Source organism: Zophobas morio, unplaced genomic scaffold (genome assembly GCF_036711695.1).
Source record: "Zophobas morio isolate AGI-343-1 ecotype UQ-CSIRO unplaced genomic scaffold, CSIRO_AGI_Zmor_V1 ptg000673l, whole genome shotgun sequence".
Taxonomy (NCBI): domain Eukaryota; kingdom Metazoa; phylum Arthropoda; class Insecta; order Coleoptera; family Tenebrionidae; genus Zophobas; species Zophobas morio.
This window is the reverse complement of record NW_026972776.1, coordinates 1-70,870: the sequence shown is the minus strand read 5'-3', so window position 1 is coordinate 70,870 and position 70,870 is coordinate 1. Positions and strand designations below refer to the sequence as shown.

At 32.0% G+C, this 70,870-nt stretch overlaps 6 protein-coding genes and 2 long non-coding RNA genes across 9 annotated transcripts; 3 read left to right on the top strand and 5 right to left on the bottom strand.

Annotated features, from left to right (window-relative positions):
* Positions 1–17,380: 17,380 nt before the first annotated feature.
* LOC135121708 (small ribosomal subunit protein eS1-like) lies at positions 17,381–18,516 on the bottom strand. The gene is made up of 4 exons (XM_064045991.1): positions 18,437–18,516; positions 18,142–18,245; positions 17,508–18,086; positions 17,381–17,458 (listed from the first exon to the last, which is right to left on the bottom strand). Exons 1-4 carry the CDS (start codon positions 18,487–18,489, stop codon positions 17,421–17,423), a joined length of 774 nt encoding a protein of 257 aa, XP_063902061.1. The 5' UTR covers positions 18,490–18,516; the 3' UTR covers positions 17,381–17,420.
* Positions 18,517–27,169: 8,653 nt separating this feature from the next.
* LOC135121701 (eukaryotic initiation factor 4A-III-like) lies at positions 27,170–29,802 on the bottom strand. The gene is made up of 10 exons (XM_064045987.1): positions 29,620–29,802; positions 29,480–29,552; positions 29,295–29,424; positions 29,118–29,229; positions 28,894–28,996; positions 28,520–28,677; positions 27,657–27,894; positions 27,496–27,603; positions 27,313–27,440; positions 27,170–27,259 (listed from the first exon to the last, which is right to left on the bottom strand). The coding sequence occupies exons 1-10, from the start codon at positions 29,771–29,773 to the stop codon at positions 27,243–27,245; spliced, it is 1,221 nt and encodes a 406-aa protein (XP_063902057.1). The 5' UTR covers positions 29,774–29,802; the 3' UTR covers positions 27,170–27,242.
* A 599-nt stretch (positions 29,803–30,401) lies between these two features.
* LOC135121706 (eukaryotic translation elongation factor 2-like) lies at positions 30,402–33,245 on the top strand. Its single transcript, XM_064045988.1, has 3 exons — positions 30,402–30,492; positions 30,672–31,735; positions 31,791–33,245. The coding sequence occupies exons 1-3, from the start codon at positions 30,489–30,491 to the stop codon at positions 33,243–33,245; spliced, it is 2,523 nt and encodes an 840-aa protein (XP_063902058.1). The 5' UTR covers positions 30,402–30,488.
* Positions 33,246–37,850: 4,605 nt separating this feature from the next.
* Positions 37,851–44,518, bottom strand: LOC135121712 (kinesin-like protein KIF24). The gene is made up of 14 exons (XM_064045995.1): positions 44,505–44,518; positions 44,033–44,106; positions 43,030–43,138; positions 42,677–42,754; positions 42,374–42,457; positions 41,804–41,849; positions 41,627–41,735; positions 40,546–40,667; positions 40,115–40,350; positions 39,737–39,875; positions 39,020–39,072; positions 38,807–38,957; positions 38,202–38,316; positions 37,851–37,943 (listed from the first exon to the last, which is right to left on the bottom strand). The coding sequence occupies exons 2-14, from the start codon at positions 44,090–44,092 to the stop codon at positions 37,851–37,853; spliced, it is 1,395 nt and encodes a 464-aa protein (XP_063902065.1). The 5' UTR covers positions 44,093–44,106; positions 44,505–44,518.
* Positions 44,519–45,495: 977 nt separating this feature from the next.
* LOC135121703 (uncharacterized) lies at positions 45,496–46,672 on the bottom strand. Its single transcript, XR_010279092.1, has 4 exons — positions 46,525–46,672; positions 46,269–46,470; positions 45,987–46,071; positions 45,496–45,568 (listed from the first exon to the last, which is right to left on the bottom strand). It is a non-coding gene; the product is annotated as an uncharacterized LOC135121703 (long non-coding RNA).
* Positions 46,673–50,968: 4,296 nt separating this feature from the next.
* LOC135121704 (uncharacterized) lies at positions 50,969–51,603 on the top strand. Its single transcript, XR_010279093.1, has 4 exons — positions 50,969–51,034; positions 51,100–51,197; positions 51,285–51,405; positions 51,497–51,603. It is a non-coding gene; the product is annotated as an uncharacterized LOC135121704 (long non-coding RNA).
* A 3,957-nt stretch (positions 51,604–55,560) lies between these two features.
* Positions 55,561–61,688, bottom strand: LOC135121707 (golgin subfamily A member 4-like). The gene is made up of 14 exons (XM_064045990.1): positions 61,506–61,688; positions 61,337–61,454; positions 61,142–61,281; positions 60,875–61,086; positions 59,650–59,737; positions 58,979–59,027; positions 57,810–57,928; positions 57,504–57,619; positions 57,151–57,193; positions 56,952–57,074; positions 56,572–56,679; positions 56,128–56,310; positions 55,747–55,881; positions 55,561–55,641 (listed from the first exon to the last, which is right to left on the bottom strand). Exons 1-14 carry the CDS (start codon positions 61,665–61,667, stop codon positions 55,561–55,563), a joined length of 1,677 nt encoding a protein of 558 aa, XP_063902060.1. The 5' UTR covers positions 61,668–61,688.
* Positions 61,689–67,152: 5,464 nt separating this feature from the next.
* Positions 67,153–70,693, top strand: LOC135121710 (uncharacterized). Of its 2 annotated transcripts, XM_064045993.1 has the most exons (14): positions 67,153–67,309; positions 67,361–67,418; positions 67,475–67,512; positions 67,573–67,801; positions 67,851–67,915; positions 67,990–68,136; positions 68,552–68,628; positions 68,678–68,806; positions 68,862–69,012; positions 69,206–69,322; positions 69,799–69,921; positions 70,039–70,096; positions 70,341–70,435; positions 70,625–70,693. In XM_064045993.1, exons 3-14 carry the CDS (start codon positions 67,510–67,512, stop codon positions 70,652–70,654), a joined length of 1,224 nt encoding a protein of 407 aa, XP_063902063.1. In that variant the 5' UTR covers positions 67,153–67,309; positions 67,361–67,418; positions 67,475–67,509; the 3' UTR covers positions 70,655–70,693. The 2 variants fall into 2 exon arrangements, with proteins under 2 accessions (XP_063902063.1, XP_063902062.1); XM_064045992.1 differs by having other exon boundaries at positions 67,361–67,512.
* Positions 70,694–70,870: the final 177 nt, after the last annotated feature.

Genomic DNA, 70,870 nt, shown 5'->3' with positions numbered 1-70,870 from the left:
ATTATTGTATTAATAACGTGTTTATCGTATCGGATATCAGTCCCAACTCTTTATCTATAATAAAATGCGGAGAGGCCCGGCATAAACGACCATCTTTTTCCCTGGATTCGTAATTTTCGCAGAGTTATAAATTAAGTTAGGCCATTATTTCTTAAGGCATGCGGTCAACTTAATCACAAAATTTGCATGTTTCCTTAACTTAGGGAGAGTGAGGTCTTATATGGTGGCCCTGACGGCCTTTGCAGGAGGGTGGTTGGGTATTAAAATTTGAACGTCTGTTTTCCTATGTAAGGGAATTAAATACAGGATGTATTAGGATGGGGCGTTCGAGTTGGTTTCGACTTTAATGCCTGTTTCCGCTTGTAATGCAACCTTCAGCGGCATTACGGTAATCCAAGTATTCTAAATTATTACTGTAATATTGTTTTAATGGCATGACATCGTATTTATTTTATTATTCTACCCAGTGGGTAATGGCTAAATATTCATGCAAGTTGATTTCATCAATATGAAGTAACAGTCCTAAATGTGCACAGTTCTTTTATTTGACTTGATATGATTTAACCGGTTGGCGAAGTGTACAGACTCGTTAGCCCTCTTTCTCACATGTATATCATGTATGTTGCTCATGAATGTTTCGAGTGATTTAATATTTTACCTAATAAGCAGTCACTGGTAACTCTTTCATTCTTAGCTTGACCTCGTGGTGTAGACTGTTTATTATGATTTTTTTTGGTATTCCAAAGCCGTTTTACTAAGTTTTATAGGAGAAACGAATTCATGTTCTCCAATTTTTTTAAATAGGGAAGGAACTGTCATAAATCTCTTAAGAAGTCAACACTTACTCTAGCTCTGTTAGCTCATCCCCTCAACCCCCGGCAATTGTTGACGAATTTATCCAACCGAGTTCACCTGATGAAATCGCTAATGTAGTTTCTGCACTTTCAAGACGAAAGCACCCGCCCTGACGGTTTTACTAAAGAAATGCTGAAAAAGCTGCCGCTGGTGGCGATTAACCCTCTCTCCTGTTTTGAAATTTCTGTAAGGTCGCTTGGTTCCTTCCCAACGCGACGGGAAACGGCCACTATCGTGATGCTACCTAAGACTCCTAGGACTTCAGCAGTCCTCAGCAAATATCGCCCCATTAGCCTTCTTTCAACAGTGGCAAAACCGAGGGAAACTACACAGGCGGAAAGAGTTTGCAGCAACACTAAGGGCTTCTAGAATTCCAAGTTGGAGTCCGAATAGACCACTCGAGGTCACAACAACTTATGCGCTCTGTTGAGTAAACAATTCGACCCAAGTTTAAAAACCCACGAGCGTCGTCTTTCTCGTCGTTGAAAAGGCTTTTGACCGCGTGTGACACGAGGTCTCTTACGCAAACTACACACATTAGGCACTCTAGCCCTCTACAGAATATTTGCGTCGTTTCTATGTAGGACACAACTTTCGAGTGAAAGTTGGGACTCCGCCATCGCCATTTTACCGTCGACTAACAGCGGGTGTTCCGCAAGGCTCTCTGCTCTTGCCCCTATTCTTCGCGCTACGCCGTACATGCGAGATATTTTACCCCCTGCGAACCCTCTCGCCCACGTTGCGCTCTATGCCGCTGACACAGCAGTTTACGCATCCTCAAAGAGCCCCACGTTATTAAGGCAAACCTGCAGAGTTTTATTTGGAAACCTTATCAACTGGTGTCGACGGTGGGAAGTAAACATTAATGGAACGAAGAGCAAACCAATCCTCATCTCAAGAAGATGCATTACGCTACTCCCGCCTCTTCTAACCCTCAAAGATGTTAGGATTCCAGGGGACCCTTATTAGGCTAAGTACTTGGGTAGCGTCATCGATAAGCACTAACTTGGAGGTAACGTAGAGTTCCTTATGACTAAGGTCAAAGCAGCAATTCAGGCGCTCTACCCATTGCTGTGCGCTAAAAGCACAATACCCGTGCGCAATAAACTGCGCCTTTATAAAATATGCGAGCGCCCTATTATGACCTTACGCATCTGTTGCATGGAGATATGAAAAACCGTCAACAGTTGCACCCTTTAAATACAGCAAAACAAGCTCCAGCGACTAATGACCAGAGCCCCTTTTTTCGTGAGGAAGAATATGTTTCATGACGACCAGAGGTTGGGATGACTTGAAGTCTTTTTTCGAAATGCAACTTCAGTTCCTTTTTTTTTTTTTTGGACGTGTTAGTAGGCATCCATACTGCCACGAGATTCGAGAACTTCCGCAAGAACCCTGGTAAGGCTCACGCTTCTGAAGGTCCGTGATGTGCTTTAAGCGCACAATTACAGTTTTCTTTAATACCTTTATACACATATGTACTAATTTTATTGTAAGATGACGATCTGCCGAATCCGAATACAGTCTAAGACTTAAATAAATTATTATCGAGATCAAGCAGTTTGCGCTTTATTACAGAGCATCTGCACAGTTCATTGGTTAAAAGAAAAATTGCAGTGTCTTCATTGTGAATCGTCCCATAAAGTGTACCCACTCCATGTTATAGGTTGAAGAGAGTTGGGCTGGTATTGCATAATCAAAAAATATCAATATCTACTATATAGTGTAAACAATTAGTAAAGTTTAAGTTAGCGGTAAAAAATAAAAATTTATAAATATAAAGCAATTTATTTAAGGAAAAATTATTTATATATGTTTTGAAAGTCGACGTGAATCCTTTCTTAGAATTGTCTGTTATATATAAAGTATTTTTTTTATTATGCTGTAATTTTATTAGTGCTTCAAACTTATTAATTGCTGCTAATTTTAAGAGGGTTTTTTATCATCAAGGGTGCGTAAAAAAAATTACCTAACTTTATAGGTAAAAACTCTACTATTAAAAAATAAGTATATATGATTGTAAAGATCTAGTATATGTATTTTAAGTTATGTGATATGTCTTATAGTTTTACTTTAAATATAATTTTCTATTTTAATTTACTAAAGGCTTTGCTCTACTTTATTTAGATTTAATGCTGCGAAGACTATTTATTTTAAGATTTCAGTTAACACTAAATTGTGAATGGAGGCCAACATATTAAAGAAAATTATTTAGTGAATTTTATAAGTTTAAAAAGTCATAAAAATTTTATTAATAATCGAAAATTATGGCGCTATTCGAATATAGTAACTAGTTCGTCAAATTTATTTCAATGCTTCATCCCACTACCAGCAAACTTTCTGTATTAAAAGTCAATGTTGGAAGCTAATTTCACATTTAAAATACAATAAGGGCCCTTTGACTACTAGAAGCTTTTAAAAGGTAGGTTATTACTAATATCATATTTTCTAAAGTTATCTTACACTAAATTAGGATTTTGCTTTCCATTCAGAGTCTCTCAGTTTGACAGTTCTTCCTCAAATGCAGATGCTTATTTACTCGGAAAAGTTGATCTATGTAATTTTTTCGTATTAACTTTAAGAAATACTTTAATATTTTAGTTATTAGGATAATTTTGATAGTGTTTTTTATTCTTTTATTTAAGGAAAGCTGTTTCCTAATAAATTCTAAAAATATGGAGGCCTGCGTAAATATTGAAGATGGCCTTGTGGGAATAACTTTCAACGTAAACTACGTTTATAAAGTTTCCTCGCAGTTTAAATTATTTACACAACTACAATCAGAGAGGTTTAGATCGTAAGTTCGTATTCAGATTTCAAGGTAATATCGGGAAGAGTGGATCTTTTTTTTTGTCTATTTCTTTTTCTCGTGAAGTCTTTATTAAATTTTATGAGTACCAAAAGAGGAAATACTTTATTTAACTCAAATATACTGCGAAACAGATATAATTCTATTATAAAAGAGAAAAGTATTAGCGGTAGTGATGGCACTAACAACGACGCACAAGGCAAACCTTACTTTCCCAGCAGCCGTGGGTGCCACTGAGGTCGGTGGCCTTTACTCTGCAGAACAACAATCCACTTTGGAGAATACTTTAAAACGGTATTGCTGTAATGCTTGAGTTATAGTAATTGCCTCCCTTACAAATTCCGGAGGGCAGGCCCTGGATGCTGCCACGCATATAGATAAAATGGGATTTGAAGAAGAAACGGTACATCTTAAGCTCGTTTTTTTTTAGTCTAATTTAGTATTTATTTAAAGTAACTACTTAAATTTCAGCAATCCTTACTTAGCTAGTCTAAGTTAGTATGGGTTTTTGTTTAAGCGATTTATCTTGTTGCAACTTTGTCAAGCTTATTACAATAAGAATAACTATATACTTTACTATTAGTTTTTTATTTTCTTTTTCTAATATTAGAAATTTGGAATTTTATTTTTAAAAGATTTGTCCTTAAAAATCGTGATCTCGCTATGCTTAATAGTCTCACAGTTTCCTTTACTAGTCAAGCTTTGTAAGGCATATATACGAGGGATAACCAGTAATTCAGCAAAAAGTAGCTTGTTGAATTTAGACAACAAGTAACTCTAACTTTATAAAAGACGTCCTTGCCGGATTACAGCAAGAAAGTGCTTGCATATTTTTTTTCGTGTAAACTTATCTACTATTAACTTTTTTCAAAAAAAAATTTTACTACTTTTTAACTATTACCTTGCTCTAAATAAAGCATTATAAGGTACACGATCGATAACACTAATATAAATACTCTGAAATAAAGTAACCCAGGTGAATTTAAAGTAGCAAGTCTTTGAATAACAGATTATTCATTACTCTTAAGTGGCAGCAAGCTTAGGTTTTATGTTACTTCAAAAGATACCCAACATCTTTCTACAAACAAATTAACATACACAAAGTGAGAGACAAAAGTTTTAAAACCTTTTTAGCGTAATGTGAGATTTAATAAGATCATTACGACTCAAATTGCATGGCTGAAGCCCTCAATTCTGTTTTTTCTTTAAATTCACCTAGTTTATTAACCAGTATACAACCGTTAATCCTTTATTAAAAACGAGTGATTTTGCCTACGGACGTGTAGGTTTCTAAGTGGCAATTTACGACCTTAAGGACACAATATGAACCATTAAATAAGGTAAGAAAACGCGAAACAAAAAGGAACGAAAATATGGGATACCACTTACTTTAATACTAATAATCTTATAATATATTTTGGGGTAAATTAAAAAAATAATAGTCAAAATCTTTAAATAAAATAATTTTCCTTGTTTATATTTCAAGTATCTTTTAATTATATAAATTTATTATTTTGTATTTCATAAAATTTGTTGTAGTTAATGTTTCCTGTTTGCCTCAAAAGTGGTTTAGTAAATATATCAGCCTTATTAACACCGAAAGAAGGAAAAATACATTATTGATTTACAACTTGTCCCATTTGGCGATGCAGGATCTTTAACAAGGTGCGCTTCTTAGGGGAGGCCGACCTTTTTACGATATTCACTATTTTATACACGAACTAAAATCGGTAAAATGGGAATAAAGTTACCAAAAGATCTTAACGAAAGTATTTGCAAAAGCAATGCTTACTACTGTATCTCCAGCTTCACAAGAAAATTTATTGTAATTGCTGGAATTTCCTTGCTAACAGAATTCGATAAGGGAAAGTAACAATTAGTAGACATAGGTAGTCTCAATATTAGAAACAAAACTAAAGGAAACAAATTATTCTTTCTATATCAAATAACGTGCCCGAATGAACACACAAACTTCCTTAGCATTTAAAAAAGTTACTAACTTATAAATAATTGAAATGGTATTAGAAAAAGCAATGCCATAAAATTCTAATAGTAAGGATCCCATAAGGGAATGCAAATGTGATGGTAAAAGTAGATCTAATAAGATCAATAAGGAAAGAAAACTAAATTTTGACTGCTTATCTGATCTCATAAACTGAGATTTGTAAAAACCACTCGTACATCGGATCCGCTTGAACTTGCCAATGTAAAACCATATGCCTCACTTAAAAACTGCGTAAATATGGTCTACTAACAATACTTATAAATGACTTCCAGTAATATTTTTTTATAATATTAGTTTTGTTAAAAACATTCAAAAAATAATCCAGCGAACTAAAGACGCTTCTGAACCAAATTATTGATAGAAAAACGAATTTTATAAGGAAAGTCTTCCCTTGTAGTTTATTTACAAAAACGAGGTGACCTATAACAGGTTAAATACGTCATACCGAAATCATACCTAAGGCCTGAAGTTCAATTCTAGGAGACGTTATGCTCTTTTTCAGTTTTTGCTGGTTGCGTATTAAACCTCGTCTGATAAATTCTAATGTCCTACGTTTATATAACTACTGACCGCCTTTGGTTCGTTAACTTCTTTCACGTGATTTTGAGACATACCAAACAGTGGAGGTATACCAGTGCTAGTTGCCCGTCACATTTTTTGCGAGATGTTCGAAAAGCTAACACAGTTCTTCTATATGTGAAGTTGAAGCGACATCTTGTGCAAAAACCGCCGACAGGTTTGCAACCAGTGACGCCGAGAGATTTTATACAACCAGAACTTTGCGCAGGCAATAACCTTGTAGACAGCACACACCCACGTGCAGCGACAAGCATTTCTTTATAAATTCATTTAAGCATCGCCCAATTTTTTTATTGGAGACCAAATTAAATAAAGCTGAGAACGCATGCTAGATCACATAGCATACTCGCGAAGTTTCTTAACGTTTTAAAAAGGTTTTTGTCCACTGACGAACATCATCAAAAATAAAAATTTGTAGACCCACTTAGGCGGGTTATACTTTTTTTTTTTTAACAAAAAAAAAGTTATTACTCCGAGTACTAAATACTGTGATGGAGAAATAACTCGAGTGAGTATCTACAGAAATTGAATGTTTAAGACCCTCAGCAATCCATTTTTCACCGGTTTTAAAATGGACTTCCCTATGCAAGTTCAAGTCATTTTTATCTATTTATTATAGCTAATATTAAGCAGGGTTCGTTTTTTGAGTATTATTTGCAAATGTACTTAAATAATTAAATAAAATTAACTCTTTTTTTTATAAAACATGAATTCTGCTCCTGCTACTAATCCTCTCACAGTGCACTAGAGTATATATAATCAAAAGTTTCATATGCTATCTTATAAACATATTATAACAAATTAGCAACATACTCCCGCAAGAGATAACAAGCATTCAACCTCCTCGCTTTTATTAAATAGGTTAGGTTTATAAATTAGATGTATATTTATTACAAAAAGAGCAATAATACATTTATGTATAACAAAAAACCATAAAAAAACTAGACTTATGGTGCTGGAGTATTAAAGTTAAAAACTCAAAACTGTAATTAGTAACTTTTAAAATTAATTTGTAAAAAAGGCCTTTCTTTGGTCTCCATTAAGCCACAAACTTAAATTATAACTTTAAGTTCTCTATTAGGAATAGTTGCAAATATTTTTGCTTCTTGACCCGAGGGGTCCGTCAATATCAATTTACGTTTATTCTTGTTACTTAATCTGGTCGACAAAATATCAATGATAATTCTTTAACAGGCTAACAGCGTACAAAAAAATCATAGTGTAACAGTATATTTTTTAATAGGCTAACTCCCTAAGTGTAGGTTAATAACACTAACAACTGAGAAGGCGAGAACAAAAAGACGGGAATTATTTTGTTAATGCAATTAAGCTGTTTATATACCTTTACAAAAGGTTAAAAAGCTTCATTTATGTATATTTGTTTAGATTAAATTTAAGAGCCTTGGAATAAACATGGGTTTAAAGGCTCGTAGAGACTAAAATTACCATATTTGCATATAATTATTGTTTAACATACCCTCTGCCAAACTCCTCTGAGACATTTATATACATGCTATTTTTAAGTGTGTTATTGCTGTGTGGTATATTGTTTAGATGTATGTGTAAGTTTTAAATAGGTTACCGAGCAAAGAAGCTAATTAATTGGTAAATAAGCCCACCTTTTGTTACAGGTAAAACAGTTCCACCGTCTATTATTCTTTTTACGACCACTGTAAGTTGTACAACAACTTGGACCTACAATATTTCGCCTTTCAAAAAAATTTAAGCAAACTAGGTTTAATAAAACTTAAGCTACTTAATAAACGTCTTCTTCTAAAAAAGGAGCTAGTGTTATAAACCTGGTATTACGGATAGTAGATTGTAAAAAAAAATTCCTTCAAACGTTAAGTATATTTGTATAAATCCAAGGGAAAAATAAGTCTAATAAAAAACTCAAAGGATGAAGATAAGCGATAGCTTAGGCTTAGAGGGAAGAAAGTAGGTTTTTTAACAAAGGTAATAGCAGAGGTTAAATTGGAAAAGTTAAAAAAAGCGTTTTAGAGTCAAAAGTTTGCAGTAATAGCAGAATTAGCGCTGTTATAAAAAGCTGAAGTTTTAAAAGTTCCTAATTTTAGATAAATAGTCTTTATCAGTTAAAAATAGTGTTGATGACGATTGTTAGAATCGCTGCAAGTTATATGTTTTAAAGCTAATTAACTTTTAACCCTTGACGCATTAAATGTTCAGTTTATACAAGGCGTTATAAAGAGCACGCTTTAACCTTGACACTTAGATACCAGAATGCCATCTAAAAAGGTTTTATGGTATATATAAAACTTATAACAACAGTACCAAATGTGTCTCAAGTTAGACAAGTTTGAAGTTATGTAAATTTGGCCATAGTAAGCAAAAATAAACTGCTATTAAAGATACAAAGAGCTAAGGTTTATGGCTACCATGATATATTTATAACTAAAGCATGATTAAAAATATACTTCAAACAAAATCACCAAAATCCGCTCACGAATTAATTAAAAATGTGTACGTACTTTAGTCATAAGAGTGATTATCCTTCTTAACACATTGATTGAGCATTTAGACACAAAATTACACGGGAAACAATTTTCGTTAATAAAGCCCACCTTTTGTATTTGGTGGTTACGTGTACGTTTTTCATAAGACAAATGTAATGGAATACCCAAGGTACATATTGTATGGTCACGTATTAATTAACCATAAACAAACAAGGCACAAAACACTTTTAGTTGACATTTATAAAGAACCACAGGAGAACTTCGTGCCCTCTACAAAATACTAATTTAACTATTTTAATTCACCTTACTCCAGCACAACTACGCTATTAACTACGATATGCAAATAATGGTATAATTTTTATTCGACTTTTTTATTTGACTACTTTTAATCATACAAATACACTAGTTTATTATCGTAGCTGTACGGAGAAAGCTCAACTACTACAAAAGGGTTAAAACAACTAGTTTTGGCTTTAAAAAATTTAACTATATATTTTTTTGCACTGGCATACTACAGCTATTTTAACGAATTTCAAAGCTTACTCTGTACTCTCTCTTTACAAAGGTTGACCATTATAACTGTCTCGATAGATGAGAAGTAGGTCTAGTCGTAGCGCGCGTGGACTCCCTTTATTCCTCCTGGGGTGAAAACTACCTTTTGAAACCATCAGTAATTAGCAATGCTGTCCTGGCCTATTAGCTCCATATCTAAGGCAAAACGGCTCAACTTTTTTGAGACTGAAACTAAATATATACGATTAAGTAAAATTGATTATTCAAATTAATTTCCCCCTACTAGGTCCTCTATTTTAAGTATGCTGTGGTATCGTATTTCAATAAAGTTTATTTGGGAATACTTATGAAAGGTGAATTGTACTTAATCCTTTCCTGTAATCTGTCATACTTGGTGATTATTTGTACAGTTGTTACCGAAAAAGTTGGACAAGACCAATTTAAAGGAAAGACATTACAATAAGGTATTCAGATGCTAAGTGCTATACCGCTGCAATACAAACTTAGCTTACAGAACAACATCACCCAAAAGCCCAACGCAACTTTATAATTAAAATTAATAAATAATTACATAAAATAAGAGCGCGACATATAAGGTATATGGCTTCTTTAATACAAGAAGAAAGACCAGTAAGATGGAAGTATTGGATATTTTTTTAAAAAATATAAATATAAAAAGAACTAAAAGCTACATCACTTGTAAGAGGTACTATATACTTTCAGTTACTTTTTTTTTTAAGTGAAGGAACCTTTTTTTTAAAGTAAAGTTCGGGGGGAATAGAAAAGGGTCTCACGTTTATGCGATAGGTAAAAATGACAAGATACAGATTGACAGTTGTGTTTAAATGCAAAGTCCCTGGGATAAAGGTCACACAAATAAGTGTGTCTTCTGGTGAGATGAGGTATTAACAAGTAGAATGGAAGCTGCCTTTCCTTTTTAAAAGGGTTATTTTACAAAATTTTATGAATATAAGGAGCAAGGTTAAATATGCAACAGGCATAGCCCATAATAAAATAGCGGATCAGCGAGTATCCTCTAGTTTGCGTATCACTGCTCTAAATTGCTGAAACTCACAGCTTCAACTTTCGGTATGATGATTGATGAAATAGATTGTTAATCTAGGTGCATTCAATCCTTACGGCAGTAGCCCTTCTCTGCGTCTGACCATACGTTATTAAAAAAATTCATCAAAAAAAACATGTGTGAAAGTGGTATCTATAGGGTATTGATCAATACATAAAGTGATTATGGCACTATCATATAAGAATCATTTTATAGCATTAACGCGCAAACTCAAGGTCGTGTGGCGATTCTCATTCTGTATAACTCTTTTTTAGTTCTTTGATGGTGGCGTACCAAACCTCGCTATCATAATTCCTAATACATCTCACACTAGAAAAATACCAACATTAAAAACTAATTATAGTTTTTAAACTAGTGATCAGCATCGAGGATCAATGCCAATAGTGCTATTACGAATGACTCGCTATGCAAATATTTAAACTAGTTGAGTACATCTAGTACACCCGTGGCTTTCAAACCCACCTAGTTACTACTAATGCATTACTGAACGTAGGTTAGTCGGGTTATAATACCACTGAAATAAGGATTGGTAATAGATACGAGATGAAGGCCCAATTAAGCGCTAAAGTTTCAACGAAGAAAGCACAAAAATAAACCGTTTACTCAGCTCCGAAGTCCGCTTGCTATGTCAACATCTACAGAGCTATTTTGATGCCTATGCTAGCTAAGGCTAGAAATGCGATGGAGCAAAGCGCTTTTTATGGATGGGCGAAATAGTTGAGAATTGTCGTTGACAAAAAATTTCCCTAGTGGCCACACGTGAACTATGTTATAGCAAAGATCGAGTCATTTAAGTCGCTTTCCCTTTACTACGCGCACAGTAAACGGCAACTTTAAGGTTCGTTAGAGATATAATTGTCTAGGTTAAATCGGAACCCTCGTTTATATTAAGTATATCACAAGATCCATGGTATTTAGTAGTCCGAATGAGATCGTAGAGAAGCTAGTACCGATGTTAAATCTTAAACTTGAAAGAATTCTAGACTTAAAAGTTAAAAGTCCAGGAAATTTACAAATCACTGTGTACAACACAAAGGGAGGGGTATATCACGCACGGTGTTCGACACAGTTTTTCTTTTTTTAATGAAAGGGCATTAGTCAGTGATTTAAAAACTTATTCGCTGAGAGCGACTTTTCCAAGCATTATATAAGGGACAGTCGTTATCCTTCGAGGTGTCAATAAATGAAATAAAATAAAGTCCTGTGAGACGCCTAGTAAAAACTATAAACAAGACTAAAAGCTTAATCTAACCCCTAGCCAGCAAGGGTTCTTTAAATCTCCTAAAAATAGATTGCTAACGTTGTGAATTTATCAATACGGAAAGAGTAAGTTTAAATAAAAGTCATCCTTTTTAGAATATCACTAACAAGGAAGGTTATTACAACGTAGTTAAATAGAGGATACTTAGTTTCTACCTGTAGTAGATTGTTTGACCTTGAAAGAATAAGTAGACTCTTTTTGATTGGTCTCCAGTCAACAAGGTCTTTTTAAAACTGAGTACAACACTAGATATGTTAAGAAATGCCCCCCCCCCACGTGGGAAAAAAGTCTGCATAATAGTTGGCAATATATGGGTGAAATCTAACGCTGCAGCTTCAGTTAAACGAATAGTTAATTAAGAAACTACCATAGACGTAGATTTTAGGTAGTGGAGTCCCTTAGAGGTAACCTAGATTTTAGTTCTATCATCAATTTTACAGAATACTTCCCTAGTCGTTTTTAGCTGATATTCAGTTGCATTGTAGCAGATCCCCGAGAATTCACATTCAAAGAATTTAATAGCATTGGCGCTTTCTATTCTCCAACAAATATGGCTCATAAAGTCCTGAAGATGCACCCGTATGCATTCCTGTCTATTATTTTTGGAATCACAAAAGATGTAACACGTTGCCTAAAAATTCTCAGAACTATTTAATTAAACAAAACTTTTATTCAAAATTCAACCTTATAATGTAACAGTCTTACAAAAGCGATACGTTGCATCCAAAGACCTTCAGCATTTCTACACCTTTATATAGATTTATTTATTTATGCCTTCGAAATCGGTCTCAGTTTCGACGATGACTTCTCCAAATGACCCAAATCTTTTTATTTGGAGCAGTTTTTATAAGTCTTCAAAGAGATAATAATCGCTGGGGGACAGATCTGGAGAGTACGGTAAGTGCGGAGCACTTCAGTTCATGTAATTTTGCCTGCGTAATTATCGACTTGGGACACAAGGCACCGCCTTGAAGAAAAAAACAGTTTTAAACTCTCCATTTGGGGCTTTTTTATGTAATTTCCTTCCTCAAAATTGAACCAATGGCGTTATATAATATTCGCTATTTTTGTTTTTCCTTTTTCTAGGTAGCTGGTGAACATTATACTAGGCGCTTGGGGACCACAAACTTTTCAGAAGACTGTTTGCACCTTTGGTTTTTTTTTGAAGACTTCGCCCTTTGCTTTCCACTCAGGTGACCGCCGATTAGACTCTGAAGAGTAATGATAGATCTAGGTTACATCTTGTTTTTAAAAGTACTTTTTACTGTTTGAAAAGCTTAAAACATCATCCAAAATCATCGACACCTTGACGTTTTTCAGAAGTTTTTCATGCCAGATGTCTATACAAAATATAGTTGACACGCTTCAATAACTTTTTTTCGATATCACTAACTCAGTAGACTTTACTTTACAATCATCAACGACAATTTTGTGAAATTTTTGTTGTTTCCCGAAGTAAATACCGCATCCGGGCCTCTAGAGAGTTTAGCATCAGTGTTGGTACAGCCCCGTTTAAAATCGCAAACCTCCGACAAATCTTTATTTTCGACGTAGTAGATTCCATATAACACTTTTTAAAGAAATTGCTGCTCTTGAATGATAATTTTTTCATCAGTAAACAATGCTTAATTAATACTCGAAATACTTTTTTTATCGTGATTTTGTAATCAACAGAGGTCAAGTCACTAAAATTTTAAATTATTATAACTAATTGACCAAATGTCATTAAATTTTGACACCTATCATTTTAAAGGTTTGTACTAACTGAGGATGATATAAATCCTTCTTAAAAGAAGGCATCTGGGGATTAGCCCCGGGATTTTTCAGGCGACTTTTAGCTTCTCGTCATCAACTGTTGTATTATATAAAGTTAATTGTTCATTCTTATAAAATACAGTTTTTGAGAGACTCTAAGCATAACTTTTCACCGTTTTCTTGTTTTTCTTGGTACTCACAAAAGCTCAGGTTAGGTTAGGTTAGGTTGCACAGATGCTGCCACGGTCCAATAAGATTAATACTTAGAAAAGATAGCAAAGTTTTTAAATTTCATTACTGCGCCACTTAACAGTGGACGTCAAAGCTCGTGAAGCCTTCCCGGAGTTTCAGCTTAGATATTGGAAAGCCATTTACAAATTAACAGCCCCTTCTTCTATCAGAATGTGACCAGCTCATTCAAAATTTTTAGGAAACCATAGCGTACGTTTTTCTTAGTGTCGAGAACACGTTTAACCAAGTTTGGCAAGCAGCTTCGCACAGCCGACTACCCTCTATAACCGCCCCACAGAAAATTCTATTCTTAACTACCCTTGCGTTTTTTTGTGCACGCCGTGCCTTTCCTTGTCAGTTTCTAAGTCGTCCATCCTGCTCTGCCAGCATTTACGATGCTACCTAGTTGCGATTCATCATAGTGAGGAGCAAAGCTCACTGCAGCCCCAGGCTCTAAGATCAACAGAGGGAGGTTATGGCGGCTGGAAAGCAAGCTGTTGTTGCGCAACCAGTGGTACATGTGCACTCACCTCTCGCCAGCTTCGGTGTTTTCGCTTTTGGTGTAACAAGCCAACTGCTCCTCATCATGAGAAGCGCATATGATTAGTGCGAAACGTCGCTCTACTTTGCGGAGCTGGAATCGGTGCATAGTTACCGTCTACTAGCAAGTGAAAATTTACTTTAGATGATCGCTACCGTAGTTTGCAAAAACTCGCGGTAAGAGGTTTAAAATTCCAGGGATAAGGTTATAATTTTTTTTGGCGCGGTTTGTGTTAAACTTCTGGTCTCGCTCGAGCACCGCGCCTAACTATAGAGGCGTATAATAGATTGTCTGCTTCCCGACCGGAACTGACTTGCGTTTAATAAAAGTAGATAAAAAATAGGTAAAGATGTATTTACATTTTGCATATCTATGATGGTACTTTACAATATCCCTCTTCAGTAGTAACACAACATTTATAATAATGCCCGATAAAATAGAGACCAGATTATTTTTTTTTGTAAATTAGAAAAAAGGTTTTACAATAGAATTTTAATAGAGTAAACTTATATAATAAAAAGTGCGGAATGCCTTTAATTACTTATAAAATATATTTAAAAAAAAAACTGTATGAAGTTTAACACAAAATTTAAATCTAATTAATTAATATTTAGTATAAGCGTAGTTTCTGTCCAACGTAATTTATAGTAATTAATAATAATAAAAAGTGCTTTTTTTATTATTTTTGTAAGTAATTATTAATAAAAAATATTCATAAGAATTTTTTAAGTTTACGATCTTTTTAAGTTTGAAAATTACAATAAAATAACCAAGATTTCATAGTAAATATTTAAATCCGAAGTGATTAAAACTCAGAACGACCGTAAATTTGCAAAACAAACTTTTAAAGATTCGCAGATTTCTAACAAGTAATTTTTTAATTACTACTGACTTTCACATATACGCCACATACCTCAACGTTTAGCATCAAAAAATTTACGTGGTCCTCACAGATCTACTTATTATTATTATTAGTATCACTATTACTAGTACTATTACTATCATCACTATTTTATCACATTTATTATTTTCTGTATTATTATAACTGCTTCTTTCACAAACGCAATTCCGCCGCAAGGGTAAAGCGTGAAGAGTACTACACAAGGCCAACCACGATTTCACAATGGTGCACGCGGTAAAGATCTATTCTGGAAGTTCTTCTTCGCTGTTAATAATACTAATAATCTCCTAATTTAATAATTAAAAAATATAATAAAAAAGCACTCAAAAAATTATTTTTTTAATAAAAAATAGAAAAAGCGAAACAATAGAGGCAAGTATTAAAAATAAAGCAACTCAATAAAGTTTTTGTATGAAACTTAATAATAATAAAAATTAAGTAAATAGTTATATACATAATAATAAATTAACAAAAAAAAGCAACGCACACACCAAACGCCCTCCAGCAAGTAAATCAAGTCGATGGTAAGTCCGCTGGAGAACTGCAAGCAACGACTGCACATGAAATTTACAAAACTGAAACTTCTCGTGTCGCACTCGACTTCGTACCGGTTCCGATTCGCTCGAAACACGTGACTAACCCGCTTGGCGAGAAGACCTGTTTTTTAAATTAAAGGCGACCAAAAAAATTATAAAGCGCAGTTAAGTGAAGTACGGGTGCCAATTAAATTGTCAACAAAATAAAATAAATCAAAAAAAAAAAAGAAAAATAAATCAAAACAACATATATTATAAATCATATAAAAACGAGAAAAAGAATAAAATAAAAATATAAATTTTACATTTAAATAAATATATTTTACTTAAGAATTAGTAAAAAAAGTTTACTTTCTACTTAAGTTGTCTATTTTGAAAATTATTACTTTTAATTAAAATTGTTCAATTTTTATATAGAATTCATAATTAGAGCTTAAAGTAATTTAATAGTTAGAAGTTTTTAGGAATAGTAACGTTGAAATCGAATAAATATACATGAATTGAAGTAGAAGCTATAATATAAAAGTAAAAGCTATTGAAGGTAGAGGCTAACTAATAAAAACTTTTAAAAATTACCTTTCTAGTTTTCTGACTTCTTAAAGTTTTAATCTCAATCCATTCAAAATATCTTTTTTAAATAACTTAAGTACGTAAAGAGCTTTCAACCAAGCAATAGAAATAAAGGCCCTATTCAACCGCTAAAACTCTAGGTCGATAGAACTAAAAATAATCCAATTACTTTTGAAAATAATTGCAATATAAATGAACATTGTTTTAGTTCTAAAATAAAATCCGGGGATATTAAAGCAAAGAAGGCTCTTCTGTTATTTAAAAACCTATTACCCTTAGTAAATTTATCACCCTTGATTTTAAGCGCAACAGAAAGTTGCAGGCTTTCAAAGAAAAATTTCTTTTAGGTATTACATGCTATGTAAAAATGTATTTTTTTAAGTTCTCAATCATTATTTAATAAGGTAAATTGCAAATAAAATCCAAGTTAAATACGCGATCGTTAGTTAACTATAATAAAAACTCGTAGGGGCAGGCAACTTAAAACTTAAATTGTTTTTATTTAACGTTTATAAAGTAAAAAATAACCTTTAAGCACAATTGAATTATATAGATAATTATTTATTAAATACCGTATGCAGAAACAATTGTAACTATACAGTTTAATAATAAGGTTTACTTTTCGCAGGAAAATTGAGAGGCAACCTTTTTCGAAGATATGAAGAATTCATAAACCAGTAGTTCACTATTTCTGTTAACACTGACCCATATAACAAACTATATTAATACATTAAAATAACAATATTACCACAGAAGATTTTCTATATGGCCGGTAAAACAAGTATTGAAACTAGAGTTAAAATTTAATTAACTCCTAAAACTCTTTTAATTGCTCGAAATGTCAATCATTTGTTTTATTTGCCAGAAGTTTTTTAAGTGATGGCGGGTAGTAATGAAGTTGTATAGAGAAAGGATTTTTCTTTTTATTACACTATTCGTGTCTTATCAAGTTATTATTTATAAAAAGGCAAAATAACATTGCGCTTATCCTTACTAAAAAGGAGTATTATGTGTAGAATACGTAATTATGTTGGACTTATGACTTAAGGTGCTCTTATAATATAAAATTAAAGAGTACAACAGTAACATAACCCTTTATGTTTACACATAGGGACGTAAATCATACACATTTCTTCCAAAATTAGTCAAAATGTATGGGACAAGACGTTTAAAATCTACCTTAATAATAACCTGCTATTAAAAGAATGTCGACTAAAACAAAATTGAAAAAAAGAAGCTCAATAAAAAAATTGAAGACTTTGCATATAACACTTATATATCAGTTTATTGGAAATGAAAAATGAAGTTATATGGAATCACTGGGCACAGGTTCAATAAACTTACCTACAAATTATTATAACTAAATAATCAGAAAAAATAAATAAATTGTAACCTGGACGTGAAACCTTCTTACCCTTTAAAATAGATGTAGTTTCTCCGTGCAAATCAAAAAATCTCCCCGCATCATATTTTGGTTTCTTTAAAACTTTAACTTTTCTTATATAAACGTCTTTTAGAGGATAAATCCCTTGCGCCAGCTTGGTTATATCGCCACAAATATCACCAGTAATTAACTTATTCCATAGTTCCTTAAAATCGGTGATAGTAGCCTCTTTAGCCATTTGCTCCATCATAATCTTCCGAATAGCCCGAACTTGAGAGGTTTGAGCGTAAGAAGTCTTTTTTTGCTGATCCTTAGCCTTCTTGGTGAACCCAATGCAAAACATCCTCAGATAATAGTTGTCGGTAGTCTTTACATCAACGTGGGCTTCTATCAAAGTCTGCCACTTTTTAACGAGTGAGCGAAGCTTGTCAGTAGTTAAGTTCATTCCATGATAGTTAAGAAGACAAGTACTTCCTTGAACTTCCTCGCAGATCAGCTTAATTTTTCTGTAAGATAAGTCCTCATTATTCTGTAAGTCTGCAAGACAAACTTCGTAAACACGTCCTTTAAGATCATCCGAGGCAATGCCTTCCAATAAGTATATTATATTAAAAAAAAAAAAAAAAAACAATAAACAGAATACGTTTTCCTTGAGATTTTGTTACAAGTGTTTTACCCACAAATCTGTTAGAAAAAAGAGTGGGCGCCTTGATATTATACCACTCTTTGTGGAGAAACGGATCGAACCTAGATATGTGTAAAATTTTACTCATTATTATAAAGATTGTAAAAAAGCTATACAAATTTAAGAGGTAAAGTAAAAAAAAAGATCAAAAATCTTAGAATTTGAGGAGTTAATACAATTCTGAATAAAGTAAAATTAAAAATAGTGTAGATAATAGGGGAAATAAGGTAAAAAAGTTAAATAATCGCATTACGTCTTTTTTCCTTTTCCCTTTTTCCCTAACTTTTTATTTTTACCAACGACCATAACGCAGAAGGAGAAGAAAAGACTTAAAGCAGCTCAAACCTTAAAACTCTTTTTTGAAGCATACCCTTATACCTAATGAAACACACATGTTAAGTACTAAACCCCCATGTTGCTTAATTCTCATATTAGTGCCCCTCTAAACTAACTTTTCAAAGAGGGAGTTAATATAATATAAGCCTTTTGTGTGAATAACATCCATAACTGTTGTCCATATGGAGCTTATATGTGAGAAACAAAAACTTAGATAAGATAAGGAAAAAAATTTAAATTACAAAATAAAGGGAATTTTTTTTTTAAATGTATTCACGAGGGCAAAATGTTCTTTTTTTATTTTAGGGTTTTCTAGTGGTAGGAGTAGTGCCCTCAGGAGATTTTTACTTATAATATAAACTTTTACCTTTCTTGAATTTAAAATCATATAGCCTAAACATCTTCTATACCATATTAAATTATTTTTTATTATTATAAATCAGTTTTCCTGACTTAAGACCTGTAACAGCCAGCAGATTAGGTACGTAAAGCCAATCATGCCGTGTCTACTTTAGGTTATGGGAGCTATTCTCTTTTTTGGGTTTCCAATGGCTGCATATGTAACCTGTTAAAATTAACATTTGAGAAAACTGTCGACTAAGTTTAAAATATAGGTTTGCTGCCTCTACAACATGCTAAAGTCATACTCGCCTCTGCGATCGCTGACAGTAGGAATTTCTCCTCTCGCCTCCACTATTCGGGACCCCATGTGGGCAACGTGCCCTTGCCAGTCAAACCTTAAATGCCTGTCGCCATATACGCTGATGCTACAACGAGTTACTCGTCGTCGAAGTCGCCAGAGCTACCGTGCTAAAATTCTGCTGCGCTATCCTGACTCCTTAACAACGGCTGCCGTATATGGTAAGTTGCTATAAATTTGACGGAGGGGGGGGAGACCCGTGCCATGGTTGGCACCCTTTACCTTCTGTATCAACGAATAGAAAACCGCTACCACGCCACCTCCACCACTTATTCACGGTGTAATAGTGGTTGAAAGCGAAGAGGATAAGTCGACGCTCTCTGCCGGCCACCTACAGCTCGATGCGTACCTCTAACTTGAGCTACCTATTTGGGGTGAAGGCGAGACCGCAAAACCCTTCAATCGTTGGCGACGGACTTTTCAAATCGAGCACAGCTGATGAAATCTACCTGCACTTACGCATCAGAAAGCAATTGACCTCGATGGCATAACTTATGAAATTTGAGAAAGTGCCGTCTATCACGATCATTCACCTTTTCTGTTTTGCAATTTCTGCAATGTGGCGACAGTGGTGCTACTACCCAAGACTAAATAAAAACACATACAAGTAAATAAAATTACCACACAGAAATAATAATCTAAAGGTAAATCATTTATTAACATAATAAACTTAACAAACTCAACCATTTTGGAAGGGGTTATGTTAATAAATTATTATTAAGACAAAATGGTAACTGTCAACTTTAACATATCTTTTAAAAGGAACCGAATTAAATGTTTACTCAAAGAATTTTGAATTTAATCTTAACAAACTTAAAAAAATAAAAAATGCTTTTTTAACCTATTGTAAGGGTATATATAAATGGCTTGATTACCTATAATAAAATAATTTCCGTTCCACTTGTTCTCACCCTCCCCGTCGTTGGAATTATAAAACTCTGCATGCTTACTAGGTCCTCGCAACTATCGTCCCATTAGCCTAAGTTCAGCAGTGGGCAAAACTGTGTAGGATGTTTTACTCTGCCGATCGAAAGGGTTTGTAGAAACAAGCGAAGCGCTTCCGAAATGTCAATCTGGATTTTGAAAAAGGAATTCGACGACACAAAAATTTTGACTTTGTTGATTAGACAACTTGAATCTCAACTTTGGAAAAGCCTTTGACCGCGTATAGCACAGCTTCCTATAAAACTACACGCAGGGTACTCTGAAAGCTTTTATCCTCGTTTCCATGTGAGCGCACCCTTCCGTTAAGAGTTGACTTCCTACTAATATCTAATGTTCTGTAAGTCTCTTTGCCCTCCCCCCTGTCCCTCGCACTCCACATGCAAAAAATTCCTTCCCCTGAACCCCCACACCTACGACGCACTTTACGCGTCCTCAAAGAGTCCCTCTTTGTTACGGCAACACACCTATAACGTTATTTGGAAACACTTGCCAACTGATGTCGGCAGTGGGAAGAAACCTTTATTGTAGAGGAAAACTTAGCAATTCTCATTTTAAGATGCACTGCGCTTCCCTCGAGAGTATGAAGAGCCTATGAGGTTCTCAGGCCAAATAACGCGACTAACTTGGCGGCAACGCAGCTAAGATCAAAGCTGCAAACCACGCAATCTACCCGCTGCTGTATGCAAAAAGAATAATGTATCTGCGCAATAAACTTCGCCTCGTAAAGTGTGCATGCGTCTTCTAATGGTCTCTACGCATCTGTTGCTTGACCGTACAATAAATCGTCGACCATTATACTTTTGAGGATGCAACAAAATAAGCTCCTGCGACTAATGACAGTAAGTAATGACAAATTGCACGAACACGTGAAGCTGGGAAAACTGCGAGCTCTGCTTAAAGAATAAAATGAATAGGCAAAATTAAGAGAAAGAAGTGAAACTCACAACCTTTGGTTGTGAGGCAGCCAGAATATGTTGGGATATTATCTGCGAAGAATAAAGAAGATATTAACCATCTTATAATCCGCTAGACTAAGCAACACAACAAACTTATTAGCAGAGTCATACCTACTGCTCTCATCGAGAAAGTACGCAACGATAAAAGAAGCGAATTTGTAAACAGTAGGCTATGCTAGGATCTTCAACAATAGGGTTTACGACTATCCACATTGCCGAAGGATCCACCTTAGTATATATTGTTGGGGTTAACTTTGATAGATCACGTAATCATTCCACGTGGTACATATAACATGTGCTTACTAGACCACCTCCGTACCACGTTTTTATCATGTGATAGCGCGTGTTTCTACGTCTATCACATAATTTGTACATTTTGTATTCCTTCCCCTCAAGGTATAAATATTCATACTCTATGAGATGAAAAACTGATCACCCCTCCTCTTTTTTTCCGTCATATTTTAAGCAAAAAAAGTATTCTATACAACGTGCTGTTTTTTAAAACAATCTGAACTACCTTTTAAATACTGGGGGAGAGTTTTACGTGACGCAGTGTTCATTACTAACAATGCACCTAAGAAGAAAGATTATTCGCCAATAAACTGTTTGCTTTAAAATCTGCGGAAAATAACCCTCAGTAGTCTCAGGGGGTCCCACAGATCTGAAATTATTTTGTTGTTTAAATTTGTAAATTAGATTGAAGTTAAAGTTAGTGTGACCTGTATCCTAATATCTCAATAAACAAGTGATCAACAATTTACGGTATATTTTTATTTAATATAAAAGTAAAAAATTTGAAACTCAAGGGGTCCGAGAGGGCCTACTGCGACCACTAATGTCTAAATAAGAGGTGCGACTACTAGATAATTAAGTCTGTGAAACCACCTAAAGTTCTTAGGGACTATGAATTTTGAAATCTTAACATATAAACCGGTAAACGATTTCGATCTAGATATGTCAAATATATTCCCTTACGTTCCTATTTAACTGCCAAAAGGCGACACATACGTACAACACAATGCTGCTGCCATCTTGCCTTTACCCCACCTGAAAGAAATATAGATTAGAATGAAAAAATAACGCTTAAAGAAGTATTAATAGCGAAGTTATCACAGTTCGGTTCCATACACCTGAAGTTTAAGCAAACCCTCTCAATTAATAGAGTATTGTAAGGATTCTCAGCTGATTACAACACGTGATCCAACTCTACTCGAAAGAATCTAACAAAATAACAAGGTAAAGAATGAAAGAAAATAAAAAACGAGGTCTAATTGTTTATTGAGCTTACATTCCTATTTATAGGCATTTAATTGTATAGAAAAAAATTAAAACTGTGAGCAACTGATCAATTTTCGGCTAATAATTTATACAAATTAAAAAAATCAGGACCTATGGAAACGGCACCCTATGACATACCCGATGCGCTAAAATAATATTATCGGTACGGGATACCATCGAACTAACAGTAAAAGGGCATAAGCAAAGGGCAGAAAAAATCTGATGTCGAACTGTACCAAAAAAACTGGTCATTTAAGCCATAAAACAAAGATAAGCTACAAACAAAATACTAACATAAAAAGAATAAGACCTTAAATAGACTAATACAAGAATTTACCGATAATTTTTTTAAAAATTAAATACCACTAACTTTTACTGGAGCGATGATCTCCACAGAGAATTAGATAGAAATTTGCAGCATTTGATGAACCAGCTCATAATGAATCATGGCGGTTTTGAGGTAATTAAAATGGCTGACAAACTCTTTAATGAAAAGGTTAACCCTCATATAGAAGGTTCGTATTAAAACAAATAATGCGTTAGATACAGCCAAGGGAGTATTAATAAACCCCTAAAGTGTATAATCAAGAAACGTCTCTCCTGTCCCTAATATATTAATTTTTTTTTTTTGTCTTTACCTGCAATATCCAATATCCGTAATATTCCTATATACTTAGCAGATATAACTACTGCATTCTTTCACAAAGTTACAAAAGCCCGTCTATGTTCATTTCTACAAGTATTACACCTAGTCATGCACATGGCATCCTAACTAAAGAGGCTTACTGGAGGGTCACTACCATAATAAATAGTACCTTGAAAATAAATGTAGCTTTTACGATTTAAAGAATCTCAGGACTTATTTATAAAATTTTTTTATCCAGGTGGAATAGGTGCGGATATATTTAGAGCAAAAATAGATGAGTGCGTTTCTACCTCAACAAATTTCGGTGCTAATGTTAATATACATGTAGACGACTGTATTATACCCAGGGATTATAATATCTTTCTTAAAAATATAAAAGCAGAATATTTTATATAAGAAAGCACCGAACTTGTAAAAATCTTAGGAATTAAGATTAACATAACTATAGATGTGATCAAATCTTAAATCAAACCGAACTTATGGAGCAACATACATCTAAGTTTTACATTGACCAACAAAAAAACCAAAAGTGACAATTTATACCAGCACTAAACCGAATTCCTTTTAAGAGGCGCTGTAAATCCTACGTACTATATAAAAAAATACACTTTATAGATTGGATACAAACTAAGCAAAGTGAAATTTTATAAAAACTAGTCTGGTTCAAGTAAATTTATTATACAAAAAGCATTTTCCTTCCTTGTTTAAAAAGAAATTACATATTTATTTTATATGCTACTTTGTTCTCACTTAATCATACGCGTTATAACACATATAATTAACTTATATTAATATACTTTTTCAAATACATTTTCTTTAAAATTTCATATACTGCAGCCTAATTGAGTCTTTACGAAACAATGCTGACAGCACACGGCAAGATCATTTCTGCACTAAGCGAAAAACAGATGAATTATGCAATTAGAATATAACACTATACTACACCAAAAGCTCTCATTAACTTCAAACCCAACTCTCACAATATACAAAGAATAACACAAGAACACAAGGTAGACAACACCTAAGACATAATTTAAAACATAAGTTTCAAAAACACAACAAATGAAAACACAAAACCAATAGAAAAACAAAATAAACATAGATTACAAATAATACATTAAGTATAAAGTATACACAACTATATAACACATGTACAAACATAAGCACGAAACACTAACCCTTAAATTTTTACAGGGAAAATGATCCGTGATTAATCAAATCAGAAACTGAGAAACAACTAATAAAAACACGAGAAAATAATATTTCAAAATTTAATTCAACCTACCTTGTAAATTGGCTACAAACTAAACACAGTAAAATTTTATCTGGTTCAATTAAATTTACCGTTCGTATATGGAAGCATATTTCGATCTTTTGTAAAGTATAAATACATACCGAAACTGGTCAATAAATTATCCCTTGCCTTCATATACTTTTTTATATGCACTTATACAAATGTTGAGAGAGAAAATTATTGATTTGCCTCTTGGGTTGAAAGTTACGATTTCTGAGACCCTATGGGCTATATCATACCTGTTAGTCGCAGCCCTATCTTAACAAAACCAAAATAAACAGTTAACCTTGAACCTAAATCCATAACCGTCAGTAGAGCTCTATAAAATACCTTTGTAATACAAAGTATTAACTAACGAACTCCTTAACTCTGATCTTCAAATAAAAAGTTTTACTGAAAAAAGCGGTGCTATAATCAAGCGTCTAAGGCATATTAATATCGCCTAGCTCTATGTTAAAGACGAATGAAAAAGAAAATTTTTTTTGAATGAACATTTTTATTTCAGCAGTATCCTTAGCTGACATGTTTACAAGTCATTGCCGATACAGAAACACATAATTTTACTTACAACCTCTTTACATAATTAATTAAGATGCAGTTATAAGTGTACGGTACATTTTTAATCCTCAGGATGACAAGAACGTTCTGGAATAGTAGGAAACAAATATATAATAACAACATTTGCTATTCCCGCCCCCCACCCCCGAAAAGTGGACGCCCGCCCAAGGGGGCAAGCAAAGTCATTTAGTAAGGCCTCGAGTAATAACACGTTTTAATTAAATTGACTCTACTTATTACAGATAAATGCGCATCCAATTAAAAAAGTTGAATTGAACATAGCACGTGAAAACCAATGACATCAGTTATAAACGTTTATATAAATGTGCGCACAGGCATCGTACCAAAACCATAGAATAGTGTACTCGCAGGGTGGGTTTAATTTTTTCCGGTGTAGTGCGAAACGCGAATTGATTTAAAAGTAGTGCTTTGTTCCTACCTCTCTTTTTGTAATATATATTAAGGCGCTTTAGTTTAATTATAAGAATTACGCGATGTGGGGCCTCAGATCAGCTCATAAATAAAATTAGCCATTTTTTATTTTACCTTTTCCTTGACCTTTTTTTGTTAATATCTCGTTGACTCTGGCTCGAAAGAAGGCCAGTGAAATATTTATTAAGACTGGGTTGATAACTTTGGGCTTAAATCTGTCCGAAGCGTTATTCTGTTTTAAGTTTTGTTATACAATAAATAAGGAAATATATTTTTTTGTTTAAATCTACTCCCTATCTTTCTTTGCCTTCGAAGTATACCCATTAAATGTTTCCTGTTAGCTTTAATTAAATATTTAGTACTGTCAACGTTTGACAAAGAGGAAGTGGTTTATAAAGACAAACCGTTCCAAGCAAAGTAGATATCACCAAAAAAGAACATGTTTATATTTAATATTTATAAATTAATTGAAATTTTGAATTTAATTTTACAACTGTGCAGCCATATGAATTTTTATTAAAAAATTTAATAATTTTAGTTAAGAAATTATAAATTGTGGATCATACTTAAAAACTTTCATTGATCTAAATATTAGTAAAAGTTGTATCCCTAAGTTGTTTTAAACTTGTAACTTTTAGTGCTATATTTGTGCCGTTAAACTATATAAAATATGAATCAGTCTACATGAAAGTTAATACGTGGAAGAAGCCTAAATTGAAGTTTGTCGGGGAAACCAATATAAAAAATAATTGACAGATGAAAAGGTTTCAATAACACTTTGAAAAAGAAACAGGAGAGAGCTTTCCCTTGAATAAAAAAGGGCTATTGTCATTTATGACCAATTCAAAGTAAAAAAAATACTTGTCAACCAGTACAAGATCTTTTTAGCAAAAATTCGCTCGAACTTAATTTTTTTTAAAAAAAATTTTCCTTATTTGTCTGCCTATAACTTTAAACTTTTAAAAAGTTAATAAGTACTTTATATAAAGTACTTACCAAACTACTGTTGCAAGTGTTCATACTTCAAACGCTAAAATTTAAATAGCCCCGTTCCTAACTCCTTCAAACTTTAAAAAGTTAAACCGTGTTAAACAGTTCTTCGAAGAAAAATAACCTTTCACTCCAATCGTGCACGTGTATAGCAAAATTTCTAAATAATCTTAAAACACATCCGGGATGATAAAGTTTAAAGCAATAATAATTAATCTTTATTAAAACAATGCTTTCTTTTACACAATGGATAGTTACTAAAATGATAACTAAATTGTTTTAACGCTTATTAGTATAAGCATAACCTGCTAACGGGGGTAAGAAATTGGTAAAACATCCCTCATATTTAACGAGCTAAATAAAAGCATTGTGGGCGTTAACAGCTCTATATACAAGTTTTTAACGGAGCAATGAGACAAGGTTACCAAGAAAAATTAAAAGTCAATATAGAACGATATTAAAAAAAATTATTCCCCTGTACATTAAAATGTCTAAGCATCATTTCACTTATATAATATTAAACTAGGTCTTGTACACAATAGAATTTATACATTGGTTGGGAGAAGTAATAATACCTACCGCTGTAAAAAGCGTAGACTTAGCTAAAAACATCAAACTAGTATTACCTAGAAAACATATCCTTACATGTAATAATGGGACTGCTTCCCCCTTATATAAAGGTATTTTTTTCCTTGTTTAAAGTTTATTTTAATAACTTGGTTATGTCGGTATAACTAAGAACGGTACAAAAACTGATGGCAAATTAATAAATAAATGAAAAAATTTCGTTATAACTTTAAAAATAAAAATAAGGTATATATAATGTTTTTATTGCTCATAGTAGAAGCCTATAGATTAACAGACCACTAAGGAATACCCAAGACCCTAGCAAGTTAAGAGAAACTTCTTTATGCACCTTAAATTCTAAAGCAATTCGCCGACTATTATTATAACAAGTTAACGTAATTTTGGCATGCATTAATTAATATTATACCGTTCATTGGCATTTCGTCAATTTGCGTACTATAATACTGTTCTATATCCCTAAGCGTATGTATGTCCTCAGTGGTGACAAAATTGATGGCTACACCTTTACGGCCAAAGCGCCCAGATCGACCAATTCTAATAAGTTATAGCAATAATTAACGGTGACAGCTAATACTCGTAATAAGGATACCTGTGAATATACAACTCTCGATTCATAGGCAAATCATAGTTGATAACTAGGGAAACCTGATGAACGTCAATACCACGTGCCCAAACATCCGTGGTGATTAAAACACGACTGGGTTTTAACTTTAAACTTCAAAATAAAATAAAGTAAAACAAAAAAAGGACCTCGCTCCAGAACGAAAGTCCTTCATAATAGCATCCCGCTCCTTTTGTTCCATTTCTCCGTGCATAGACGTGACAGTAAAGTTAGCCTCGCGCATCTTTTCAGCCAAATGGTCAACTTTCCTCTTCGTATTACAGAATATAACCGCCTGCGTTATGACAAGTGTATCGTATAGATCACAGAGGGTATCAAATTTCCATTCTTCTCGTTCAACGGAAACAAAAAACTGTTTAATCCCCTCTATAAGATAAATATTAGTTTGTAATATAAATGCTATAAATAATTCTATTTTTAAAATGCTTTGACATGCCAACAAAAAAACAAGTTTGTACTCAACTACAAATAAAATTCTTCTATAGACTATCAGGTAATAGCGCACGAAAATAAACTTTCCTAACTTGAAATGGCAAACGAAACTTTTGGTCTAAAAAGCGCAAAGGGCGCATAAATATAGTCCATATCAGAGTTTATATCCTTTCGAATAATTAGCTTTTAAGTAGTCCTATAAAAATTAGCTAGCTCTTCTCAAAATTAAGAAAGCTAAATTATCTTTAAAAATTAATATTTTTTAATAGAATACATCTATAAAAGAATAAAATTTATATTATTGCAACTAATTAAAATTTGGGTTTAACAAAGGATAATAACACCTTTTTAATTATTAAAATAAAAAATACCGTTAATTAGTGTAAATAAAAGCAATAGTAGATCTGATGGGAAAATATAAATATAACTAAAGTTAGGATTTACTATGAATGACAGTGAAATGATAAAAAAGCAAAAGTAAGTGTGGAAATTATTAAAAAGAATAGGGTAAGGTACATTGACCAAAAAATTTAGTTATTTTTAAGTAAATAATAGTAACCCAAAGTAAGTTCGTCACGTTTTACTAAGATACGCACGGGATGAGTCATAAATTTTTGAGTTAATTCAAGCGTCTCGTGCGGCAAAGTAGCAGAAAACACGCACACTTGAGTTGCAGGAGGCAAATACCGATAGACGTCATAAATTTGTTCTTGAAAACTAGAAAAGAGCAGTGATAAAAAGTTATTATTTATAAAATTTCAGAGTGCTAACGTAATTAACACTTTTACTAAAGCTAATATAAGTAAAGTATTTCATTGTTTTACATATATTACAAATTTAATAAGACTATAACTAAAATTTTATCATATACTAATAATAGCTAAATCTAATTCCTAAAAAAAACAGCAAAGATATATATATCAAATGAAGAACCCTCTATTAAGCATCTCGTCTGCTTCATCCAAGATCAACAGCTTTACCCCCCTTGTAACTAAAAATCTTCGAGTTATCATATCATATACACGGCCAGGGGTCCCTATAATGAAGAATAAATAATATTTAATAAAACAACGTAGAAGTTATAATGAAGGCATAGAGGTTGATATAACAAAAAGTTTCTAAACAAAGGATCATAAGCTCTTAATTAAATAGTTTACCTGAAACAATATGCTGGCCAAACTGAAGTTTCCGAATGTCTTCTCCAACACTAACACCTCCTATGCAGGCATGGCATTGAACATTCATATAATCTCCAAGAGCGAGAATAACCTGAAGTTTGCATAAGGATGATAGATTCAAAGACAAATATTGCTTATAATATTCTAAAAAAAAACCATTTGAATTTGTTGTGCTAATTCTCTGGTTGGAGAAAGAATCAGGACTTGAGGCTCACGAATAGAAGTATCAATAGTTTCCAAAGCGCAAATGGAAATAGTGGCTGTCTTTCCTGTTCCTGATTGCGCTCTGAATTAAATAAGCGTATACTAAATAAACTTAGTATAAAAGGTTAATATCTTACTGTGCTATGACATCCTCACCAGAAAGAACAGGGACAATAGCCCTCTGTTGAATAGCAGAAGGTTTCTCAAATCCTTTACGGTTAGTAAGTAGGATATAACAAATAGATCTGCTCTAATGGGATAAATATATATTTGGCACCATATGCGTATATTCCTCGAAGTAAATCCTCTTTTAAATTTAAGCCATCAAAAGTTGGTATAACTTTAACGCCTTCACTTGTTTCAAAAACCGTTTTACTGTCTGGATAATAGGGATGTCTCCCGTTACTGGAACTCTGGCGCCTACTGCTCATGATAAAACGAAACTAACGCTCAAACGCCCAAGCACAACCTAAATGAAAAAATGTGATCAGCTTAGGTGAAGAATCAACCCCAAATTTAGTTGCGTGCATTTATTAAAAATAATGCCATGCTTTTTTTCATAATGTGCCAAATTAAGTAAAATAGTCCTACTATTAAAAAGGACCCAAATTTTCTTCTTTGTGCATGTGAAATTAGTAAAAGTATCAGAAGAAAGACTAAAAAATATCAAATTTTAAGAACTTTATACTCTTAAGTTATTTGAAAGAATCTAATATATACAGGTAAATGTGTAAAATTAATTTATGGACAAAAATATTATTCTATTAGCAATCCACCCTCTAACAATTTTAATGACATGTGTATTTCACAAAAAGGTATAAAAAATTCACATCACTTAAGATTACAAGCTTGAGTTTACTTAAAATCATAAAAACGTTGACAGCCTTTTTGTTTATTCATTAAAAGAGAAAATCTCTTGGTTGTTTTAAGGGAAGTCGCACTGGTGATAGACATGTGAATTGGTAAAAAGCACCCTTTTACTATAGCATGCTCGCATGGCGGCAAATATAACTTACCCTCTTTGTGCTTCCTCGGAGATTTTTTTAAAAACTGATCGTGCTTCCCGTTTGGCTTGTTGCCCGGTCTTTTTTCCTTATCATAATACAAAAAGGATAAATAAGAATACTTCTCTGTATTTTTGTAAAAATGGGTAACCAACATTTTTTCTTCACCCTTATTTTTTATATTACTTTTTTTCTACTATTAATGAGTACATAACCTTTTTTATCCCAAGTTATATTATAAATACTTTAGATTCGGAAAGTGTGATATTATTGTAGAACTTTATTTTATAAAAACTATTCTAACCTTTTTATTTCATTTGGATAGTGAAATTCACGGTAGACGAGGTCCGCAGTATCATGGATCGCACGAAAAATATCCGTAACATGTCGGTTATCGCTCATGTCGATCACGGAAAGTCCACTTTAACCGATTCTCTGGTTGCTAAAGCTGGTATTATCGCAGAGGCTCGGGCTGGTGATGCTCGAATTATGGATACACGCCCTGATGAACAAGCAAGAGCCATTACTATTAAATCTACTGCCATTTCTTTGCATTTTAAGCTGAGTGATAAGGATATGGCTTACGTCAAACAACCTTCTGATGGAAATGAGTTTTTAATTAATTTAATAGATTCGCCAGGCCACGTGGACTTTTCCTCTGAGGTTACAGCTGCGCTTCGTGTCACTGATGGTGCTTTAGTAGTTGTCGATTGCGTGGCAGGTGTGTGCGTTCAGACGGAAACCGTTTTGCGTCAGGCTATAACAGAGCGGATTAAGCCGGTTTTGATGATGAATAAGATGGATCGAGCTTTGCTTGAATTACAAACTGGCAAAGAAGAACTTTTTATGACTTTGCAGCGCACTATAGAATCTGTCAACGCTGTTGTTAACACTTATTGCGATGAAGATGGGCCCATGGGCAATATATCCGTGGACCCGACAGAGGCCACCGTTTGCTTTGGCTCGGGATTGCATGCGTGGGCATTTACTTTAAAGCAGTTTGCTGAATTTTATTCTGGTAAGTTTAATGTCGAAGTTGATGTTCTTATGAAAAAGTTTTGGGGTGATAACTTTTATAGCGCTAAAGAAAAGAAATGGTCTAACACACAAAAGCCTGGTTATGAACGTGGTTTTTGCCGTTTTGTTCTGGATCCGATAATGAAAATGGTCGATGCGATTTTAAAAAGCAAAAGGGAAGTTGTTGAGAAAATGTGCAAGGCTTTGAATATTGTTCTTACTTCGGAAGAATCACAATTGGAAGGCAAAGCTTTACTTAAAACTGTCATGAGGAAGTGGTTGCCCGCAGGGGATGCTCTTTTGCAAATGATTACCATTCATTTGCCCTCTCCTTATACTGCTCAAAAATATCGAACTGAACTTTTATATCAGGTATTATCTTTAACCGCTAATTTTTTATAGTTTCATATAATAACGGATTTATTAGGGTCCAATGGATGATGAAGTTGCCGTGGCTATGAAAAATTGCGATAAGGATGGTCCTCTAATGCTATATATTTCTAAGATGGTTCCGGCATCGGATCGCGGGCGGTTTTATGCTTTTGGTCGCGTTTTTTCAGGAACAGTAACGTCTGGTCAAAAAGTTCGCATCATGGGGCCTGATTACAAACCGGGGAAAAAGGAAGATCTAACGGTAAAGCCGATTCAAAGAACCGTTCTTATGATGGGTAAGTACATAGAGTCCATTTCTTCTGTCCCAGCTGGGAACATTGTCGGTTTGGTTGGTATTGATCAGTACTTAGTTAAAACGGGAACATTGACCGATTGTGAAACTGCTCATAATATGGTTCAAATGCAGTACTCTGTCTCGCCGGTTGTGCGCGTCGCGGTGCAGTGTAAAAATGGTTCAGATCTTCCTAAGTTGATTGAAGGGCTTAAGCGGCTGGCTAAGTCCGACCCCCTCGTCCAAGTGACCTTAGAGGATTCTGGCGATTATGTTATTGCCGGTGCTGGTGAACTGCATTTAGAAATATGTTTAAAAGATTTGCAAGAAGATCACGCTATGATCCCTTTAATCATTTCTGATCCCGTTGTCTCTTATCGCGAGACCGTGTCTGATCTTTCCAGCATCGAATGCTTGTCCAAAAGCCCCAACAAGCACAATCGGTTATACATGCGCGCTGAACCGTTGCCGGAAGGTCTTTCTGAAGCTATTGATAACAAAGATATAGAAGCTTCAATGGAACCTAAAGCGCTTGCAAAGCCTCTGGTCGAACAGTTTGGCTTTGATCAAACCGATGCCCGTAAAGTTTGGGCGTTCGGCCCTTACACTACTGGCCCCAATCTTCTTGTTGATACTACTAAAGCAGTTCAGTATTTACATGAAATTAAAGATCACGTAACAGCTGGTTTCACCTGGGCCTCCCAAGCTGGGGTTTTGTGCGAAGAAAATATGCGGGGCATACGATTTAATTTATTGGACGTTGTACTTCACGCGGATGCTATACACAGAGGTGCCAACCAATTGATGCCTACATCTCGTCGTGTAATATACGCCTCTCAACTTACGGCAAAACCGCGCTTGATGGAACCCGTTTTTTTGGTTGAGATCGAATCCCCTGAATCTGCCGTGGGGGGGATTTTTTCATGCCTTAACAAGCGTAGGGGTACCGTTCTTGACACTATTGCAAAAGAAGGGACCCCTATGCGCACTGTCCGGGCTCACTTGCCCGTTGCGGAGTCATTTGGGTTTACCTCTCAACTTAGAGAGGCCACTCAAGGTCAAGCATTTCCCCAGTGCGTATTTGACCATTGGGCCATGATTTCTGACGATCCTATGATGCCCACTTCTAAAGCAGGAGTGATTGTTAAAGATATTCGTAAGAGAAAAGGTTTAAAGGAAAGTATTCCTTCTTTAGATGAGTACTTTGACAAACTTTGATGTTTTTATTGGGCTTATAAATAAAGTTTTCATAGTAACCTTAGTTTTAAAATTTTTAACTTATGGAGAAGGTTTAACATCGACCCTTTTTAGCATGTTTTCCTTTTCTTTTTAGGTTTTTTTATCCTTAGAACTTGTAAGCTACCTTTTCATTTAATATAAGAAATCTCCTAAATAGTATAGTTAATTGTTGAAAAAAAAAATTAACATTTAGTTACGTTTTACCATTATGCGTGCTATAAAAACCTAAGTTTAGAATTTAGGAGAAAGGGATTTAAAGTTTCCCTATGCTATTGCTTAATTAATATTTGGTATATGTCACGCACTTATATTTATTTTCATAATTTTTAACTACTCTCAAATATACTTAAATTTTTCTCCTAGTCTTCACCTTGATGAAACTAGAATTTCTTAAAAGTAAATTTTTTTAAAAAAACGAGAGGGAACACAGAACCGCCAATGATTTGTTAAACGTACTTAAAATAATTCAAAGAATTAGATACAGCGCAAAAATAGCGATCCATACCTTTATTTAGTTTAAGTTAATATAAGCCCAAGGGCCAACTAAGAACGGGATGCCTTTTATTTATTTACATTACAAAACTTAGTGGTATTTACTGGTGCTCGATCGAACAGTAAAGGAAAACACCGAATTTACGAGTTCTATACAGGGTGAAAGCGCACACATTAGCTTTAACCTTGTGTTAAAGCGGTATTTAAAAATTACTCAGTCATTGCGTTCTCAGCGATAGCGTGTGCCGTACCAGATTTCATAGTTGAACTCGGAAAACGTTAACTAGAAGTTCAATCTGGAGACCTTGATGTAACGCATCGTTGAGAACAAACCGCGGTCCGTCCGCCATGGGCGTATCAGCTTGTTTTGCCTTACATAAAGCGAAGAGACTATTGCCTGAGTCGTTCTTAAGTCTCACTACACATGCAAGTGTCTTTGTTGTGCAACGAGAGTTTGCTTTGGGCACAAAGCAAAGGCCGCCGGCTTGACCTTTGCCCGGCAATATAGTTTATGAGCGGCCGCCCAGGTATTTCGCTAGAGCACACCTTGTTTACGAAGGTCAGCGGCGTTAATGGTGTTATGCGCTTCTTCGTGATAAAAAAAATCTTTTCTCTTTTTAGCATTAATAGTAATCTTTTGACGACGACACCGGTTAACGAGCTTCACTAGGTAGTAGTGTAGACGCGACTTTGACGAGGAGTAAATTGCTTAACAGTGTCATCCCAGGCAATCCGCGTGTAGGGGTCGTCAGACTGTGGCACCTCACACACGCAAAGTGCAAAGAGCGGGGGTGATAAAAGAGGCCCTTGTAGGACTTCGGCTGATAGTAATTTTTGGGGTTAGCACGCTTCGCCCGCACATAAATGAAAGACGCTATCCTTAAGGTAAGGTTTAATCACGTTAAAAAGAACAGTAGGAAGGGGCTATGGCCCTCAAATTGTGAAGCAATCCTTGTCCTAAACTCAGTGAAACGCCTTTTTGACATCAAAAAAGCGGCGTCCTTTGCGTTCTTTATATTGAAGGTAGAGGTCGTCTTCCCTGTCAGAAGAAGGAGTTATTGTGTGGTGTAGTGTCCATGCAAATTCAAATTGGAACTCTGGCAGGCGTGGCTTGAGTCAACCAATGCTCCCAAGCAGCGCAGTATGGCCGGCTCAGCCACTTTACTAACGGCTAACAAGGGGGCTGATAGGCCTGCTAGATAGAAATAAAGATGAATTATAAAGGTACAGATAGAATAAACCTGTTTAACTAATTTCTATGAAATCAACATTAAATAGTGAATTAATATTACACTAAGATTTTTAAACTTACAACTAAACAATCATATCTGTTACAAAAAAAAATTACTTATACCTGGTTCAGAAGTGGGCAGTAAAATAGCAACACGGTAATTATAGCTATTATGTAATTTGCAAAGTATCTGCCTTTTCGTAGACTCGTTTTTGTGACGTATAGCAAGTGTTTAAAAATCTAAAATTGGTATTTAACTTCGATGGTATAGATGATGAGGCCAATCTAACAGGTATAAAACGCTGTCTATCATCCGGGTTTAAGAGTTGTAGTCGGTAGCCTCGTAAGTAGGAGGCTTTAACGCTCAAATTCAAGGTTGCGGGTCTGGTTCCCATCGATACGACTGTCTATTTCGGTCTGTGGTGGTTGCGAATTTATACCCGCCCTCAATTTTTGGTAGTCTTAAAGGTTTAGGGTAAACAAACGGGTTTGTGTCTAAGGGATACTATAACAACTTAACAAATATATTAATTAGATAAAATTGCTATCCTAGTGTTAAAGCATTACATAGTATTGAAAAAATTACGATATGCATGAAATTGTAGGAGTTGTAGTGAAAACCTAACATAAACGGAGGCGCTCTAGAAGAAATTTCGCGTGAACTAGAGCATTCTATAAGGCTGTCTTATTGATTGCTCCACAAGCCTAAAAGAGAGGAGTGCAGTGGAATTGTGTGAAGTTTCCGTCTGGTTAATTTGGCGCTTCTTTAAGTTATTTCAGGGTTATGGTATGGATTTTATCTAGTCATATTAGTGCAAAATAGTATTAATTTATAGAATGTTAAATATAGGTCTTATAGTTGATGTTTCCAAAGTATTAAAGATCCCCTGGTTTCATAGGCCTTTATGGTTTACTGCTAGTGTTATTTCTAATATTCGAACTAAGTTAGAATTAAAAAACCACTGGGTTGTGATTATGGTGCTTTTTAAGCAAGCTATAGGCTTAGGGTAGGATTCTGTTCAGGGGAATGGTACTTATTTTAGTGCTAGCTGAAAGGCTAACTCTTCAAAATGGAAAAACTATAGGTTAGATTGAATCATGCAGCAGGTTTTGTTTCACCTGTGAGGGTATCAACTCTTCAATTTTTTAGTCAAAAGTTAGTCGACTGTTGAAATTTAATTTTGGACGCGCATATTTATATATTACTAGTTAATAACACTATTAATATAGTATTATTTTATTTAAATAATCATTTAAGGTGCCTTGGTTCCTTCCAGGATGAAATGCATATTGAACGAGGGCAATACAACCAGCAAGCCAACAAGATATCTTTTAACATTAGCATGATTTAAAAGCAGTGCTATTAAGTCAAGCAATAGTAATATCATAAATAAAGTTTAATAATGAAGTTTTTAATTTAAAATCACTCGACCATGGGAAAGGGGACGAGGTCTGCTTGGATCCCTGCGAAAGCATTTTGTAACGGAGGCCCACACATCTATGCACTTAGATATATTGTGAACTTACTAATATTTTTTTAAAATGACACTTATAACTACGTTGACAACTGCTTACTAGCTGAAGAAGACATATTTCAAAAAATTTTGTACACTTTGTTTGACACATTATTATTGAGGTTGGGAAAAGTGCTAATTTTTTAAGAGTTTCATTTGGCTACACATACACTATTTTTTTCCAAAACCAAATATCCTTGCCCTTAAAATAGCTTTTTAGCGAGCCCAGATACTTTTATTATAAAAGCGTACAGTTCAGTATCTTCGAAATAACAGTGACTAATACCTACTGCTTTAAAGATAGCCGTTTTGTTATTTCATTTACATATTTGTCGCCTCACTACTTAGGTTATCCAAATACCTTTTAAAAAAAGCAAAAACGAAATTTAATAGTAATTTTTCCATTGCACCATAAATAAACTAGTTTGGCATTTACAATTATACAGTACCATTCTCTCCTTACAAAACCGAACTTTATGTTGTTTTTTCTTCAGTATTAAAATTGGTGTTAAACACGTAATTAGAAAAAGAGATCGCGTCGGTAGGAATCGAACCCAGGACCTTGAAATTGCGTATTAACACTCTTTACCGTTGAGTTACTCTCAGTTGCGGTATGATGGATTTTCAAATTTAACTTGTTAAAGTACACATGATTCTTGTAAGTTATACACCGCTAATTAGGCCAATTCACTCACCATAGCAAAACTTCCGTGGTCTTTTACGATAAAAAATTACAAAGCTTGGACTTAACCAGGCCCTGGCCCTACATGCAAACACTGAACTTGGCTGAGGTATACAAACAATGTTGCCAGGTGGAACGCAGTTTGGTTTATTCGGCTATGCTATCTTGTTTTTTGTATCTCTTTTATAAAAATTGTATCTTATGTAACCATTCATTCCCCCCTATAACACCTTTTCGTCTGGTGGAAGTTACGTTATCCCCTAGCTTCCTTACTGTATTTAATCTCCATAATTATTTTAATGGTTAAACTTAACGTTTAAATCAATTACATTTATTAACAAAGGAGTTGAGGTTAAGTGCCACAGGGGAGCTATAAAAGAGGATGTTTACTGTGAAACTAAAACCTGTCAATGAGCTACAAGGAAGAGTTAGTCGAAGTAACAAAGATCATATATATGAATAAAGATTACAATAACAAAAAAATGAAAGCTTTTTGTAACACGTTACTAATAGAAATGGTAATTTAATAGTAGACATAACAGTAGAATTTAATAGCACATAAATCCTGAAAACAGGTAAAACGCAATTTGATAACTTTAATAAGTTTATTGCGCTTCACTATTACATGTTACATGTTTATTTAATTTTATTAGCCGAAAGGTTCTTTAAAAAGCTAATTCTTTTTGGTAGTCCTTAATTATTTTAATTTTTCTTTCGAGCAAGTCAAACATCTGCTTGGCGTACTTCGAAGAAGTAGTCTTAAATTGAAAAATATCATGGCATAATTAGGTACTAATATGAATTATTTAGGGAGCAAACTATAGTAGTTTAAGAATATACAGTAGAGTATATTGACACCACGTCAACTCTGGAATAGATAAAACATCTAGTTATGTTATTTTGCATATTAAATTAATTTATAGCTGTATATAAGGTTATTTTAATTCTTAGAAAAGGTTTTTAATTTCCGAGTAACGTAATGAAGAATTACATGGCAAATATAAGTGTTAAAATACCTGTTGGCGAAGATATTGTTTGTGCAAAAGCGCTTCCTCCTCTGAAAGTTCGTTAAGTACTGAAGTGTATGTCTTATGTAGAAAAAGAAAGTCTTTCTCATTTTGAAGACTGTTTCTGAATGTATGAACAAAGTTTTTTAATAGTTTTGGTCAACTGTAGCGCAGGTAGCATAAGCACCTCTAAAACAGGTGCTAAAAATATGAGGTATTTAGCTAACAGATACGCTAAGACATTTCAATATTTAACTATTTTTTGCAACCATATTACGGAAATCTATAAATTCCCTGTAAGCTTTAAGCTTTCAAGCGTATATACTATAACCAACATTCGACGTGGTTTGAAACTTAAAATATGTAGTTTTCTCTATAGTTTACTAATTACTCTAGTAAGACAAGTTAATCAAACTACTGCAAGATGGTGAGTTATAAAGTTTTGAAGAACAAAGTATAATTATAGTCCCTCTGCCTTAATACTTAAAAAGTGAAGTGATCAATATGTTTCACAATATTCAGTAATTTTTTTATATCTTGATATTTGGCACTCACGCAATGCGAAATGTAGCGTGCACTTGCAAACAATAAGCAGATAAATCTACTCTTAATACCTTACAGGTGTAGATGACTTCTCGACTCTTTTGCTACTCAAATCGGTAAAGGGAACGCGTCGAGGAGTGCAGATTTCAATGGATGAATACTTCTCAGTGGAGGAAAGGCTCCGCGCTGGCTTTGTGCGCGGTGATGGGGTGAAAAGTAGTTCTACGAATATATTGATGTTCATACTGTACTTATATTAACAACCAAAAATTAAAACATCATACCAGAAGAGTCGGCTTTGACAGAGTTTTTACTGTGATTAGCTGTTGTAACACGGCTAAATAATATATAATATCATTTTATATAAACGTGCTTTCGCTTAATAAAATTCAGTTGCAACGTAAAATAAAGAATAATAGAAAATTACAAGCATGTTTATCTTTTACATATTTATGTTTTATTTAAATTTGTAAGCAGTTGAAAAGGTTTCAATAAAATGAATATATGCTTTATGACTAAAACGTAGTTAGAAGTTATCATGCGATAAATAAAGCAAATAATAACGATGTCTAAGTCGACTAATTTCATGCATTTTAAACAATACTAAGCAAACAATAATTTCAGAATGACTAAGCAATTAAATTAAAAAAAATAAAAGGAATGTGAAAAAGTCCAAGTGTAAGTAAAGTAGCAACTGCTCGAATCATGTAAACTTATAATACTTATTGCAATATTCATTATCTTATTCGTTAATATAAAACCGACTTATTAGTTTTTGTTTTTTTAAAGTAACAAAAGCCACTTATGGCGCCCTCCAACCTTTTAATGGACAAATGGTTAACTTAAAATAATTTTTTTACTTCTTTAATAACTAAAGTTCTTCGTATTATTAATAAACAGACAGTAAGGGATAGTTAACTTGTAAGGTAAATATTAAAAATTTAAAGCAGTAAAGAATATTGTTATAGTAATAACGATAATAAATCAAGCAAGCCACGGACCAAGGAGAAGGATGATGATAAGGCGTCAAAGTGCACTCCTCCACGAAACTTTCTGCAAAGGAGGTATCCCAACTGTTAAAGCTGCAGTCAATTGATGCATTATGATAAGATGAAGCTTCACTTGGATAATTGCTTGAAGCTAAGTTTAAAAAGTTATAAAGGGTGTTTCCCGAATAAGATTATAAAACAATGGAGATTATAAATAAATATTAATACTTTAATATGACTAATACAAAGAACATAATATTATATAGGGTTAGTGACAAAAGCAGAAAGTTGAATTGTAAAGAAGTGAGAAAGTCTTTAAATTATAAATAAGAAAGTGCAAAGTTATAAAAAGTGGACATGCGTAAACAGACAAACAGCAGAAACGAGTACGTGAGGGTGAAGGCACCAGAGAAATAGCTTTTTGTGGTGGGGAATCATTGTATCGTAAAAGTTTTGCAAAGCTCTTGTTAGGGACATCAAGATTCGTGTTTCGTAGTGAAGGTAATTTCAACGGTGTGTTATTCTCTTTAGCGTTATTTTCTGTTCTCTTGGCTTTTTGCTTTGTATAAATACTTCTGCCTCCTGCCGATTCGATAAAATGTTTGTTCCTTCTCAGTTCTTTTACTCTGTAACAATGTAACAACTATAAGTTATCTCTACCAATAAGCTTACAAAATATATCTAACATGGCAATAATATAATAAGCATACCCATTTAAAAATTGGTGTTTATTTATAAAAACTATCGAGCAACAACGTTTAGTCTAAAGTTTTACATCACGAGCCAACAATCTAAACTACTTAGAAGAATAAGCCGATTACGTAGCTTGGAACCTATCAGCATATCGAAGTGTGTTAAGCGTGTGCTCTACCGAAGAACTATTGGGAGCAATCGTCGCTATCATACATGTTATGGAGCCTCCGACTAACGAATCTCGAAGAACCTATATAAAGCGAGTAGTTAGAGTTATAGTAATGCAACAATTGTATTTACTCAACAGCACACTAAAAAAGTTGTTAATAACCTGTTTAACTTTTATATTTATCCTAAAAAAAAAAAGCAGATTTAAACAAGTTTATGAGCTGAGCGCACTATATCCTTATGTTAATAAAAAATGTCTCCCAAAGGGTTAAATTAGTGTATGGACCCAGAGATTTTAATAATTTAAAGGGTCATTTCCTTGATTTGTTGATTAGTTTGTACCAACTTTATTCAGTATAAAACGGTTTCCAAATTGCAAAAGAATATTTCGTCAAAATATTTTTTAAGGCAATTTTAATTAGTTTGTATTTGTTATATGCACAATATTTTCTCAATAAAGAATGAATTCCTTTAAAACTTAAGATTCTGCTAATTTCCTAGAAATGACTAGAGATAAGGGTGCCTCTATATAAAGTTAGATGTAGGCTGCGATCATGGCGCCTTAGAAGACCAACAACTAATTGAAATCCTATTATTTACTGGGTAACAACAATAAAAAGGCAGTCAATGTCATCCTTTATCCGGTTATAAGTCCAGAGCAATATTTTTATTGTACCAACATTGCTATATTACTTCGAATTAAATTTCTAATAGTTGAGCATTAATACTTAACAAACGCAGTCACTTCCTTTTTCGTATATTTCCTTTAATCAAGTTTACTTTTATTTTAAAGCTTTTAGAGCATATTTCATATGTCTTAGTAACACCACTATGACTTTTAAAAAATAAATTTTTAAAGTTATCCTTTAAATAAATACTTAAAATTTGAGTCGCATCATAAGTACTTTATTACTTCCTTCCACTAGTTTGATACTAACGTTTGAGATTAGTTTATACAATTAGTATTCCAACTTATTAACAATACATTATTAGGACCTCAATAAAAAAAATTAAAGAAAAGAAAAGAGAAGAATGACTAACCTGAGTTAGTTTACTTTGCCTAAAGGGCGTGTGCTTGGAGTCCTGATCCAATGACCTGATGCATTCCTTCAAAGCCAATAAGCTCTGGTTTATTTCGGCGCCCTCCATCCTGAGGTGGAAATATAGCGTAAGGTTTAAATATATTAAGCCCTATAACTGGGCAGCTACAAAATAAACCTTGTTTGCTTATCATGTTCTGTAGTATCTGCTGCTCTTTCACTCCCTGCAAGATCAATAAAAGAGAACTTTCCTGTTATAAACGAAAGATCATTCAATACAAAAACTTAAGCAGATAATACAAAAATATTCTAGAGTTACCATGGAGTTACTTGTTTATAAAATTATTATACAATTCAAATAAATAAATTCACTAGAATCTCAAGATCAATACTGTAAACTATTCAGCGTAGAAGTAGTAAGTAACTACATGCCTAAAAGACGTTCAAAGTTCTATAGTTGACCACTAAATAACTCTGTAATAATTACTCATGACAAATAGCTACTCTGTATTAGCGAGTAGGATAATTTTTTTTATATATACATGGTTAATTATTAGATGCATAACATAAAATTTATATATTTTCAAAATTTTAGATCAGCAGCAACACCTAAAGAGGACAGAGCTTAATGTTAAATATTGAAAGTTATGAGCATTGTTAACTTCATATTTTAAGAACAAATGTTACTATGGTGGCATAGATCTCCTGGCAACCATACAGAGAATAAAGACTTGGCTGGGTTACTAACCATATTCCTCAACCCCGTTCTTTTTCAGAGTAATTTGAAGAATAGCGTGGGACCGAGATGAGTCAACATTTACGCCGGTTTGACCTTAAAGTTTTTAAAATAACAAAAGTTAAAGGTCAATGTAGCCTCCGGACTACCGGTTACACTTTTATAAAAGCCGTCTCTGTTAGTTAACAAAGATAAGTTTATTCAATTATTAGTACATAAGCACAATATCAATTGGTGCCAAACAAAAAATTTTCCATGATACTTAAAATATTGTAATCTAAGCATAATTGGAAAAACACGAAGAAAGCCACGAACCGGTACTCCTTTCTGAGCCTCCTTGAGTAATTAACTTCAAAAGTGGTGAAGTCCCGGAAATTTGAACTTCTTTTAAACCTGCATTAATTAAAAAGGAAGAAAAGGTTTCAGAAAAATCATTAAGAGTTATATAGGACTACAATACTACTTTTCTTAACAAATCATTTCCGAATATTCACTCTATTTAAGTTTGGAAATAATATATTAAAAGAGACAATAATAGAAAATCTTAAAATTTATATCAAATTCAGCACAAACACAAGTATTTACGCGGATTAAATAATATCAGTGACTTAACATCATTTTAATTTTCTAAAATAGAAGTTCAGTATTTCCTAATAGCTGTCGCTAACCTTGGATAACAACTCTTTGTTTTCCATCTTCCCGGGCTTGAACTTTTTTTCGATTGTTTAACAGGTCGTATAAGCTTCCACAGTATATTTCAAACAGACTCACAAAAACCTAAAGGCTATTGTTTAGTTGAATACTTTGTTAATAGAGTTATTATCAATAAGTCTCTGTGTTTGCTAGAATTAATTTGACGTGAAGAGGAGGTTACGTGATACACATAACGGTTATACAAAAAAATAAAAGGTTAACGTAGTTTACAATTCAATTTTTTTATATTATTTCCAAACTATATAAAAATCTAGAATTCCGTTTTAAATTTTTAAAGCGTCTTCATTGGTGAACTTTTAATCCAATGCACTATGGCTGTGTGGGTCCCCAAAGGTACTTAGAAAAAGTACCATTGAAGAGATGTGGCAATGTAGCTCTGACTTGGCAAGTCTGGATGAGCAGCCATTATAATACCTTTTATAAACAGTCGTACGTCAAGTTACGTTACATTTCACGTAATCTTGGCGACATAATAGAATATCTTTTGGTAATTATAAATCATTTTTTTAATAATATCAATAATTATTTTAACTATTACAAAGTTCTTAATCAACGTAAGGAAAGTTATAATTAAAACTTTAAGATAATATATATTCTTAAGCAACGTGAAAAAGCAACGTGAAATATGTTTTTCTAAAAAGCACTCGTCAAGTAGATTATAAAGCTAACTATACGTTACTTTGGGAGTCAAAGTTCTTTGTCAGCAATTTAAATTATGCTTCCAAAGTACTAAAAATAACAGTTATAAAATTTTTTAAGTAAAGTATAATAATTTAGTAAAACTACTAATATAAATATGATGACAGTAAAATATTGACTTATATAATTGAAAACAAAGTTATAGATGTGTTTTATAAGACTTTAAAAAATACCAATTTTCCAATAAATATTAACTATAAAAATATATTAGCGAACACTTCAACATATAATAGTTTAGAGGAGAACAAGTGATTGAACCTTAAGTTCATTATAAGACTGTTGTTTTAAAACAGAAAAAAGATCTTCAGCCGCCAGCATATAGAGTCCTTTAACTAACAAAACGTTTATAATGAGGTTTTATGCTTTAAAAGGATAATAGTAATGATGCGATGATTATCAATTATTTCTATGCAAAATATGTGACACCAGGTAAAAGCCTAATACAAAAGTTTGTACATATTTTCATCGACAAAATTCCTTAAAACTTCTACAACTTTTATGCACCAAGAAGAAAGAGCAACGAAAATGTGTATAATAAATTATAACCAAATTTATTGTGTATTTATAAAAGCAATGTTTCTAGCGCAGTTAGAAACCAGAATAAATTTTCAGTTGTGAAAAGTAACTTCCCCGTAATATTTTAATTAAAGGATTAAACACACTTGTAAGCTGTAGCAATAACAAAACTTCCTGAAAAAATACGAAAGCAAAAACATAACGGCAAAGAAACCTTTAGAGTTTCCTAGCATCGTGTGCGTTTTGCCACTTCCTTAACAGAGTTATTAAACAATTAAAAAAATATTTTGTAAAATAAGTTTTTATCACAGAATAGAGAAAAGACAACAATGAATTACACACCAATAATATGATAAAAAAATATGAAAAAAAAAGAGAAGTGAAAAGTTTAAAACGGAAGAATCCTCAGCAAAATTTCAAAAGAAAATACCAGTTTGACCGCTGATTAAAAAAAGTAAAAAAAAAATTAGTGTTGTAAAGAAAATCAAATATATTGAAGAACACAGGCTTCCATTCAAACATAATAAATAAAACGTTTTATGGTGAGAATATATTTATTAACCAGTAGTTGATTTAATAATGAGTCAGCTTTACACGGTAATAGACCATGAGTGGTACATAATAGTAATAGTAAACCAAAGATAGTTATACGGAAAATACTTGAGAGAACAGATGGAGAGCAAATGATAAAATGGGCTTAATAAAGGCTGCGAAGGTCGCTACTAAAATAATTGAATCTCTTATCACAATATTTTAGTAATGAAAAAATGCCACAAAAGAGCAGCAAATAAAAGATAAGTCCAGTTATATTTGCAGATAATACACAAGTAACAGTTCACTTAAGGTTAAAAGAGGCAAGTAAGTGACGGGAATTCTTCGATTATTCAAATTTAAAATATTATAACTGAAAGAAAGAGAAATATATATAAGAAAATTTCGAGAAAACAAGTTAAACACAAACGTCAATAAAGACAATAAAACAAGCTCGCAAGCCATTATAATACTATTTGAGCAGTTAAACTACCATTATTTCAATTTTTTAAATATTCTACTAAAAAAAAATGATAATATTAAAATTAATAAATATATTTATGATAAATTTTTAAAAAAATTAACCTATTTAATATAAAACTAGAACAAAAAACATCAAGAAAAATTCTAGTGAAAATAATTGCCTAAATGTAAATAAATATATAATGCACTTTACTAAGCAAAACAGGTGGCATTTTTCCTAGAGAAAAGGTGGGCAACAAGAGCTTTGGCAGTTCTTTCGTAAACCTTATTTGTAAAATTAATTATATTACGTGTTATAAATCAACAATTAAAAATAAAATACTTGCTATACTTTAGATAAGTTTGATTTAAGTGTCAAACTCGAATGGATAAAATCAAAGTTAAATAATATCTTAATTATAAAAAGTTGATATTAAAGTAATTAAATAATAAAAATAGTAAACATAGATAATATGTAAATAATGAAAATGACATTAATTAATATATAAATAAGAAAACGAGCTCTCTATTGGAAATAAAGTATACACCAACGGCCCAGTAAATACTTTTAAAAATTAAGAAAAGCAACTAACCACTTACATACTTGTTAAGAAAATATGTTGTCTTTCAAATAAAAACGGTCAGTAAGAAAAAACAGTTTAGTAAACTAAGGTCTCTACGATCGCTAACAGTTAAGTAAAACCTCTTCATTGGAGCAGGACTCATCGAAAACTTCGTCAAACCAAAATTGATGTTGCTGAAGTATCTTTTGCAAATCCACCGTCATTCTTAAGATGATTACAGTTAACTATGACTTTTTTTAGATTAACTTGATACATACGCTGTTATTACAAGGTATAGACAATAAAAACAAAATTTTTTTTATTTACAGTGTATAAGTAGTTGTGGTTCTTTAAAACTCTTTGTTTATAAAACAAAGTATATTAATACTTTAAGAAATATATTAAAGTTTTGTATTATAAACCTTTCCTCATTCACAAGTAGACTGTCGTTGCCGTTAACAACTGTAGTGTTGTTTGTATCGCCGCTTAACATCTCCTAATGCACCCAACTTAAAACTAAATAAAAATATACTTTAAGGCTCCCTTCCACACCTTTTTGTTTAAAGGCCGCTTCCTTACACAAACGCGAATCCTTTTCTCTTTAGTATACATTTTTTGAGAAGCCTGTGATGAGTCAGGTCTTGGTGAATGTTCTTATTAGAGATAAATATTCTATACCTTTCGCTGGGTGAGTCCACAATAGTATTTAGAGTCTCGGGAATGCGTTACATCCTGGTTTTCTTTCTGTACTTCCTGTTTCGTTATAGCCTTTTTTGGGGAGGCTGAACTTGTAGTTGAATATTTGTTTAGACTTCTTAACGAAGTATCCGTAATCAAAGAATGCTTATTTAAGGTTGACGAAGAGTGAACTTCAGAACGAGAAAGTTCCTGTACATTACTCTTATCTGTAGTTTGTACAGGCGGAGCTTTGCTTTCATCAAACGGAGTTTCATGTACAAAATTATTAGGAAAAGAAGAGTCCAAAAAAGGGCTGTAGGGAACTATAATTGACGTTAAAAGAAATAAATTACACTAAAAATAATAGACACTTTTATGAGAATTTTGTCCCTCTAATAAATTTGTTCTAGAGCCATCCTTCCCTAAATTCGTAATAGGAAAATTTCCACTTTTAAGATGCTTAACGAGCTGAAATAATTTTCTCCTATCTGATAACTCTACTACTCCAAGACCAGCATAATCCTATATATTAGTAATTTTTCACAATATGTAATTTTATATAGAATAACTAGGTTGTTTACTCTGAGCATTAACAAGGAAAGTGATTCAACTGTTAAATTAGATTTTTCAAAATTGATAACGTGTTTATCTAAGCCCCAGTTAGAAAGTAAGGTAGATAATTCATTCATTAGTCTGTAAACTTTGTTTATGTGAATATAGCAATACCTCTATCTTTAATTTAAAAAACAAAAACATACGCTTTTAATCGAAGCTCGCACCATGAAAGGGTTAAAAACCTCCACCTAATTTTAAAGTTTACGAGCCGGGCCAATACAAAAAACAACTGAGCAACCTGCTGGCTTTTGTCCTAGGTTGTGTGTTTACAATAGTGACCGTAAGTAGAAAAACAACTAATATATATATCAAAAGGTTAAACGAAATAAGAAACGTATTGTGGAGTAAAAACTTTATCATCTAGCGCATCCGATTATCCTATCAGCAGGTGGTGAGTTTGTGAAATAGAAGAGAGGTGCATCGTTTCTATGGAAACATTCTTTAAAGTAAAATTTGGTAATAACGGTCAAAGTCAAAGTCGTATTCTAAGCACTATACTATTTGCTGCTGTGTGTTAAAAGCTAGTATGTCCCTACACAACTAATTGCGTCTACATTATATGTGCGTGCGTCCTATTATGGCCTACATGAGAATTAGAGCACAGTCTTTTCATTTTATGTTGATAAATTATTTTAAAAATAATGTTGTTATAAGTGATTCTCCTTGAATATATTAAAATTAAGCCCACGCTTAAAAGATTATTTCACAAGCCATTAAAAATAAAATAAATTCTTGAGCGCGGAGCTCTGGCGCTATAGTTCTTTCGTCTTCAGCTTCCGGCAGTCTGTAGGTCAAAATGCTAAGAATGCGGGCTAGCTTTTAAATAGTCATAATTTCCCTGGGGAAGCGTTCATGGAGGACATTCGTGCGTAAACACATCGTCGCTTTAGATCTTTTAAAGTTCGATTCGTAATATGCCATTATGTCACTGCTAAAAAAGGTTCATTCTAGATAGAAGGATTAGCCCCCTTGTCATTTTGTATGTGACCTTTGAAACTCAATAATTTTGCTAAACTTACTATGCTTTCTTATCTAACTTCTGATAATTATTTTGCTCGTGTACTTAATAAAATACATCACATATTACATATTTTTAGGCGGCCGAAATGAGTTAGTCTTCTAATTACCGAAAATAGGAGCTCCTCGTCAATTTTTTAGTTGAAAACACCACCTTAAGGATAGAGTCCTTGTGTTTACCCGGAAGTCCCGCTTTAAAGAGGTATGCTTATCTGATAGACTAGCTAGCTGAGGTTATATGCTAAATCGCTTGTGGCTCGTTTATATAGTAACTTAGTAAAGTGCTCCGACAGAAATGTCGACTCCATTCAAAAGACCTTTATAAATGACAAATATAAAAGGAATCAAATGACTCTTAAATATACAGTTCTATATTTTCTTAATGTCCGTGAAATTCCGCCCGTCTAAGCTAAGTTTTGGGTGTAACGCTTAAAATATTATAAGTTATTTTTGTTAAGGCGTGTTTATAATAAAGAAGAAACTATTTTAGCGTGTTGTAGGCCACGATCATTTATTTATTTAGAATGTCAGTAATATAAATAGAAAAAACAAGCCCTCAGAAGGATAAATAACTTTTCTTGCTCTTTATTTCCTAACAAAATGTGTTGTGGTGTAAAAGGACAGCTTAATTACTGTATATATCTACATATACCTTTATTCAATAAATATAAAAAAAAATATTCCCCCTACCTAAATTATGTATATTTACGCTTTATACAGCCATTATCCATGATAGTGCTCTTCTAGAAATAACAGTTTCCTTCGAAATTTTATGGCATCTACTGTGTAAAAATTACTATATATGTTTACAGTTCGTAATGTTTAACCAGCTTGTCCACTAACTTTTTCCTACGTTCTTAATTAGTTTTCATGAAAGCTACTTGGAATTAAAGATACAATTTTTTTTTGAAAAGTAAATTTCTTAATTCTATATAGTGCACATTTAATAAAAATTTAGTTCAGTGTGTAGAGGAATCAAAAACTACCTAACTATTAATAAAATAAACGGACCTCACGCTATCAAGGGCCGGATAAGCAAAGTAGCCCTCGTGTAAAGGAGATGTAAACAAGGGCGTACATCATGAGGGTAAAAGTGTTTGTAGGAACATGGTGATTTATTGAGACATGAATCTATTTCTAAATTAGCCCTATGAAGGAAGAAAACCATTAAAACCAAATAACAAATTTTTAGAGCGCAGTGTTTCTTCTCAACTTTTTATTATAACATTTTAAATAGAGATAACCTCTTAGGCGATATGTTTAGAAAAATTACCAATAGTGGGCTGAAACTAAAATTTTTCTATCCATCCCTAGCTACCTACTATTATTACTACCATGCAAATAAGTATTCATATTTTTAGTTGTCAAAGTTTATACCTAGCCCCCCTCTGCGTCAGTTACCTCACAATGCAATATATAAAACCACAAGCTTTACCTACGCAATATGTGATTGTGGCAAGCTACCTCAGCATTCTACTGAAAAGCACTACTTGCGCAGTCTCCAATCCCTATCGATGAGAAGGTTTCGGGTCCACTTTGCAATTCTCTGTAACCCCGAATATCTTTAATGTCCTTGTTTCTTTCTATGCGGATGGCAACCTTCGCGGGCGCGGGACCCAAATGAACCGCTACTTAACTGTATTTTATTTGCTAATAAACCGCTCTCTTTAGCCAAACTTTATTCAAAGTCGAACAGCACTCGGCCCGGTTTCAACTCCCTCATGAGTGCGATGCTTAAAAAATTTCCATGGTCGTGATGAATTTGTCGATGCTACTCCAATTGTAACAAGTATACATATTTCATTCGAAACACGTTAAACTTTAATTATGGCAAGTAAATATAACTTAATTTCAATTAACAAAATTCTTTGAAACAAATTTTTTTTTATTTACTTAAAAAAATGAAGGTATTACTTTAAAAGGAAGCTTTTTTTTGTAGAAACAACTGGTGCTAAAAAGAAGGAATCAGCTGCGAACATGTCATAACCTTTATGTATATGTAATGAATAACGACTCTAATAAGTTGAATAGAGCATACTTTCTGAAGAATTCGTAAAATTTATAGAGGGCGTCTCAAAAAGGTTAAGATTAGCATTTTTAACTTTTTGAATATGAAATATATCATCCACAGCTTTGTCACTCCTCGGATAGAAGCGGATGCTTTCAGCCTTACGGGTAACATTGAAGTGCTCTTCCAAATTTAAGGAAAGGGGAGCTGGAATTGTTCTATCATTTTGACTCTCTTCAAAAATGCTATTTAATAAAAAGAATTAAAAGTTTATTTACGTTTTCAAGATAAGTAAATTATACTCATTGCTATCGATGCTATCTATGTTTAACATATCCTTCTTTGTATTCCAAACATCCTTATCTAAAAGTAATAGAAGAGTGACTTATAAAATTAAAGCTCTTGCCACTTAAAATCAGAATTTCCTTTGAAGTCGACAAAATAAAGGCTATTAGGAGTGCATGGTAGTTCTAATTTTGCAAGTTGCTGATTTTTTTTAAAAATGTTATTTGAAGTGACAATTCCTTCGTCGCCATTTCTATACTGCTCCATTTTCCGGAGTCTATTTTTCTTAATACGATTATACCACCAGTTTTTTACATCACTTTCAGCTCTTTTTTTTAAAATAATCGGAGTTATAAGTAACTTGGCAAGATAAAAAGTTAAAGACCTATTAGGGAGAGCTCGGGATATACGGGACCTGGCTTCTTCAAATCAGCAGAGAACAGTATTGGTATAGTTTCTGGTACCATTTATTTCCATAAATTTTTTGAGCCTTAATTATAAGTGCTTGTTCGTTAGGAGAAAAGGGGCCTTTTTTCAAGCTGGGAGACAAGCAATTTACCCACCTCATGCGTATTTTTTTATTGAGTATGTTAATATGTTTTGTGTATTTAAATGTGTAAACGTCAACCTTTCACGGCATTGCTTATTAGTTCTGCCAGGGAAAAAAAAAGCCATTTCTTTCCATGACATGGAAGGGTTGTCAAGTTTTAATTCTTGAAGTCTTATATCGTCCTTTTTCGTATATACGGTATTTACTTACTTCTAATAGCTTATTTAATGTTAATAAACCAACATCTTTCGACCATGGCCCTTTTATGGGGCTGGTTTCTCGCAGAATTAACGCCCATCTTTTTTTGCACTCGTTGATGGTCTTATCAACGGTTTTAGATACTAGTTCCCAATTAAATCCGTGCACGTAAATGGTTTTTTTTAAGTTGACATCCTAATTACTGTAGGTAAGACCTCATCGTATAAAATTTAAATAGAAACTCGATTTTTCTTAATTTTTTGTCATAATTAAAAATTATAATATCTACTTGCACATAGGTCCATCCTGGCGCGGATTTTTCTGCTGTTGTTATTTTATTATAAAACGACATATTATGGGACTTTCAAGGGCGGAATTGTGCAAGAACTTTGAAGAGCGTCCAGGTTACCACGACTCGTGCATTAAAAAGGTGTACATTTAAAGTAAAAAGACTAGATAACTTATAATGAGATAAACTTAAATAATAAAAGGAAGGGTAGCAAATACATATTTTTTAATATTGTAGTATTCTATCTATTAAAATATATTTTAATTAAAAACCGCCAAAAGTTGTTTTTTTTAGTTCAAAGAATTTTGTGATATAAACGTTTGATTAACTGTTGCTGTGTAAACTAAGTTGTTGGTCGATTAAATTTTTTTTTAACCAGTTATTTTTCACTACATTAATTTTAGTTAACTTGCTCCCCAACAAATTCGCTAGTCATAAAAGTTAGTTCTAAAAAATAATGCTCTAATATTTATGTTTAAATTAAAAGATGTTAATACTTTTGATAATGTAACACAATAAAGAAGAGAAAAGCTAGAAACCAAAAAAAAATAGAGAACTTTTTTCCTATGGAGATTTTTTTTCCTTCAACCAAGATTTATTACTTCCAGAATTTTTATAGTGGAAGTACATTTCCCGTGGTTGAGGTAAATATTTTAGTTATTATTTTTTAAAAAAAATGTTATTTATTAGTCTCATCCCTTTAAAAACAAAACGATTAGTACTAACTGATATATATGTAGAGTATATCCTAAAAGACACGTTTACATAAGTTATAATACCTTTTCTAATATATTTATTTAAAAATTTCGCTAACGAAGGTAGAATAAATTATATGTAAGGAGTTTGTAAAATTATAGCTGTTTAACTTACAAATTTTAGTGCAAAGGTCGAAAATTTATAAGGAAATCAGGTTAAAATTAAATATATATACCCCTTTATTTATTCAAAATAGTAGGTACCAACAGATTTCGCCCATACATATTAGCGTTTAATTATTAAAATATTTAAGTTTTTATTTATAACAAAACCTCATATTAGAAAGTAAAGTAAAGAGTTGTTTATAAAACTTTTTTAAATATCAAAAAAGTTCTTAACAATCTTTAAAAAACTTGAGTAGTAATATTCATTAAACAAGTTAGGAGAAATAGTAGTTTAAAAAAGTATTAAAGATCATAGGAATGCTCAATTTTAATATTTATTAACGAACTACAGACTTTTAAGATTTTTATAAATTCATTGTAGAAAGTACTCCAACGAGGATCATAAGTTATTTTTGTCTTTTAGCTACCAACAGGATCTTCCAGTAATTTTTTAAATACTTTCAACTTAATTAAAGCCAGTATTATTGATTGTGTAGAATGCAGTAGAACAATGTTTCAAGATTGATTTTGCTGGAGGCCCATACGAAAGCCGCTATTTCCTCACTATTCCTTGTATTAACATTTTTATCAGTTCAAACCTATATATCTTTACAAAAGTAAATTTATAAAAAAATTATTATAACTAATGTTATATAAATTGCGTGTGAAGATAAAAAATTAACTTAAGTTTTTTAATTTTTTTTTGAGTCTAGATTAAAAGCTAATACTAATTTATGCATTATATAACACTATTGTGCTATAATTTTCGTTAATTCCCTTTATTTTGAAATTACGATCTCTTTTAACGAACGTATACTGCGAGGAAGGCCGACAGCGAGTTGTAGTTAGGCTTAAAGCTATGCTTTCTAACTTCGTTAACTTCGCTTAAGTATATAATATAAGAAGTTCTATTTATTATATATATATATATATATATTCGTTTAGCTGCTTGTGCGCGATTTATAAAATAACAACTAAATTGTTTCTTCCCTTTTACCAATAGATCTTTTTATTTTAAAATTTTTATAAAAATATAACCGATCGCCGAGTTCTGTAGCAAGTATTAAAAAGTTTGAGGTGGGAGCAGATCAGCAGTAATCCTTACTATTATTACCTAGTAGCAGTGTTACTATTGTTTCACAAAGTTTTTTTTGCCTTTACTGTTTTTACTGTTTTCTAAAGTAAATTTTAAGTAGCACCCTAACTTATAATTAGTAAACCTTTCTTATGTTAAGGCTTTTTGTACCTTCATTAAAAAAATTATTTTATGCTTACGAGTCAAGCGCCTTCCTCCAGTATTAAAAAATTTACTTCGTATTAGCAAAAAATATTATTATTTTAATTGTTGTATAAAATAAAGCTTTTTTTTCAGCAAAATTATAATTAGTGTAAAATCTCAAAAACTATAATGTAGTTAAAGTCGAGTATACAAAGACTGAAAAGAAAGAATTTCGTCGTAATGTCCTTAAAACACTAAAAAAGAAAAATATTATAATTGAAGATTATATAATTAGTCACTACCAAATAATATTGGCTTTTTTTTCTAAAGTGAACTTTGAATTCTCTCGCTACATTCTTACTTGGCCCGTAAATTTAACTTAACTCTTGCCTTTGTTCAAATAAGCAGAAGTTACGATTATTCGCTAAAATTATAATTAAATTTCTTATTAATACAGTCAAAAAACCTATAATATCAAATTCTGTCATTCTGTTTATTTATAAAAATATAATATTTTGTAAGGTTAATACTGAAGTAAGAGAGCTACCAACTATTGATGGGGTTTTAAGTTAACGAAACTTTTTGAACGTGCATGAAAATCTATTTTCAACCTCTTCTGGGTTAACTGAGACTTAACTAAGCTAAAATTCCTCTTGACGAAATGAAATACCTTGACGAAAATAAAAATTCGAGTTTGAAAGAGGAAACTTTTGTAGATCCTGTCCGTAAAACAGAGTCGGCCGTGCATTTAATTAATTTGTTTGAGTTCTTAATATAAGTTAGTAAAAGGGTTACTGTGTATTTATTATATACTTGCTGTGTATTAATATCCTTCAGCTTACTAAACCATTTGGTAGTAAGTTTAAGTTTTGTTTTTCTAGCACTTTTAATAAGAATAAACAAGAATGTTATTAACTCAAAACCTTTTAACTTTGCCTTGAGTTACCTTTGTTACGTAGAGACGAACCTCTGGAGGTGGGACAAGGCGTGGAGAAGGTAGAAGAGCTAAATAGTAGAAGCGAGGGTAGGGCGAATCCATATTTACAAATTATTCATATTTGACAAAAAGACCCAACTTTTATGTTTAAAGAATATTCCAACAAAAGTTTTATAATTAGGTTTACTGTGTATTTTTTTATCTTTAGAATATAAAGGTATGTATGCCCTACTCACCAATAACTATTAACTTAGCGAAGAAGACACGGAGCTAAATGGACACCTTGAAAAAAAGTGCCTAACTGAACTATATTTGGAATTATTTATTTATTAATTTTATTCATTTCATAGTATATTACTATGTATTATTTTAATATGTTTCAATTTAATGCTTACTAAGTGAACATGATGATAAATCTTTGTTTTTTCCTTTTCTTAAGTTTAATATTATATAAGCATACTGCCGCAATGATGTCATTAGATAAAGTATGACCTTCTTGCCGTAATCTGCTTCCTCTCAGTCTATTTCCTTACTTTTGAGATTTAACTGAAGTAACCTAAAAAATCCTTTTAGTTGTGATTTTATTATACCTTCTTAATACATTTTCGTTTCTTGGTTAATTTTTATACTGCCCGTAATTATTGTTCAAAAGTTTTATATAATGAAGCATTTTTCTTCTTTATACACATCAAGAAATAATTATTTCCCATTATTTCTAACTACCTCATAAAATTATATCTTTTTAACACAATCACTTTACTTTCTCTTAAAAATTTTATAACACCTGCTTAATTCTTTACTTTATAAAATTTGTTTGGTTTTTTTGTTTGATTTGGAGATTTAGCAGGTGGCCGCTACTGATTCAAACTGTCAATATACTTTTCCTTATCTATACTGAAATACTGTTTCCCCATTAATAAATAAAACGCGAATACATCATTCGCAAAACAATTTTTTATGATTTATGTATTAAAACAGAGAAAGAAGCTGTGCGCTGGCATGATAATCAGCTCTATAAATAGTACAAAAAGGCATTAAGTGAAGTATTTATTAGCATTTTAACTGCGAAAAAAAAATGATTTCATGCGTTTTAATGAAGATGAACACTCAAAATTTGCACGGGACACAACTTCGTTATCCTTTTTTCAGTTGGATGCAAATAAGTTAAAAATAATAAAAAAATATAAAAGAATTAGAAATGCGCAATGCCTGCACGTAACTAAACATATTATAAGTTGTTATACCTGTAAGAGTAATAACGATCCCTTTTCGCATATCCATGCGGTAGTGCTTTGCCAATTAAAAACAAGAGAATACTTCTGCTGATAATTATTTAGTCTGCTGTTGTCTTTTTCATTTATATAAACGGCAATTCTCCCCTTTAAGTAATTAAAGTTCTATTAACACATGGCTTGCATGCAGAGATATACAACCATATTAGCATTGAATATATATAACAGAAACTCAAACCGGCATATAAAAAAATTAGTGGTTATAACAATACGCTATATACAACAATTTTTTAGTACAAAGTTTATCTCCTTCAACATTATTAACAGTAAATATCTATTTTAGCGGCACGATGGCCTCATATAATATGTCTTACACATCCTTATTAATATTACATTTGCGCTCACTAAGACGTCCTGGAACATAAACTCATCGTTAACAGAAGATGGGCTTCGTGTTTGCAATTTCCAATGCTTCAAACGAACACTTTTCTTGGAAACATTTCTTAGTATTATACGTTTTCCAAACAAATCAATTTCTTCTAAAGTAACTGTAGGAGAGCGCTGGACAATATTCGCCTACAAATTTTTAATAGTAAACAATTATGTATATAGTTAAAAATATATTTTTTTAAAAGCCCTATCGTAAAGATGATAAATTAATAATATAACTAAGTGTACTAACTACCAATACATCGGCTTAATTTACTTTAATTAAAATTATATTTCTACTCAAAAAAAAATTTTTTTTAATCATATCTAAGCCAAACTTTCTTCCGTATATATCTATCAACTAATACTATTAAATACGTCTTTAACTTCAAAGCAAAGCAAAGAAACCTTAAGAGGTGGCAATTGGCTGACCTCGCATAAATTCTGCTGCATATTACCAATTGGAAGAACTTCTAAAACTTTTCTCTTATAATTTGGTTCGTCTGTCCGCGCGTCCTTGTTTGTAAAATACATTAATAAAGTGTTGTATATATACTTAAGAAATTTTACTGGGAGGTTTTTATTATATGGTTTCATTAAAGATTTTCAATATTTAAAATATATTTTTCAGTCCTCAACATCTCTTATATCTTACCCCAACAAACTACTACTTCGTAAGAATATAGCTAGCATTACTTATACATTTAGTATATTAAAATTTTACGACTGCTCTTCTAAATGCATTAATAATTACACCTAGTCATCTACTCATGTATTTTTATAATTACCGTTAATGTGATACCCATTCTCCTTTCCTCTTGTTCAATCATTTTCATGGTGTAGTCGAGCTCTTCCGTTAGAATTTCATTATTGTGCTCAACATCAGCAAGCAATCGCTTATACGCCTCATTCTTTAAACATTTTCGTAATATAAAAAGATATAAATGCATATAAAAATTAGATATAGAAAAATATACATTACTGCACCTCTTTAACAAGAGCGTCGTAATCTTTCTGGAGTTCAGTATACCTTTTCATTTATAATACTTTAAAGTATAACAAAAGCGTGTACTTAAAGTTAACGCCGAAAAGACAGTAATGCGTTAATAATAAAAAATTGAAAAAGAAGTTACTTTAATTTTGTAAAAAGTATAATTAGCATGTTAGTATATAAAAATAAGATATTATCATATGAAAAGATAAAAACCAAGTCAATAATATAGCTTATGAGAGCACTTTTACTTAAAAAAGTAAAAAAAAGGTTCTTGAATAAAAGTTCTAACTGAGTATTTTTAAATATGCCATATAATGACGCTGAACAGTTATAGAATAAAAGAAACCATTTTTTCTCTTCAATCAGCGCTTTCTTCACAACCTCGAACTCTTTTTCTTTCTTCTCATTTTCAATAAGTTGCGACTGAATTTCCTTCCGCAAACATTCGTTGGTTTCGCTGACCTTAAAAATTATAAAAAAAAACAGTCATAAAATGAAAATGAGATATAAGAAACTAAAAAATTAATAAAAATATATGCTACGATAATAAATTAAGTAAAGTACTAAAGAACGAAATAATTAGCTTAATATGAATAAAAGTAAAAAGAAAATTAAAAAATTATAAGAAAAATATAATAAATATTAAGTTAACCAAATTCAACTTTTCAGTGCTTTCTTTAAAAAGGGACTCGTTAGTACTTAACTTTTTTCTAAGCAGGTCGAGTTCTTCCTCGTGTTTTTTTGCAAGATTCTCTCGAATATCTTTTAGATCTAATTCATATTCAAAAAAATAATAAAAAAATTACAAATATTAAAAAATTATTGCTTTGCTTATAGCGACATATTTTCATGCATTGCTTTTATCTACAACTAAATTCAATGTCTTCCATACAAAATATAAGTATTTCAAAATAGACATTTGTCACAGTTGCTACGATATAATTTTTGTCGATTGAACGCTTTTAAATTAAACACCCAATAACATTATAAAATTTTACATTTAAAGTAGCAACGGGTTTGAGTAATACATTACGTATACAGGCTATAATATTAACAAAATTGGTATAACCTTTTCTAAAAACCTCATTAAAAACTAATTTTATGTAAAAACAAACTTAGTAAGTTATTAAATAGCTGCATTATGAGTAAATCATTATCAAAATATTGAGTTAGCAAAAAGTAATCGCAACTATCAAGTTTAAATTTGTTAATAGTAGCTAAACAAATTATTAACGCTTTGCTTTCTTCTTTAAATATTCTTATGTTAATAAATCTTGGAAAAAAAATGCAAAGATCATTCATAATCCATAAGTCACATCCTTCATATATTACTAATAAAACCGTATAACAACTTAAATAAACAACACTAATTCAAAAAATATTTGCTTCTTATGTTCAATACATTAATACATGGATAAGTTTATTTTTATTATTGCAAAAATAAGGGCTTCATTTAAAACAAGCTATAGAAAGCAAAACAAAAATTACTTTTTTCAGTATAGTAACTATTAATACTATTTGAAAATTAATATAACTTACCTCTTATATAAGTTATAATTTACCCGCAAACACGCACTATCTCCACTGTAACAAATTCTTTTTTAAGTTCATACTATATGTTATTTACTGTGAATGTTTTACATATTATATAATAGCTAGAGTGTTGTAAGTACGCACTTAAATCATTTTAAGCAAAAAAACTTTTTAATTCGACTCCTTCTATAGTTGGCAAATTTAAATTAAACGGAGAATGCTGAACCAAAAAGTTGCTCTAAACTAAAAATGCAAGAGATTTTCATGTAACTAAAAAAGCAAAATAACCTTTTGTGCTAATTTCTTTAGCTTCAAGAAGCGCTTTCTCTAAACGAGCCTGTCAAATTTAAAATATTTAAAGATAAAGCAGGCGCTACTATAAAAATTTGAGTCAAGAGGTATACAATTGATTAACATGTAATACAAGTAATTTAAAATCAGTAATAAACAAATGTCTTTCAATAACCACACAAGCAATAATAAAAAACTTCATAAGTTTTAAGTACACTACAACACAAATTATATGTACTACAATATGAAGTTAAAAAATCTTAATAATTACACGTAAAGAAATAATAATCTAAACCAAATTTAAGCAAGTTTTATTGGTGCTAATAAAATATGTCAATAAAAAGACTTTAAACTTCCCACAGAAGATGGAATTCATATATGCAAAAGGCTTAAAAGCAGTTATGCTAACGAAAATTCATATATAAATTATTATCAAAATAGTTTATTACTTAAAGGTGTTATTATAATTTTAAACTTACACAAATATAAAAAATACATGAGTATAAACAAAAAAGTTGTAATGTAAAACCTCAATAAACAAAAATATCATTATAGTATTGAAATTAAAACCAAAAGAAAGTGATATAAATAAAGAAATAAAAGAATTTTTTATAAACCAAAAGGATAAACGAGTAAACTATATTAATAGAAAATAGAAAGATATTAACATTATATTCAATAGCCATTTCCCTTTTAACTTTCTCAACTTCGGCACATTGAAGAGAGCACATATTATTTCTTAATTCATCAAGTTCTCTTATAAATAAATAAACAATTATAAAATTAGTTTAACAAAAAAGAATTAACCAACCGAATATATATATAAAAGTTAATATTAAATTTATAAGAATAAATTCATGTATATAACCATTACTAATATAAATCTCAATTTTCAAAAGAAATAATTTTATAAAAAAATTACTAAAACGAATTAAACAAGTTCATAAGAAACTTTATGATGTACATTTACAAACAGCATAAAAAGAAAAGTAAAAAAATGTATGGTTTATAATAGAAAAAGTAAATAATTAACCTATAAATGTTAAGGTTGAAAATTTAGTAAAACATCGAGCGTAATAATATTAATAATAGCCAAAGAAGTAATCAAAGTAATGAAGTTAATAAAATGTTGAGATAAACAACATCGTCCAAAAGGTTAATTAACTTAAAAAAAAGATAAAAATCACTTATTCATAAACTTTTAATATAAAATAATTTGATTAGTAAGAATTTGATAAATAAAATCAAATAAAATATATACGCGACGGAAAAGAAAAGAAGTCTAGTTTATTTTTTAAAAAAAATTAATTAAAATAATTCAAAAGCTGGAAGAAATTTATTAAATATATTAATAAAAGTACAAGCAACTATAGAATATAAAGAAAGTATAAATTTCAACAGACTTCATAAACATGACAACGAGGTAGGATGTATAATTAACTGACATACAAGATTAAAAAATGAAAAAAAAATTAAAAAATAATAAACTTCTTAGTATAAAAATACTAATACAACTACAAATAACAAAAATAATATAGGAATTATAAATACCATTTAATTTTTAATTAGTAAAATCAAAAATTGAAGGCATATGATTTCTAAGTTCACGAATTGGGTCAACATTAAAAAAAATTGGAAAATATAAATTTTATTTTATTATTAAACTTAACCTTATATACTTGAAAGAATGACGTATTAAGAGAAATTATGTTAAACAAGGTATAAACATATTCAATAAAACAATTCAACTTTTATAATAGTGAATTAAATAGTATCACTTACAACTTATAGAAATGTAAAACTAACAATAAAGATTTACACAAAATAGTGTTTAAATAATATAAGCTTACAAAAAAAGACAAACAATGCTATAAATCAACTATAAGAAGTAACCTCTCCTTTTCCGAGTTAGCTTTTTCTAATCTACTTCGAAGCTCCATATTCTCTTTATTTTTCAATTTCTGATCTTCTTTCAAACAGACAACTTCTTTGCTGAACTCTTCAGTGACTTTCTGCAATCTTATGACTTCGTTTTTTAAAACACACCGTTCTTTGGTGCACGTTTGAAGTTCATTCTCAATATTTTTATACTTAGTCAAGCTTTCCTAAAAGATAAGGGTATTAATAAAGTGTAATCTAATTAAAAAGTAGAAGTAATACTTCCAAACTTTCTTTGAGTTTTGCCTCTTTTTGATTTTTAACTTCAATTTCTCGATGCAAACTTAGTACAGAAGACTCCATAGCTTTTTTATTATTCGTCAATTCCTCTTCTGCAACGAGTAATTTTTTTTTATATTTTTCTAAAAAAAATAAAAAAAGTTATATATTACAACTTAAAAAAGCAATTTGTTTAACCAAGCTCTTCGCAAATAGTTTTTCGTTTCGTTACAGAAAGGTATAACTTCTTTTGAAGCTCTTCAATTTCAGATTGTTTTTCCTTCGTAAAAGTTTCAATTTGCTCCCGATGAGAATTCTATGTTGCATTTTGTTCCAAAAGCGCTTAATAAAGTTTGAAAAGAAATACCTTAACGTGTTCCAACTCGTGAAGATGACAAGCTTTAACTGCATCGATATATCTCTTTAATCTACTACCTATACTCGCAAGTTCAATTGATTGATCACAACGATTAACGCTCCCTATATCCTGAATATCGTCTCTAGATAGCTTAGAAGTAGCAACCAGCATTTTTGGTAAAAAGAGGGGAACTCAAAAGAAAACGGTTTTTAATAAATCTGTTGTAAAACGGGGTATAGAAGACCTCGCAACTTTATATTATTGAGCTCGGTTTTTTACTTGAACAGTTCTTAAATTTACAGAACTGAGGTTTAACACGTGGGTTTGTTCTCGTCGGAATACGTCATATTTTTAGTTCTACAAGCATTAAAGTGCTCTAGTCATATGCAATAATATTAAAGTTCTGAGACACATAACGTTGTTGATCTCCTTCAAAAAGATCATAGCAGGATTTTACCCCTTTCGGTCTGCAGTGGTAATTAACTACTAAAAACCTCCACCAAAAGAGACAGGGTTAGCATATGCTATCATCTATTTCCATTTTAAATTCCGTGCTAATGCTCAAGAACTTTTTATTAGTTATCAGCGTGTCTTTCAATTTTTAAAAATAATTATGTGAGCTAAATGCTATATGAATGTAAAATTGCAAATCAAAAAAAAATACCTAGTTAGTAATATAAGTACGCGTTAAGGTTATTAATAGTTTGCGAGGAGATGCCTTTAGTTAATTTGCGTGGTTTTTTAACCACGCGCAGAGGGAAATTAAATAAACAACTGAAATAGTGGGGCTACAGCTGTGCATTATAAATCATTCAATGCTTAAATTGCTTAGTAAATCTGTGGGGGTTCTGGTTTTGTGTTATATATATTTTTACCTACTATAAAGGTTAAAGAAAAAAAATTTCGTAAATTTTTACGCCAAAACTAGAAATTATTGCTTATAATAATAAATAAAATGGATATATTAAATTTTATTTGAAGTTTAAAAGCTATTTTGAAAACCTGGTTACAGCTTTTATAATGTCTGAGTGTTCGCGAGTTTTCATTTGGTTTACCAAACCCGGTGTAGTGGAAGACCTGGAGCAGTAACTAAATTCGCTTGTTTATTGAGGTCAAGCACTTAGTCTAAATCTAGCTAATGACTATAAACTTTATTCTCTGCAGATACACTGGAGGCACTCTAGTTAAATTGGTGCATGTGCGGTTTGCAGTTATACCGCGTGGATGTTAAAGGCCTGTGACCTTTGCATTAAGAGTTTAAATTAGTAGAAAAGCAGCCCTATCCTTTTTATCTGTTTTCCGTTTCTTCTTTTTGGGTTCGTTACAGTATTAACCAGTCTTTAATCCATATTTACACCCTTTGCAGGAGAGTAAATTTAGTATTATTAATATAAAAAATGATTTTTTCCCACCAAATTATAAAATTTTTGTTAAATTATTTCTCCAAGTTATTTATTTTGTTATATACTTTTCCCCACTTTCTATTAAGTCGTTTTAAGAAACCATATAATTGGTTATTATTAACTAAAATTATGAGCATCCTTTATTATTATGAAATTCAAGAGTCTCTGTATTTTAGTGCTTGTGTGTGTGTATATGTTTTTTTATTATTATTTTTTGGGTTAAATTACCCGTTTTTAACTGTTGCTATAAGTTAAAATGTCGACTCCCTGAGGAGCTGGACCATATAAAATTTTTAGATTATTAACATCTAAGTAATATATACTTTTGGAATTAATTAAAAATATAACTGTAATATTGAGAATGATTTCGTTGCAATAACAGTAAAAGGAAAAAGTTTAACAAATCATCTGTACTAAATAATGTATGTTGAATTTTTCAGCTTGCAGACCTGTTACCCTGCACTCTTTAAGATCCATTATTGTGAAGTTAAATAAAGGTAGTATAGATCGCATGAGAAAACAATTAAATATTGAAAGATATCGAAGATATAAAGTAAACAATTACAAGGTTTACAGGTACACGGACTATAGCCTAGGGGAAGTGCACGTGGGTTTAAAGTAAGACAGTTAATACTATGAAAAGAACCTAAAACTTTGCAAATACTCGGTATTCTCTGGTTAGTATTATTGATTACATATACAATTAAATTATAAATTATATTTAGCCCGCTTGCTTCCGTCTTTCTTTAACTTTAATTAATATAATAAAAGCGGTCGCCGCGCGCCTTTCCAGGTCATAAGGAAGTTCCTGTATCTAATGCCAGTTCGGGGTTTCTGACAATTTCGTAAACAGTAGTGGTTGTCGAAATTAACTGCAACTCCAGAGAGTCGCCCACAGTTGAGTGCGATTAACCCGTTATAAGGGTACATAAGTTCGACACCAAGTGCGGTTTTAAATAAGTCTGAGCTACGCAATTTCAATGTGTTCATGAAGAGTATCGTAGCATATAAAATGATGACGTCGGTTAACAGCCCCAGCAATTTGTTATGCCGAGTTGTAATGCCGCCACAGCCAACGGGCCTCAAATGCACATGCAGGGAATGAAATGATGAATTAAACATACATACTAATACATAGTAACTAACTTGAATTACTTTATAATAGAACTATGGAACACTAAGAAGGTCTATAACAAAGGCAGCTTTAAGTCCTACAATTAGAAAAGAATTACGAATGACTTAATAATGGAGTAATAGTGTTATATTCCTCCCTCATTAAGTTAACCTGTTCCAACAAAAGCTTTTAGCTGCGGAGGATTGTTAGAATTGGTAGTATTAACAGCGGTTGTCACTAAGATTTTACCCCAGGGTTCAAGAGTTCTATCTGACCAATTCTAAGAAGAGTAGGTCTTAGTAGGCAATGTCCAGTGACCGAGTAAACTCAAAAATGAGAATAGAAACTGCAAAAGTTGTTAATTTAGGACAACAGAAACAGTGGAACTAGTATAGGTATGCTCCGAAACTTAAACAGGCCTGTTCAAACAGAGAAGATGTCACCTACCGAAGGGCTTTAGGTGCCATGGTGGTTTTGTTGAAACGTGCGTCTATTAATTTAGCATGTCTATGGATATAAATGGAGATAGCACGCCCCGTAGTAGAGTATTTATTTTTTCTTGCTGCATCCTGCGTGGAGCGTGTTGTAGTATAAACGGAGAGCCTAATTACTTAGTATTAAATATATTGACCAAATCATATTTATACATTTATTTCTACTTTGGGTATACATGTATTTTCCGCTATTACAGCCATTACCTGTGATAATGCCATTCTAGGAATAACAGTTTTACCAATTTATTAGCAGATATTTCTACCGCAGTCATCGCACGTAAAACTAGCCTCAGTATATACAAAACTTCAACTCAAAGCTTAATCTCAGGTAGATCCCATTACCATGATTTAGGGTTTTTATATTACAGGGACAAGGTGAGCAGCAATAACTTAAAACTGAAAATAAGTAGAGGGTGACAAGACCCAAAACAAGTGGGCCTAGAATTAGATGGTATTTTAACCTAGGTTGGCACCCACAGTAATTCACTATGCCTCGTCGCCACTCTGGGTATTTCGTTGTGGAATACTAGCCATGAAGGTGCGCATGTAAAAAGCCGATATTATTCGGTCACTCTACGAAGTAGCCTAGGAACGTTGCAAGGAATCCTCACTACTAAAAATGTACAAACTAGTTTAAGAGCTTCTATTATAGCTAACAGGTCGAGCTCCATTCAAAGCTCCTACTACGCCGCTGATATGAATCTTTTAAAGGATCGCCGAATGGTACCTCGAGGTGGTTAGAAAAAAATGGTTTCTTAACCCCAAAAGAATGACTAAAAAAAAAGAGCCTTATGCTGCTGTCATAAAAGATTGTTGGCGAGCATAATGTTCCAACAGTGGCTAAGAGGAATGCTAGTACCTAGAAGAAAGCCTAGAGTAGGTACTCTACAGAAGACAAATTTGAATGCTAAACGTGATTAAAAAGTTGAGGGCAGCGGAGACTAGTAAATATTAGATAACAACTGTTTTAAGGGTTCCTCGATATACCAATCTTTAATGCTTAACATGCTAATACTTGCTTCGATGCACCTTTAGACTAAATTACCATAAGTGCTAATAATTTAGTGTATGACTATTGTACAAGGGCACAATATATATATATATAAGAATTATGGTATTTTTCTCCTACTGGTCTTTCTTTGTCTTAAAACTGGTCGTCTGCAGGGTTTAATAATCGAATAAAACTCAAATTAAAACCGATACCAACACATATTAAAATAAAACTCTAAAGGATTGCTAACAAACACTTAAAGAGTTTTATTAAAATAATTCCACTATTGTATTAATCTCATAAGGGCTCAAACATGTAAAATAACATTGTTGTATTAGACATATAAGTTGCAAATACTTTAAAGGACACTAACCAATCGTCAGTTAGCTCAACAGCACAATACACACTTATACGCTAAAGCCTAGCACATTACTAAGATTACTAAGTTAAAGTTAGTCAAAAGGCTCCAAGGGATGAAGCCAATAATGCCATTACTATTACGTCAATCTCAAACTATGAGTCATGAGAAGTGCCCCCATAGTTTTGGAACGCACCTAGTTAATACTAATCAATGCTTTTTAGAACTCGGTACCTTAATAAATTATTTTCTCCCTCCTTAAATTGGGCGTCCACTTTATGTGTAGTGGGAAACCTAACAAAGCTAAAGTTAGCTGGTTAGCCCAATGTTGAATTAATTTCCAAAGCTATTAAATTTTTATGGTGTAAGATTTGTTAGATACATAACAAAGCAATACAAGCCATTAAATGAGTGCGTACAACCTTATCTAGTTGATCTGAGAGTGAAAGGTTTTACTCTGGTAGAATTAAAATAAGTAACACTCGAAAAATGTTAATTTAGTTATCCTACTGGTCATGAAGCTTTAGATCTACCATTTTTAAAGCTCCAAAGTTTTAAAGTGAAGTTGTTTACACTGAAATAATAAACGGTTTTAGCATCTAAAAAGCTTTAGATCAGATAAAGCAAGAGTTATTAGTGCAGAGGGGAATTAGTAGATTTAAAATTAGAACAAAAATTAAGAAATTTTTTTTTTGTAATTTACTAAGATATCTTGTGACCTTTACTTGAACTTTTTAAGGCAAGAAATTATTTATAAGTTTGGGTTTTTTCACTGTTTAGTCCAACCTAAATTAGTTTCATACACTTATCAGTTTCTTAATGAAACACTTCTATATAAGTTAACTTTTATTTACTAGACGCTTATAAGCAGGACAGAAATTTGCGTGGCACGCATAAAAAATAGTAGTTTAAAACGGTTTTTAAATACATTAAAAACCTCACATTTTAAGGCTTATATTAGTCAAACATTAATACAACGAAATTTATTAAAGAAATAAAGATTTTCGGGTGGAGACAATAGTAAAAGCAACAATTACCCACTTTGTTTATTTAATGTTTTCATCTTTAAGTTTACCAAAGCAACTCTCTGAAGTCTTGAATATACTATTTAACTTATGGATCTTTTTGAGTGTGGTACCGAATTTGTTTAGATAAGCTTTACTATATATTTTTGTAAAAAAGTAGTTAAGCTCTAAGGTGTAGAGTGAGAAATTAATACTTGCTACTATTAGTACTCTCGTTAGTTACTTTACTTATTAAACATGAATATATGTATTAAATATAAATGAGGATAATCTCAAGGTCAAGTTAGCAAAACCTTTTTACGGGAACTATTTTGCAAACCAGTCAACTTTATCTCTTTGGAGAGAAATCTCACTAATGTTAGCTTTATTGGCATTATACTGGAAGAGAAAGTCAAACGGAAGATTCGAGTTTTTGTCCGTTTATTTAGGTTCTATTAAACTTTATTAAGTTTAAAAGAACTAGTTAATCTACTTGGCAGGTGCTTGGTTGATTTTTATTGGAACTTTTCGGACATTTTTCTTCGTGGCTTTCACTAAGTTCAGTGAACTTTTTAACTTTTACAGAAACCCATCAACAGGCGTCTTCTTTTTAGGGCTGGTTACAATTTGTCCTCTTCTTTCCACTTCTATGGTAAGCTTGTCTATTTAGATTAATATTAATGACTATAATTTTTATTACTTAAAAATGCAGTTTTTGATTTTAAGAAGAGCCCATATAATGATGACTAAGAAAGCAAAAACCCAAAAGAATTTTCAGCACTTTCTTATTACTACAAGTTTTTTTTTTTGTTGCGCCTTCTTTCTTTTGGTAAAGAGGACACTATTGTTTTCATTTACCTCGCAATTCTCTGTCTGGACATGTTTTAACTGCCTCGGCTATTTATCTCTCACTGGAGTCCTCTTCGAATTAAAACATAAAAGTAAAAATGAATAAAAAAATCATATATCCTGACGATGACTATTTATTAGAATTAACTTTCACAACTATACTTTTTTTACTCGCCAGCATTCATATTTACTTCAAAAAATTTCAGGTTTCTTGCTAACTTGATATAGATTTCAATCTTTTTTTATAATATACGACCTTTTAAGTTTTTATATTTGTGAGGGCTTTCAAGACGATTACCGAGTGTTGGCTGACATTCAAGGGGAGGACACTTCCTTGAAAGTCGTTCAATTTCTGCACGACAATTTCACTGTTCGTCTATTAAAAGTCGACCACTCTCACATTGGTGGAGAGTATGTTAATTTACAGGTTTCCTCAACTAATTTAGTTTTCGTTAATGGGTTAAATAAAGAAAAAGTTTTATAAGAATTTATCATTTACATATTATAATGTTATTTTATAATAAAAAAACTTCTTATTTGAATTTTATTATTGATTATTTTTATTTTTTAATATAAATTTGTTGTTATTCTTATTTTAGTAAGAAAAAATTTTATTTTTATAAAAAAATAAAGTTAGTAATAGCTTTAAGCGCCCTTAAACTTTATTAATAGTACCACTAGGCAGAAGTTACCAAGTTTTTATGTTTTTGTCTAACTTAGTGTTAACTATAAGATTTACTTTAGTCTAGCTGAGGTGTTCACCATAAATAACTTGTTTTACTTAATTTTTGTGAACTTTATAAATTTTTATACATGATTTTTTTTCTAATTTTTTTTATAAGTTGTCAGCCTTTTCAATCTTCCATCTTCAAGAATCTCTCTATTTAGCTCATCGATCTCCGCAGCGTTTTCTTTCTATGTAAAAATTTTTTAATTTAAAATTTAACATCGCGCTTAAATATTATTAGCGGATTGGGTGTCGGTGTTGTGGCGGGATTTATGCAAAGACAAGGCCTTCAGGTAGACGTCGTCGAGTTGGATCCTCGCATCGTTGATCTTGCAACCACTTACTTTTCTTTTTTCAAAAAAGATGCCGCGTGCGAATTTAATATTACTTTTAATCTAGTTGAAAATATTAATACCAACAAAAAGTTCTGTTAGAATATATATTGAAGATGTGGCGAAGTGGATTAGAAGGCCGGAAGCAGAAACGAATCGTTATGACTTAATTCTTCATGATGTCTATTCTGGTGGCTTCGTGCCTCCGAATTTATTCACTAGAGAATTTTTATCGGCTATCAGGGTTTTTTTAGTTTTGTTTTTAAAAATATGAATTTATAAAAGTTTAAAAAAAATTTTTTATTAGGAAAAAGTTAAGTTAATCTTTATAATTAAAAAAATTAAATTATAGTAAAGATACTAAAAACCATAATAAATATTTATTTACATATCTATCTTTTTATATGTTATTTCGTGAAAGAAACTTTATACTCAAGAGTCTTCTAAGCGACGGAGGAATTTTTTGCGTGAACTACTTCGGATTTGTGAAAGGAGAAAAAGCCGTTGATATGCGCTTGCTTACCGCCACACTCCTCTCTCTATATAAATTTGTGGTAAAAATAATCCGTCTTTGCTGTTATAAGGATTTTTTTAAAAGGGGTAAACGTATTTATTAATCCCTGTAACTCATGATTTTAAAATTTATATATTTTTAATAATAACAAAACCACCTTTATAATAAAGCTCATACGCATTTGCGGAGGAGGGATAATTTAACTTTAGATCCGTTTATTTTATGTTTTTTTAAACAAGTCAACTTTGAAAAAAGACTTACTTCTAAAGAATTCAATTGTTTATTTAAAGAAAAATTTGTTATATTTTTTACAACTCGTTAATAGCATTGTAACAAAAACAAACTAATCAATAACAGACGATATATTGTTCAAAAAAAACTATACTAAACCGTTAACTTCTCATTTAAAGAAAAGCACACTACTATAGTAAAGATTAGCCTAAACAATAATCAATAATTAACGTTTTTATAAGAATTAAAATTCCTCACGAATATGGAATTCTGTCTATTTATCAGAGATGTTTTGGCGATGAGCATTTACAGGCGACTTCTCCTTCAAATTATATCTGCTTGGCTTCGAATAAATTCATAAAGTTTCGAAAGCCCGATCACAAGTTTTTCAAACATTCACTCTATCAGGTTTCTTTAACTTTCTTTAGTTTATAAAAATATTTATTTCGTTTAAAGCCTTCTTGTAAGTAAGAATTTCACTGAGATTCTAACATTTCGCCGCTTAAATATTTTATTGTGTCAAAGGGTCTCGCAACTTCCATTGAGCAGTACGAATTTCAAATCGCTACTAATTTTAGCGAAGGTCCTCACACAGGCTTTTTATTTTTGAAATTTTTTAATTTTATCTCTGATAAAAAGATCGTTTACTTAATCTAAACATCTAGAAAAAATATAATTTTTAACTCATTTATAAGAAACTTTATTATTATTTAGCCAAAGAAATAAAGGTGAAAATTTTAACTTTAACAAAGTTGCACTTTTAAGTTTATTTCATTTTCTTTTAATTTTTTTATAAATTAAAAACTCTATTTATTGATTTCAAGTAGATCAAATTATCACTGAAGAAAATTGTCAGCGGTTTTGGATAAGCCAAAAAAACAGCGCACTAAAATACTTCTTGTTAATGAACAAATTATTTTCCGTAAGTGAATTGTCTTAAAAAACTTGAATCCTTTTTTGGGAAAGTAAAAAGATTAAAAGTATGTAGAAGACTTACAGGCAATTTAAATTATAAATAGTTTATTATAAAAGAAAAAGGTTTTTAAGTTGAGATGCTCTACTCCGTATCTTTTTATGTATCATATTATTCTTGTTAACTTTTATTAAATAGATCCAAACTTATTGGGGCCCTCTAGCCTGAGCTTGTAATATATTGAATTTCCGTATAATAAAATCTCTTTAGTATGCATTACTTTTTTCTAAAAAAGCTCCAACTGATAAGTGACGTATTAAATTACGTATTAAATATAGATTCCATTCTTTGGTCTTTAGCTGACCGACCTTCTACTTAAAATTTTAACTGGTCCTTGGACAAAACTTTTTACTGTGTTGTTAAAAGAAAAATGTCTGTCATAGC

Coding starts and splice junctions, on each gene's coding strand:
- LOC135121708 (XM_064045991.1), bottom strand. CDS start 18,489: ATGGTCGTTGGTAAAAATAAAAAGTTAGGGAAAAAGGGAAAAGGAAAA. Junction 18,087..18,141: donor AACAAAATCTCAAGGAAAAC/GTATTCTGTTTA, acceptor ACTTATTGGAAG/GCATTGCCTCGGATGATCTT. Junction 17,459..17,507: donor TAAGAAGGTTTCACGTCCAG/GTTACAATTTAT, acceptor AATAATTTGTAG/GTAAGTTTATTGAACCTGTG.
- LOC135121701 (XM_064045987.1), bottom strand. CDS start 29,773: ATGAGCAGTAGGCGCCAGAGTTCCAGTAACGGGAGACATCCCTATTAT. Junction 29,553..29,619: donor TCGAGGAATATACGCATATG/GTGCCAAATATA, acceptor CTAACCGTAAAG/GATTTGAGAAACCTTCTGCT. Junction 29,425..29,479: donor GGTGAGGATGTCATAGCACA/GTAAGATATTAA, acceptor TATTTAATTCAG/AGCGCAATCAGGAACAGGAA.
- LOC135121706 (XM_064045988.1), top strand. Junction 31,736..31,790: donor GAACTGAACTTTTATATCAG/GTATTATCTTTA, acceptor CGGATTTATTAG/GGTCCAATGGATGATGAAGT.
- LOC135121712 (XM_064045995.1), bottom strand. CDS start 44,092: ATGCTGGCGGCTGAAGATCTTTTTTCTGTTTTAAAACAACAGTCTTAT. Junction 40,351..40,545: donor GCTGATAGGTTCCAAGCTAC/GTAATCGGCTTA, acceptor ACATTGTTACAG/AGTAAAAGAACTGAGAAGGA. Junction 38,958..39,019: donor TGTCAAAGCCGACTCTTCTG/GTATGATGTTTT, acceptor ATATATTCGTAG/AACTACTTTTCACCCCATCA.
- LOC135121707 (XM_064045990.1), bottom strand. CDS start 61,667: ATGCTGGTTGCTACTTCTAAGCTATCTAGAGACGATATTCAGGATATA. Junction 61,455..61,505: donor ACGAGTTGGAACACGTTAAG/GTATTTCTTTTC, acceptor AATGCAACATAG/AATTCTCATCGGGAGCAAAT. Junction 57,075..57,150: donor ACGACGCTCTTGTTAAAGAG/GTGCAGTAATGT, acceptor AAATGTTTAAAG/AATGAGGCGTATAAGCGATT.
- LOC135121710 (XM_064045992.1), top strand. CDS start 67,237: ATGTTAGCTTTATTGGCATTATACTGGAAGAGAAAGTCAAACGGAAGA. Junction 67,513..67,572: donor CTCTTCTTTCCACTTCTATG/GTAAGCTTGTCT, acceptor TTAAAAATGCAG/TTTTTGATTTTAAGAAGAGC. Junction 69,922..70,038: donor TCAAACATTCACTCTATCAG/GTTTCTTTAACT, acceptor ATTGTGTCAAAG/GGTCTCGCAACTTCCATTGA.